Source organism: Lucilia sericata, unplaced genomic scaffold, assembly GCF_015586225.1.
Source record: "Lucilia sericata isolate MDLA Ls3-8-SP2 unplaced genomic scaffold, ASM1558622v1 Contig000151F_arrow, whole genome shotgun sequence".
Lineage (NCBI taxonomy): Eukaryota > Metazoa > Arthropoda > Insecta > Diptera > Calliphoridae > Lucilia > Lucilia sericata.
This window is the reverse complement of record NW_023994182.1, coordinates 106489-178577: the sequence shown is the minus strand read 5'-3', so window position 1 is coordinate 178577 and position 72089 is coordinate 106489. Positions and strand designations below refer to the sequence as shown.

Genomic DNA, 72089 nt, shown 5'->3' with positions numbered 1-72089 from the left:
TCTCTTTAGAAAATTTTCCACAAATTTACTCTCTCTTTAGTAAATTTTCCAAAAAGTTACTCTCTCTCTCTTTAGTAAATTTTTAAAAAATTAACTCTCTCCTTAGCAAATTTTTCCATTTTCTTACAGTTTTTATTCGAAAACTTTAAACCCATATTTTCAAACAATGTCCGTTAACTTTTCTCCCCCACTGTCGTGGTACACAACACACTCCTGTAAGCATACATAATCATTAAAATTCTCTTAAATTTTTTGCATAAAAACCATGTGTGTGAAGTGTGTGTTCGTTCTTTTTTTCCCATTTCGGGATCTTTATTAACCGGTAGTTTTGTCTTTGATGGTCTGTCCTCCTAATGACCCTTACCTGCTGCCAATATGTACAATTTCTATTACTACTCTTGCCGATTATATGCTATTATGACACGGTTTTTCTTTCTATTTACTTTTCGTTTTCTTTACAAAACTCAAACAATACAAATTCAAATACAAATTTTCTTATATATTTTTTAAATATTCTTTACAAAAAAATGTTCATTTTAGCACTCCAAATCACACTTGAGTGTTAAAATGAAAATGAAAATCACATTTGTATTTATTTAGTCAGGATCAAATTTACAATTTATTTATTTAAGTTTTTATTGTTTTTTTTTTCTATTATGTGCAAATGCTTGAGAGTTGTTGTTGATGGTGATGATGATCATCATCTTTTAGTGTCCCTCTTTTGATTGAAATGCCGACTAATTTGTCGGTACTGACGTCAAATTAATGAAAAATCATTGTTTGTCTATAATGGAGTTTTATTGCAGGTTTTATTGTTAAGAAAAGAGATGTTAGTAAATAAATTACTTTTAAATGTTGGTAATGAGTTACTGCGATTCTTTTCAACATAGTCCGAGTATCCATCCAAATCTCTTATAAAGGAAAGATCAAAGGGCTACACAATTCTGTCATAAAAAGCCAATCCATTCGATATTGAGATAAACATCGCAGAATATTTTAACAAATAATAGTTTATAGGGATTCTCTGCTATCATATCTGATACTCTTCAATCCCTTTCATGTTCGTCCAAAAATCAATTTAATTACTCTCCAACTTACTCTGCAGGCCGATAATGGCTCTCATAAAGCACGCTTTCGCGAGCAACTTTTCAGAAGTCATCATGGTACAAAGTACTCAGAAATTTTCTATAGACTAAACTATAATCTAGTCTTTATTCTAGTCGATATAGACCAGACTATAAACCAGACTATAGCCCAGACTATAAACCAAGCTATAGACCAGAATATAGACTACACTATAGACCAGACTATAGACTAGACTATAGACCAGACTATAGACTAGACTATAGACCAGACTATAGACTAGACTATAGACCAGACTATAGATTAGACTATAGTCTATTCTTTAGTTTAGTCTATAAAAAATTGTTGAGTAATTTGAATCAGGATGTCTTTAGGAAATTTTCTCGCGAAAACGTCCTTTATGAGAGACATTTAAGTGACTTCTAGAAGACACCACAAGTCTTTCATCTGTACCATTTACTATAGTCTAGTCTTTAATCTAGTCTGTAGTCTACTCTATAATCTAGTTGTGTAGTCTAGTCTGTAGTCCAGTCTATAGTTAGTTAGTTAGTAGTTAGTTAGTTAGTTAGATTAGTTAGTTAGTAGTTAGTTAGTTAGTTAGTTAGTTAGTTAGTTAGTTAGGTTAGTTAGTTAGTTAGTTAGTTAGTTAGTTAGTTAGTTAGTTAGTTAGTAGTAGTTAGTTAGTTAGTTAGTTAGTTAGTTAGTTCGTTAGTTAGTTTAGTTAGTTCGTTAGTTTAGTTAGTTAGTTAGTTTAGGTTAGTTAGTTAGTTAGTTAGTTAGTTAGTTAGATTAGTTAGTAGTTATAGTTAGTTGAGTTAGTTAGTTAGTTAGTTAGTTAGTTAGTTAGTTAGTTCGTTCGTTAGTTAGTTAGTTAGTTAGGTCGTTAGTTAGTTAGATTGTTAGTTAGTTAGTTAGTTAGTTAGTTAGTTAGTTAGTTAGTTAGTTAGTAGTAGTTAGTTAGTTAGTTAGTAGTTAGTTAGTTAGTTAGTTAGTTAGTTAGTTAGTTAGTTCGTGTAGTAGTTAGTTAGTTAGTAGTTAGTTAGTTAGTAGTTAGTTAGTTAGTTAGTTAGTTAGTTAGTTAGTTAGTTCGTTAGTTAGTAGTTAGTTAGTTAGTTAGTTAGTTAGTTAGTTAGTAGTTAGTTAGTTAGTTAGTTAGTTAGTTAGTTAGTAGTTAGTTAGTAGTTAGTTAGTTAGTTAGTAGTTAGTTAGTTAGTTAGTTAGTTAGTTAGTTAGTTAGTTAGGTTAGTTAGTTAGTTAGTTAGTTAGTTAGTTAGTAGTAGTTAGTTAGTTAGTTAGTTAGTTAGTTAGTTAGTTAGTTAGTTAGTTAGTTAGTTAGTTAGTTAGTTAGTTAGTTAGTTAGTTAGTTAGTTAGTTAGTTAGTTAGTAGTTAGTTAGTTAGTTAGTTAGTTAGTTAGTTAGTTAGTTAGTTAGTTAGTTAGTTAGTTAGTTAGTTAGTTAGTTAGTTAGTTAGTTAGTTAGTTAGTTAGTAGTTAGTTAGTTAGTTAGTTAGTTAGTTAGTTAGTTAGTTAGTTAGTTAGTTAGTTAGTTAGTTAGTTAGTTAGTTAGTAGTTTAGTTAGTTAGTTAGTTAGTTAGTTAGTTAGTTAGTTAGTTAGTAGTTAGTTAGTTAGTTAGTTAGTTAGTTAGTTAGTTAGTTAGTTAGTTAGTTAGTTAGTTAGTTAGTTAGTTAGTTAGTTAGTTAGTTAGTAGTAGTTAGTTAGTTAGTTAGTTAGTTAGTTAGTTAGTTAGTTAGTTAGTTAGTTAGTTAGTTAGTAGTTAGTTAGTTAGTTAGTTAGTTAGTTAGTTAGTTAGTTAGTTAGTTAGTTAGTTAGTTAGTTAGTTTAGTTAGTTAGTTAGTTAGTAGTTAGTAGTTAGTTAGTTAGTTAGTTAGTTAGTTAGTTAGTTAGTTAGTTAGTTAGTTAGTTAGTTAGTTAGTTAGTTAGTAGTTAGTTAGTTAGTTAGTTAGTTAGTTAGTTAGTTAGTTAGTTAGTTAGTTAGTTAGTTAGTTAGTTAGTTAGTTAGTTAGTTAGTTAGTTAGTTAGTTAGTTAGTTAGTTAGTTAGTTAGTTAGTTAGTTAGTTAGTTAGTAGTTAGTTAGTTAGTTAGTTAGTTAGTAGTTAGTTAGTTAGTTAGTTAGTTAGTTAGTTAGTTAGTTAGTTAGTTAGTTAGTTAGTTAGTTAGTTAGTTAGTTAGTTAGTTAGTTAGTTAGTTAGTAGTTAGTTAGTTAGTTAGTTAGTTAGTTAGTTAGTTAGTTAGTTAGTTAGTTAGTTAGTTAGTTAGTTAGTTAGTAGTTAGTTAGTTAGTAGTTAGTTAGTTAGTTAGTTAGTTAGTTAGTTAGTTAGTTAGTTAGTTAGTAGTTAGTTAGTTAGTTAGTTAGTAGTTAGTTAGTTAGTTAGTTAGTTAGTTAGTTAGTTAGTTAGTTAGTTAGTTAGTTAGTTAGTTAGTTAGTTAGTAGTTAGTTAGTTAGTTAGTTAGTTAGTTAGTTAGTTAGTTAGTTAGTTAGTTAGTTAGTTAGTTAGTTAGTTAGTTAGTTAGTTAGTTAGTTAGTTAGTTAGTTAGTAGTTAGTTAGTTAGTTAGTTAGTTAGTTAGTTAGTTAGTTAGTTAGTTAGTTAGTTAGTTAGTTAGTTAGTTAGTTAGTTAGTTAGTTAGTTAGTTAGTTAGTTAGTTAGTTAGTTAGTTAGTTAGTTAGTTAGTTAGTTAGTTAGTTAGTTAGTTAGTTAGTTAGTTAGTTAGTTAGTTAGTAGTTAGTTAGTTAGTTAGTTAGTTAGTTAGTTAGTTAGTTAGTTAGTTAGTTAGTTAGTTAGTTAGTTAGTTAGTTAGTTAGTAGTTAGTTAGTTACTTAGTTAGTTAGTTACTTAGTTAGTTAGTTAGTTAGTTACTTAGTTAGTTAGTTAGTTGCATAATTTGCAATTGAAACATTTTAGACGAACGTGCAACAACTCACACAGAAATACCAGCTGGCTTACGTGAGGGTCGAATTCTCGTCCAAATAAACCTAGAAACATAACTTTAAATATGATATTAATAACTCAAGAGCTCCAAATCTGATTACTCCATATGTGTATCCTCACTGTTTGCCATTAAAAGAAACCATAAATTTTGCTGTTCAAATTAAAATTAAACAAATGTTTGCCAGAATACAAGAATAAACGTGGTATGTCATGAGTAGGAATATGATAAAAATAACTTTGCATTTGTAATGTTATTGTTGTTTGTTTATGCGCATGTGTAGCAATTCTTCTGCTCAGGAGTGGTGTCTCTCTCTTTCACATTGTTTGATTATTCCTGAACATAGAGACACTTGAACTATTTTTAGTTTTTGAAGGAGTAAATTGCTTATACTTGCAGCTATTGCACATTTAGCATATGTGAACATTAATTGTATGCACAAAACGCATGTTGTTATTGTTGTAGTTTTGTTGTAAATGTTGCACACATGCAAACATATGCGCCATTTTTATTCTTCACTTATCTTTTTCGTATATTTTTAGTTTTGTTGTTGAGTTTAACGATCTAATTTAATGTTTTAGTGAAAATGAAGCAACAACAACAACAAAAAGTAGAAAAAAATTATAAAAACGCAGAATGTATTTGTACAAAATATTTGTGCATGTTTATTTTGGGTGTGGGTACGAAAACTGGAAAAAAGCAACAGCAACAACAACATCATTAATAAACGAAAAACTTGTATGAAAATTAAATTAAAAAAACAACAAGAAAACTAAAGAAAACAATGTTTACAAAAAACAAGCATTTCAAAGTTGATGCTCTGCACTCTTTGCACTTAAGACAAAACTGCATGTTCGTTATTTCTATTTCCCTCTTTCTTTCATATTCTCTGCCTCGTTTAAACATTTTTACTATCTAATCATTAAACAAATTTAATCATTTTTTATTAGTGTGTGCTGTTAGTTATTTTTTCGTCTTTTTTCGTATATTTTTTAGATTTTTTCATGTTGTTTTTTTTGTGCATTCGCTTGTGCAAAAGTGCAATGACCCGGCACAATATAATTTTTTGACACAGTGTTGTATTGGTTTTGGAAAATCTATGTTTTTTTTTATTTCGTCCTAAACGCCAATGAGCCGCCCAACTCATTTTGCTTTGCGTTGTTGAATTGTTATTTTTGTAATTTCTTTTTTTCTGTGCAGTATTTGTTGTTGTTATTGTTGCTGCATTAGCGTTATTTATTAGAAATTACAAAAACAATGTGGAAATGTATGCAATATTTATTTTATTTTTATGTTTATTTGTATTTGTGCGTATTTTTTTTCGATGATAAAACTTGACAATATAATTTAGTTTTTTTTAGGGGTTTTATTTTTTCCCAGCTTTAGGAGATTTTGTATTGAAATATATAGAAAATTTCCTTTAACCCAGAATTTTGTCAAATTAAAAAAATAAAATATAGTCTAGACTATAAACTAGACTATAGGACTAGACTATAGACTAGGACTATAGGACTAGACTATAGCACTAGACTATAGACTAGACTAGGACTATAGACTAGACTATAGACTAGACTATAGACTAGACTATAGACTAGACTATAGACTATAGACTAGAGACTATAGACTAGACTATAGACTAGACTATAGACTAGACTAGACTAGACTAGACTATAGACTAGACTATAGACTAGACTATAGACTAGACTATAGACTAGACTATAATAGACTATAGACTAGACTATAGACTAGACTATAGACTAGACTATAGACTAGACTATAGACTAGACTATAGACCTAGACTATAGACTAGACTTAAGACTAGACTATAGACTAGACTATAGACTAGACTATAGACTAGACTATAGACTAGACTATAGACTAGACTATAGACTAGACTATAGACTAGACTATAGACTAGACTATAGACTAGACTATAGACTAGACTATAGACTAGACTATAGACTAGACTATAGACTAGACTATAGACTAGACTATAGACTAGACTATAGACTAGACTATAGACTAGACCTATAGACTAGACTATAGACTAGACTATAGACTAGAGGCTATAGACTAGACTATAGACTAGACTATAGACTAGACTATAGACTAGACTATAGACTAGACTATAGACTAGACTATAGACTAGACTATAGACTAGACCTATAGACTAGACTATAGACTAGACTATAGACTAGACTATAGACTACTAGACTATCGACTAGACTATAGGACTAGACTATAGACTAGACTATAGACTAGACTATAGACTAGACTATAGACTAGACTATAGACTAGACTATAGACTAGACTATAGACTAGACTATAGGACTAGTTATAGACTAGACTATAGACTAGACTATAGACTAGTACTATAGACTAGACTATAGACTAGACTATAGACTAGACTATAGGACTAGACTATGACTAGACTATAGACTAGACTATAGACTAGACTATAGACTAGACTATAGACTAGACTAGACTAGACTATAGACTAGACTATAGACTTAGACTATAGACTAGACTATAGACTAGACTATAGACTAGACTATAGACTAGACTATAGACTAGACTATAGACTAGACTATAGCTAGACATAGACTACTATAGACTAGACTATGACTAGACTATAGACTAGACTATAGACTAGGACTATAGACTAGACTATAGACTAGACTATAGCTAGACTACTTAGACTAGACTATAGACTAGACTATAGACTAGACTATAGACTAGACTATAGGACTAGACTATAGACTAGACTATAGACTAGACTAGACTATAGACTAGTCTATAGACTAGACTATAGACTAGACTATAGACTAGACTATAGACTAGACTATAGACTAGACTATAGACTATACTATAGACTATACTATAGACTAGACTATAGACTAGACTATAGACTAGACTATAGACTAGACCATAGACTAGACCGTTGACTAGACTAAAGACTTGACTATAGACTAGACTTTTTATAGGACCCATTGAAGACTAAAATCTGTCAGTTTTCAAGAAAGACGAATGTACATTGCATCTGAATGACACAATAAACAGTTACTTTCTAATCAAAATTTTATCGCGAATTTTTTACAGTTTTGAATTGCCAAAATTTCCGAGTAATTAAGTAATGCATTAACTATTATCTAATTACAAGTCCAGTCTTAATTGTTGCTAAAATTATTTGCGGTCAATTATTGTGTCAATTATGTCGTTTTTCTCCTTTACCTACCTGCGTTTTTAAGTCCATTTAAGGTTTTTCTTTAGTTGGCTACAATTTATTTGTATTCTTTTATTCTCGTTTAATCTTGTGGCTACTCATCGCTTAAGTTAATCCCCCGGATTTAGTTTGTGGTTGTTTTAAAAACGATGATGACTTTTTCAAAATTCATTGTGGATTTTGAAAAAAAATACAATAATAATGTGGGTATTTTTTTGCAAAGATTTAAATCTTTGTTTTTAATGATGGTTTTAGCTGGGATTTTTCCAAGATTATCATTATAATTTCCATTCATATTTAATGAAGTTATAGAATAGGCTCTTAGTTGATTCCTATGGTTATATCCGGGCTTTAAATTTAATAACTTTATTCATGTTTTCAAAGTGAAATACGGAGATAGAGTGCGTGTGTGTGTTTTGGAAATTCAAATACTTTTTTTGCGAAAATCTCTTAAAACCAATGTGAAAGTCAAAAAGTCAGGATTAAGAACAAAAAGTTAAATCTTTTGTAGTTTTAAGTGTGTTTAGACAAATGTTGTGGAATACAAAAAGGAAACTCCAGAATAGGAAAGAGGATCTTCTTAATTTAGTCACAGATTTAAAACAGGAAATAATTTAAAAATAATTTTCATTTAGAATGGGTTTCTGCAGATTTTTTAAAAAATATTTTTCCAAATTAATAGAAAGTAGTTTGACTTGTTGAATGCATTTGAGTTTATTATTATTATTTTTTTTTTCTTATGAATAATTTAAATTTCTCAATATCATGATGTAAAAATGATAAATAATTTAAAAATTCATTTGCATTTTCTATTCATATCAAATATGCCACAATTAGAAAAAATTTTAAAAAGAATAGAGTTTCTATGGCGGGAAATCCCGTATCTTTTTAAAAAAGAAATTTTCAACATTTTCTCATTCATAAAGACAAATTTTGAAAATTTTTTGTGAACTAGACTATAGTTAAGTTTATTCTCTAGTCTAGTCTATAGTCTACTCATTAGTCTAATCTATAGTCTAGTCTATAGTCTAGTCTATAGTCTAGTATATAGTCTAGTCTATAGTCTAGCCTATAGTCTAGTCTATAGTCCAGTCTATAGTCTAGATTATAGTCCAGTCTATAGTCTAGATTATAGTCTAGATTATAGTCTAGTCTATAGTATAGTCTATAGTCCAGTCTATAGTCTAGTCTATAGTCTAGCCTATAGCCTAGTCTATAGTCTAGTATATAGTCTAGTCTATAGTCTAGTCTATAGTCTAGTCTATAGTACAGTCTATAGTCCAGTCTATAGTCTAGATTATAGACTAGTCTATAGTATAGTCTATAGTCCAGTCTATAGTCCAGTCTATAGTCCAGTCAATAGTCTATAGACTAGTCTAGTCTATAGTCTAGTCTATATTCTAGTCTATAGTCTAGTCTATAGTCTAGTCTATAGTCTAGTCTATAGTCTAGTCTATAGTCTAGTCTATAGTCTAGCCTATAGTCTAGTCTATAGTCTAGTCTATAGTCTAGTCTATAGTCTAGCCTATAGTCTAGCTTATAGTCTAGTCTATAGTCTAGCCTATAGTCTAGGCTATAGTCTAGTCTATAGTCTAGTCTATAGATTAGTATAGACTAGTCCAGTCTATGGTATAGTCTATAGTCTAGTTTATAGTTCAGTCTGTAGTCTAGTCTATAGTCTAGTCTATAGTCTAGTCTATAGTCTAGTCTATAGTCAAGTCTATAGTCTAGTCTATAGTCTATAAGCTAGTCTATAGTTTAGTATAGACTAGTCCAGTCTATGGTATTGTCTATAGTCTAGTTTATACTCTAGTCTATGGTCTAGTCTAAAGTCTATAGTCTAGTCTATAGTCTAGTCTATAGTCTAGTCTATAGTCTAGTCTATAGTCTAGTCTATAGCCTAGTCTATAGTCTAGTCTATATTCTAGGCTATAGTCTAGTCTATAGTCTAGTCTATAGTCTAGTCTATAGTCTAGTCTATAGTCCCGTCTTTAAAAAGGAAATTTCTCAAATTTTCTATTAAAAAGAGAAAATTTCAAATGTTTTCTTTAAATGATGGAAAAATTCTCTGAAAAATATTTCGTCAATTTCAACCAAATCTAGGACTAATAACCTCCCCATTAACTTTTCATTGTTGAGCAACTTTTCTTATGCAGTTTTAATTTTCTTTTCGACTTATCTAAAAAATTGTCTTTTGATTACACAAAAGACCGATTAACCCCTTCACGAAATCTTATCTCCTTTGCTCCGTTGAAAAATTGCTTTAATACATTTTTCTACTTTCACACTTTATTTTGGGGATTTGAAAGAAAAAACACTTTATCAAAATTGTCACATCTACTCTCTGTGAATGTAACACATTATTATTTTTTTTATTTAACTAAAACATATAAAAAATAATAATAAATATAACTATAAATTAATTTAATATTACATTTCTTTCATTATTGCATTTCAAACTGATAAGATTACATAGAGAAAAACAAAAATTGTAACATTTATTTAGTTAAAGATTTTGAGGAACAAAATAGTACATTTTGTAAAAATTTAAAGACGAAGAAACGAAAATGTGCATTTGCTATTTGAAATCGTATTTAAGAGTGTTAAGGTGACCAGCTGCAATCTTATTCTTTTTTGGTGACATTCGCGATATTTTAAAGTTGATCGTGATTAGTAACACTATTTCTATATCGAAATTTCTTTTCTATACAAAAACTCTTTCGATCTAGATTATAATTGACTCTGTTATACAGAACTAACCCCAAAGAACTAGTTATGTAACTAGTTTTTGTGTCACTTCCTTCCTCTCTATGTAAAGTATCACCTTTATGGATTTGCATTCAGATCATATCGATCAACTAAGAGTTCTTTAATGCAGCTTCTATCTTCATATCTGGTCACCTTAAAATTCCCTTTCTTATCACATTTTTACAAAATTTCTTGCCACTTTTTTCCAAAGAACTATTTCCACACACATTTCACGGTGATAAGCTTCGAAAAATATTTACTTTAGACTTTTTTCCTCCAAAAAAAATTGAAAACGCGATTTTTTTCTTCGAAAAAAAAAAATAATATTGATTGTATTTCAGATACGATTACAATAATGTTTTTTTCCAATAAAGAAATTTGTTTTTTTAGGTTTGCATTTTAGTGGAGGTTAATGAACTGATTTCAATTACACAATAATTTGGACTACGTGCCGATGCAAGACGCAGATTTATGTGGGGGAAAAAGTACAATTACTCTATTATAGTGCGAACAACAATGCTTATCTGTTAGGTATTGCATGTGTTGTTTTTGTAGAAAATATTTTCACAAAATTGTAGTTGGAAAATATATTGAAAAAGTATCGATAAATGGAGTAGTTAGTTTTATGGTGCTCATGAGAGAACCATAGACTCCATAGAAGAACCATAGACACAAAATTGGGTAATTAGCTCGAACTAGAACTGAACTAGAACTGAACTAGAACTGAACTAGAACTGAACTAGAACTAGAACTGAACTAGAACTGAACTAGAACTGAACTAGAACTGAACTAGAACTGAACTAGAACTGAACTAGAACTGAACTAGAACTGAACTAGAACTGAAGTAGAACTGAACTAGAACAGAACTAGAACAGAACTAGAACTGAACTAGAACTGAACTAGAACTGAACTAGAACTGAACTAGAACTGAACTAGAACTGAACTAGAACTGAACTAGAACTGAACTAGAACTGAACTAGAACTAAACTAGAACTAAACTAGAACTGAACTAGAACTGAACTAGAACTGAACTAGAACTGAACTAGAACTGAACTAGAACTGAACTAGAACTGAACTAGAACTGAACTAGAACTGAACTAGAACTGAACTAGAACTGAACTAGAACTGAACTAGAACTGAACTAGAACTGAACTAGAACTTAACTAGAACTGAACTAGAACTGAACTAAAACTGAACTAGAACTAGAACTGAACTAGAACTGAACTAGAACTAGAACTGAACTAGAACTGAACTAGAACTGAACTAGAACTGAACTAGAACTGAACTAGAACTGAACTAGAACTGAACTAGAACTGAACTAGAACTGAACTAGAACTGAACTAGAACTGAACTAGAACTGAACTAGAACTGAACTAGAACTGAACTAGAACTGAACTAGAACTGAACTAGAACTGAACTAGAACTGAACTAGAACTGAACTAGAACTGAACTAGAACTGAACTAGAACTGAACTAGAACTGAACTAGAACTGAACTAGAACTGAACTAGAACTGAACTAGAACTGAACTAGAACTGAACTAGAACTGAACTAGAACTGAACTAGAACTGAACTAGAACTGAACTAGAACTGAACTAGAACTGAACTAGAACTGAACTAGAACTGAACTAGAACTGAAGTAGAACTGAACTAGAACTGAACTAGAACAGAACTAGAACAGAACTAGAACTGAACTAGAACTGAACTAGAACTGAAACTAGAACTGAACGAGAACTGAACTAGAACTGAACTAGAACTGAACTAGAATTGAACTAGAACTGAACTAGAACTGAACTAGAACTGAACTAGAACTGAACTAGAACTGAACTAGAACTGAACTAGAACTGAACTAGAACTGAACTAGAACTGAACTAGAACTAGAACTAGAACTGACTAGAACTGAACTAGAACTGAACTAGAACTGAACTAGAACTGAACTAGAACTAGAACTGAACTAGAACTGAACTAGAACTGAACTAGAACTGAACTAGAAACTGAACTAGAACTGAACTAGAACTGAACTAGAACTGAACTAGAACTGAACTAGAACTGAACTAGAACTGAACTAGAACTGAACTAGAACTGAACTAGAACTGAACTAGAACTGAACTAGAACTGAACTAGAACTGAACTAGAACTGAACTAGAACTGAACTAGAACTGAACTAGAACTGAACTAGAACTGAACTAGAACTGAACTAGAACTGAACTAGAACTGAACTAGAACTGAACTAGAACTGAACTAGAACTGAACTAGAACTGAACTAGAACTGAACTAGAACTGAACTAGAACTGAACTAGAACTGAACTAGAACTGAACTAGAACTGAACTAGAACTGAACTAGAACTAGAACTGAACTAGAACTAGAACTAGAACTGAACTAGAACTGAACTAGAACTGAACTAGAACTGAACTAGAACTGAACTAGAACTGAACTAGAACTGAACTAGAACTGAACTAGAACTGAACTAGAACTGAACTAGAACTGAACTAGAACTGAACTAGAACTGAACTAGAACTGAACTAGAACTGAACTAGAACTGAACTAGAACTGAACTAGAACTGGACCAGAACTGAACTAGAACTGAATTGGATCTGAACTAGGACTGAGCTGAACATATTTAGCCGATTTGGTCTCGTTCATAATAGCTTAATTGGATATATCTTCCTGACTATTTTTATAAAAATTTTTAATAAAAATAAAATAAAATTCTCTACCAAATTCCCAAATTAACTCATATTTACTCTTACTTTTCGAGCAGGTATAAAAACTCATTAATAACTTTCTTAAGAAAAAATTTCCAGTTTTATGAATAACACATGTAAAACAGGTACCGAGTGCAAAGGAAAGGGTTAAACATAGTGCAATTTTTTGCATTTAAGTGCGAAAATATGCAAAAAACGAAATACAAAAACGCGAAAGGGTTTAAGAAGTTTACAACTCATAATTTAGCGAAAAAAATATAAAACATATTCATTCTTTGTTAACTAATTACTGACAATAAAGTACAAGGTCATGTAAAGGAAAATTTGAAATAGAAAAATTTATCTAGGTAAATATTTGTTTCTTTTCTGCACAGTTTTTCAAACTGATAAGGAAATTTTGTTTTATTTAGAATTCTCTGCAAACCCTCATAATTTTTCGTTTTTTTTCCTAAATATCGCCAATTTAATCACAACGTCTTTTGTTTTATTGCAAAAAATGTACTTTTCCACACTTCTAGATTTCATTATTGTTCTTATTGACCCCGCAGTTTATAAATATTGTTTCTAAATTGTAAATACTTTTAATAAATATACATTTAATATACTTTTTTTGCTTAATAAGTCAGTCCCCTGACCCTCATATAGTTGTCATTACTTGTTCTTTTAATCTTTTGTATTGTCACTTTGACAACAATGCAAAATGCATGTCAAATTTATTTGTAAACGCTTGGGAAGCAATTATAGTGGACACGTGTCAGAAGTGTTACTTTTACAAATATTTTGCTCGGATTTTTGTAAAAGAAAGTTCAAAATGTTTACTAGCAGGCTATGGAGTAAGTCATATCATTTTCATTATGGAGTTGTTTTACTCGGACTCCATAGTAGTATTTTTCCATCTAAAAAAGTATCTGCGATTAAATGGGAGATAAAGTTCTATCGTTTATCCGGATGGAACATTCAAATATTCGAATCATTACTGATAACTAGTTTTCCTAATGGGAGTATAAGCCAGATTTTAATTAGTCCAAAAATGCCAGATGTCTCTCGATGTCTAGACATTTGGGTGGGAGAACACGAAAACTATAACTATAACATGAACATGTCCAGCTCTGAGAAGATTTGGGGTACAAATCTTGAGTCAGAGGTTTCCCACGTTCTAAACAGTTTTGAAGGCCGGACGAAACTTATGCTCTAAACTTTTTTAATTGGTGCGAGTTGATCGATATCCTATACCAATCAAACCTTATCAATAGGGGACAAAAACTGGAACATATTATCATTACAGGGAGTTCAGAGTTACAGAGATTAACATATTTCACGATCTACAGACCCTATTAGGCGTTATCCCAATATATTAGATTACAAGAGAGCCGTAACCGAATACTCTTTCGATGATAAGCGGAGTTACCAAGACATTCCGGAATAGTCGACAATTAAAGAGCTAATGTACTTGATATAAAGGAAAGGCTGGTTGAGGAAGTTAAACTGGCAAATGCAAAACTGAGGAGGGCTGATTTAGAAACGTAGACAAGATAATCTAACACCGCCCATTAAAATACCTCGGGGGGTGATCCACACGAGGGAGAACGAAAAGCCCGCAGAGTGTGAATAAGTCCGAGGTTAATATGATGGTATATATATAAAGGTGAATGGATTCAATCGGAATTGAAGCATGCGAGGAGGGCAATGAATCGCTTTATCTGCAGTTCTCCGGGATTACATCCAAATATCTTTGGAGCGATGTTGTTGATTGGAAAATTTCTAAGAACCACGTTCAGAACACTGAGTTTCTAAACATTAGATGATAGTTCCTTTCATACTTACTAATCTAATAGTGATCGATCTATATATTCGATTATTTATAGAATATAATAATATGATGACCCAAAATATTCCTTTTACAGTTCGTTATAAAGGGTTTTGTCTACCATTTTCCATGAAGAGGAGCACACAAAAGGACCGATAGCGTTCTGAAGGTATTTTTTCGGACTTAATATATTACTCATGATCCTTTCAATCTTATCTAACTCATTAAGGCCCCAACGTAGCTACCTTTAAAAGATGGACAGGCCTAGCTATAATCTTATGAGAGCGAAGAATTATGAGTTGGACTTCCTCATTTCTAAACATTGGGCGATAATTTCTTTCGCAGATCTCTAAATTAGGGTTTATTTATGCAACATTTTTCATAAAAAGGAGCACTCAAAAGGGCCGATAGCGGTCTAAGAGTATTTGTTTTAGGGTGAGGTATTACACATCCTTCTTGTAATCTCATCTACATGTTAACGTTGAGGCCACAACGTACCTGTCCTTAGCAGATAGACGGGCATAGCTGAAATCTTTTGAAGGACCCAGAATTTTTCTGTTTTCTGTCTCCTGACTTTTAATTAGCAACGATTCAGATGCTATCAGACAAATCTTTACAATCAGTTCAGAATTTATAGTTAATAAATCCAGAAACCAAAGTATACTTTTCTTAAGCAGAGAGATGCGCTGTTTCCGATTTTGGAACATCACATCAGATTCGTGATTTCAAAATTGAAAAAATAGAGCAGTCTATAGTCTTGACTAAAGACTCTAGTCTTGGCTATAGATTAGTCTACAGTCTTGAACATAGACTTTAGTCTTGACTATGGACCAGACTCTAGTCTTGACTATACACGATTCTGTAATCGTGACCGAACTATAGTCTTGACTATAGACCAGACTCTAATCTTGACTATAGATTAGACTCTAGTCTTGACTATAGACCAGACTCTAGTCTTGATTACATACCAATCTATAGTCTTGACAATAACTCAGACTATAGTCTTGACTATAGACCAGTGTTGCCCATACACACACTGTTACACATTCATTTGTATTGGTAAAGCAGCAGAGAACAAAATGTAACCCAAAATAAAACTGTACTAATAAAATGACTGCATACTAAAAAGTATATTCTAACTGTCAAATTGATATTATGGATTTTGACAGACAGCGTACATTAAAGTTCATATATAAAAAACTATCAGCTGTGCTCTCTCATTCACCTACATAAATTCGGCTTTCTCAAAATTTTGTTGTTGTATTTCTGTGTGGATTTTAAAAAAGTTGCGTACAGATCTTACTTCGACAAATGCTGGTCTATAGTATAGACCATTCTATAGCCTAGGCTATAGACCAGTCTATTGTCTTATATAGCAATACTTAGTCTGTACGTATACCAGTCTGTAGTCTAGAGTATAGATCGGTATATAATCTTGACTAAATACCAGTCTATAGTCTTGCCTATAGAGCAGTCAATAGTCTTGACTATTGCTCAGACTCTAGTCTTGCCTATAGACCATTCTATAGCCTAGACTATCGACCAGTCTATTGCCTTATATAGCAATACTTAGTCTGTACTTATACCAGTCTGTAGTCTGGAGTATAGATCAGTATATAATCTTGACTATTTACCAGTCTATAGTCTTGACTATAGACCAGTCTACAGTCTTGACTATAGACCATTCTATAGCCAAGACTATCGACCAGTCTATTGCCTTATATAGCAATACTTAGTCAGTACTTACACCAGTCTGTAGTCTAGAGTATAGATCAGTATATAATCTTGACTATAGACCAGACTATAGTCTTGCCCATAGAGCATTCTATAGTCTACTGCTCAGACTCTTGTCTATGTCGACTAAAGAGCAGACTATAGTCTCGACTATAGAGCGGACTATAGTCTCGACTATAATGCGGACTATAGTCTTGACTATAGTCTCGACTATAGAGCGGATTATAATCTTGACTATAGAGCAGTCTTGTTTATAGAGCACACTATAGTCTTAAATTAAGAAAAAGTTTTTGCCATAAATAGGTTATGTCGTTTGAAACTCTTATCTGTAGAATTTACAATTCATAAGAGGAATGAATATCATTTAAAACTAAATACGTAGCACTTGTTATTATAATTTTAATTAAAATATTATTTTGAAAATAAAACAACAAATTGCTGTAATTAAAACACAAGAGTAAAAGAGAGGGAGTTAAAACACTATTGCTAACACACTCTACAGCTAGCATGCACTCAATCGGAATCAGCAAAAAAAGGTAAAACCTATCTAAAATGCGTATGTTCGTTTATTGAAAGAAAACAACAACAAAAGCAATATAATGCAAGGCGAAGAGAATAAAATGTGTGTGTGTGTGTGTGTAAAAGTGCGTGTGCAAGGATTTCTAGCATTTAACTATAAAAGTAAGGAGAAAGGATATTATAGAAGAAATTCACGTATAGGATACGTTATGTTTAATCGGCAAAAAAAAAGAGAAAATCTGTTATAAATGAGAAAAATCAATAGAAATCAATTTTTGATTGGATAAAAAAAATCAACATTGATAGTTTACACATAATAAAGCAAAAGTATAAAGTAATAGAAAGAGACAGAGATATGTTTATATATAAAATTAATAAAAGATTTAATATTTATATTAAAAAAAGTCCTTAAACTGGTCATTAATAGTTTTAAAAACTGCAAAATTTTCTTTTGTTAATTAAAAAAGAAATACGTTACAAAATTTTCTTTTTTCTTTAAAGTAATTTGCATAATTTTTAATTTTTTTTAGCATCAAGGTCATGTAGTTGGCATATTTTTTTTTTCTTAATCCTTTAGCTAAATTATGCAAATTAGTTTAACCGTTTTTAACCCCTTGAAAAGCGTTGCTTCTCCTATCAGCTGCTGCTGCTGTCTCGGCTGCTTGTTTGTAATTTTTATGCAAATTTTTTTTTTACTTATTTTTCGATTATTTATTGATTTTTTTCTTTCTTAAGATTTCTTTTAAATGAAATTTGCATAATAATGCCAAATTCTTGACATTTTTTCTTAGGCTTTACCTTTTTCGAAGATTTTGCATAAATTATCGATTTTGTGGGCATTAAAAATTGCATTAACCCCTTTTTCTAGATGCAGTGGGTTAGGTAGAGTGCATTTGAATTTTAGCAGCTAGCCAAAGGGTCAGTTATTTTGTCTATTTGGGGAGGGTTAAGGAAAAACAAAATTTGCATAAATTGTCAGTTATTTTTTTGATTTTCAATTAATTTCCTTAAAGCAGGTAAGTTTGGCAAAGATGAATAAATTATAAAAATTATATTTCCTTAAGCGGTTTAAGATATAAATTTATTATTTGAAATTGTGTAATAACAAAAATTTTAAATCATTCTGATTTTCTTACCCTAGATCAGGTTTTATCCCAGTTTAGAGACATCCCTGTAACAAAAAAACTTTCCTTCAGGAATTTGCTCTAATACTCCACCTGACAACGATCTCCTCTCTGGGACCAATGTCTCACAGTTTCCGACGATGTCGATGTTCTTGTTGAGGCCCCAATGTAGCTACCTTTAACATCAAGACATGCCTAACTAGAATCTTATCAGGACCCAGAATTGTAAGTTGGCGGCAAACATTTTTCGATGTATTATTATTCCAGATATAATGCACCCCTTATTAACGACGTAAAGAAAATTTTAAGCAACTACTTTCAATAAACCGAGTTACTAAACTTTGGAAGTTAATTCCCTTCACAAAAAGGGTTTTCCAACCGAGGCCCATAGTGTTCTATGTTTACAAGTTATTCACAATAAAGTGATAACATTAAAATTCAATAGAATTGCAAAATTGAAAAATACACTTTAAAAAATCATTAAAAATCAAAACAAATCAATAATGTAATACTTGTTATATCATTGGAAAGCTAAATATATTACAATTAAAATGAAATATATTTCGTTTAAAACGCTTTAAAATTAACAATTTTATACACTGTTCTTTAAATGTATCACCATGCAGGATTGAAAAATGTTTAAATTTTAAAAATTCATAGAAAATCAAAACAAATCAATAATGTAAAACTTGTTATATCATTGGAAAGCTAAATATATTAAAATTAAAATGAAATATATTTCGTTTAAAACGCTTCACAATTAACAATTTTATACACTATTCTTTAAATGTATCACCATGCAGGATTGAAAAATGTTTAAACTTTAAAAATTCATAGAAAATCAAAACAAATCAATAATGTAATACTTGTTATATCATTGCAAAGCTAAATATATTGCAATTCAAATGAAATATATTTCATTCAAAACGGTTCATATTTAACAATATTATACACTATTGATTAAATGTACCACCATGCAAGATTGAAAAATTTTTATATTTTAAAAATTCATAGAAAATCAAAACAAATTGATATGCTTACTTTTGTTATATCATTGGAAAGCTAAATATATTGCAATTAATATAACATATATTTCATTAAAATCGGTTTATATTCAACAATTTTATACACTATTCTTTAAATGTACCACCATGCAAAATTGAAAAATGTTTAAATTTTAAAAATTCATAGAAAATCAAAACAAATCAATAATGTAATACTTGTTATATCATTGCAAAGCTAAATATATTGCAATTCAAATGAAATATATTTCATTCATGGTTCATAATTAACAATTTTATACACTATTTATTGACTGTACCACCATGCAATCGTTTGTAAAGTGTTAAAATTTTAAAAATTCATAGAAAATCAAAACAAACCAATAATATAATATTAGTTATATCATTAGAAAGCTAAATATATTGCAATTAAAATAACATATATTTCATTAAAATCGGTTCAAAATTAACAATTTTATACACTATTCTTTAAAAGTAGAACATTTCCTCTCAAATACTAAGAAAAAATTTTTGATTTTTAAAAATTCATAAAAAATCGTAAAAGAATGACAACTATGACCCATTTAAAAGGTTATATAGCTGTGTATGTGGTAAATAAAATAAGCTATAATTGCTTAAAATCGTATAATAAATAAGGATTTTATTCATGAATATGTTTCCATGTCTCAAAAGGAGTTAAATGCAATATTTAAAAAATTTTAATGTTTAAAAATTTCTAAAAAATCTACCATACATAAAAATTTTTTAATTTTCCTAGAATCATAAAGCTAGTAGTATCAAAAATAAAATGACATATAATTTATTTAAATCGAGTTATAATTAAAAATTTTATGGACAATTAAGTAAGAGGTTAACCGTTTGTGATATAAATCCAAAATTTAAAAATTTTTAAATTTTTAAAAATTCATTAAAAATCGTTAAGAAGCAAAATGTTTACTTTTTTTATTTGATCTTAAAGCTTAATATGTAATAATTAAAATAAGATTTAATTCATAAAAATCGTTACATAAATGGTGATTTTATTAACAATTAAATGAAGATTTCACATTTTATAACTTTCAAAATCTGAATTTGAAATATTTTGATCATATCACTGTTTTACTACAAGTTTGTTAGTTCTAATTATAATTAGACTAATAATGGTTAAAAAAATCGAAGTTTAGACTACATACTTCCTGTTCTCAAAAAAAAAAACTCAATCCTTTTCCGTCGTGAAAAAAAAACCAAAATAATTCAAAATCATTATTACAAACGATTCTGTTTTAATAAATTCAAACCAATGTATTTTATAAGGGTTTCTTTTTTTTACAATTATTTTTGGTAAAATAAAAGTACATTTGTGTAAGTACTATTTGCTCAATATACTCTAATTATTTTTCTATTTTTATACCCAAAAAAAGAGTTTGTTTTGTTGTTTTTGTTTCAGTTATATTGTGGTTTTTAATTATATGTGTGAAATATCAGCTAACGCCTACTTCTAATAAAACAAAACACCAAGACAAGTTTGTAATTTTGAACCTTTTTATGCCACTCGTTTTTTTTACCCACAATCCATAGTACCCACTAGTACTCATAACATTAACAATGACTGACCAATTTCCTTTTTATTGTATATTTTTGAAAATATAGAAATAATGGACAACATGCAGTGTATGGAACGTCATCATCCGCATTAATGTTCGTTGTCCAACCAGCAGCAACTCTAAGTTGTGGCTGTGGCATAAAACAACAATTAATCATGCGTACAAATTAAGGTCAAAAAAAAAACTCGATCTTGCCTAGAAATATGGTAGTTACAAATAACAGATTTCCAAAAATAAAGTTAAAAGGAAAAACGAAAAAAGAGTTTGGCAAGCATATGTTGGAAATTAATAATATCAATCAACCTTTACTATATTATGATCAACATATGATCATATGAAGGCATAGTGGAAGTACAATAGAGTTTAATATTATTCATTATTAAGGATATCAAATGAAGACATTTCAAAGTCAGGTTTTGAAAGATATATAAGTATAAAATAAGTTAACCTCACTTAATTGGAAATAACATGAATATTAATGTATCGGTTTTAATCAAATGTATATGGTATAGCTCAGTATATAGTCTTGACTATAGATCAGTCTAAAACTGGACTACAGACTACAGTCTTGACTATAGACCAAACTATAGTATTAACTATTCACTACACTATAGTCTTAATTATACACCAGAATCTAGTATTGAAAATAACCAGTCCATAGTCATGAATATAGATTAGGCTATCGTCTTGACTATAGAACAGTCTATAGTCTTGACTATAGACCAGATTATAGTCTTGACTATAGATCAGACTATAGTCTTAACTATAGACCTGACTATAGTCTTAACTATAGATCAGACTATAGTCTTAACTATAGACCTGACTATAGTCTTAACTATAGATCTGACTATAGTCTATAGTCTAAACTATATAACAGTCTGTAGACATGACTATAGAACAGTCTATAGTCTTGACTATAGAACAGTCTATAGTCTTAACTATAGAATAGTCTATAGTCTTGACTACAGAACAGTCTACAGTCTTGACTATTGAACAGTCTTTATTCTTGCCTATAGACCAGTCTATAGTCTTCTATAGTCTTGACTATAGAGTATGCTATAGTCTTGACCATAGAGCTGTCTATATTCTTGACTATCGAGCAGTCTGACTATAGACTAATCTATAGTCTTGACTATAGACCAGACCATAGTCCTGAATATAAAACAGTATGTAGTCTTGACAATAGAACAGTCTATAGCCTTGACTATAGAACAGTCTATAGCCTTGACTATAGAACAGTCTATAGTCATGACTATAGACCAATCTATAGTCTTAACTATAGACCAATCTATAGTCTTGACTATAGACCAATCTATAGTCTTGACTATAGACCAGACTATAGTCTTGACTACAGAACAGTCTATAGTCTTGACTACAGAACAGTCTATAGTCTTGACTAATGAACAGTCTATAGACTTGACTATAGAACAGTCTATAGTCTTCACCATACAACAGTGTACATTCTTGACTATAGAACAGTCTATAGTCTTGACTATAGAACAGTCTATAGTCTTGACTATAGAACAGTCTATAGTCTTGACTTTGGAACAGTCTATAGTCTTGACTATAGAACAGTCTGTAATCTTGACTATAGAACAGTTTATAGTCTTGACTATAGAACAGTCTATAGTCTTGACTATAGAACAGTCTATAGTCTTGACTATAGACCATTCTATAGTCTTGACTATAGACCATTCTATATTCTTGACTATAGACCAGTCTATAGTCTTGACTATAGACCATTTTATAATTTTGACTATAGACCATTCTATAGTCTTGACTATAGACCAGTCTATAGTCTTGACTATAGACCAGTCTATAGTCTTAACTATAGACCAGTCTAAAATCTTAACTATAGAACAGTCTATAGTCTTGACTATAAACCAGTGTATAGTCTTGACTATAAACCAGTCTATAGTCTTGACTAGAGAACAGTCTATGGTCTTAACTATAGACCATTCTATAGTCTTGACTACAGACCATTCTATAGTCTTGACTCTAGACCAGTCTCTTAAAAGATTTTCGTGAAGAAAGAACGAAACTTCCGTTACATTCTTGCCAAAGAACGAGTTCTACGAAAACTCTTTGCCAAATACTGTCGTATCAAAACATTGTTCCATAGAACGGATACCAAAAGTAAAGGCGACATCACTAGTTCCAAGTAGTTGCTGTTCAAGTATCTGTTTGTAGTTTTGCACTCGTTCTGTAAACTTTTTTCTCTTTCTAAAATTTTTTTAACTCTGAAATAAATTATAATTTTTGCTTAATATAATAACAATAACAAACAATTGCTGTAATGATAATAAATAAGTGTAAAATGCAATTGCTATAATGAAGACAACAACTACAAAATCATAAAACCCTTTTGAAACATGTTGTTGTAATAAAACTAGAAAAAAATACCAGTTTTTTTAAACAAAAATCACTTATAGAAAGAAAGAAACCCTTTTTTGGTTAATATTATTTGTTGTAATAAAATAACCTGCATAAAATGTTTCTAATAGAAAAGAGAGAGAGAGAGAGGGAGATGATTGAAATAAAAAACTGGCTGTACAATAAAAAAAATTATAAAAAAATCGTTTAATAAAACAAGGCATTCATAAAAAATGCAGCATTACACACATACTAAAGCATTAGAAATGTTACACAAATGTGGGTGACCCCCTTAGACGCAAAATTTTACAAAAAAAAGAAGAGTCTTGAGAAAAAAATGCACAATTTCTAAGGTTTTTTGTCTCTTTTGCTCATTTGTTGAGGGTTTAATAGCAAAAAAAAAACTGCAGCAAAACAAAGGCTCTCAGTGATAATAGCAAAGATCACTGTTGTTTAAAGCAAAGAGCGCAAGAGAGAGTGAGAAAGATAGCTGTTTGGTAGAGTTTATTTTCTCCTTTTGCAAAGGCTTTGGGCTGCAGTTTATAACAGTTTATAAGCGTAGCACAGTTTTGTGTGATATATTTTATAAAGCAGGAGAGAGAGTATTTATAGAGAGTAATAATGAGCATGCGTTTTGTTGTTTGGTGTGTAAGAACTTCCCCTAATTTCTGTAAAGATGTAAGAGAGTTCTGTTTGTTGTTGTTGTTACTATTTGTGTGTTATTATTAGGGGAAATCTAATGTTTTTCCTATATGAAAAACAATATTAGATTTTTTTTTTGCTGCGTTTTTATGATTATTATTGTTGTATGAAGTTTGTGATAGAGCTGCGTAGACGAATGACTTTATGCATGCATTGGCAGTTGGCATTTATTCAACTTCGAGCTCTCGAATCTGCAACATCAAATGTGTCGCAGTTTTTTCACAACACACACAAAATAAAAATAATAAACAGAAAAACAAAATATTATTAATATAAAAGAATAAGAAAGAAAATATTATTACTATAAAAAAACAAGCTAACTACACTTAAAGAAATTTTTTCTTAATTAAACTAAAAACAAGTGGAAATTATTATTAAAACTCTGGCAAAAAGAGAAACAATTTGGATTACGTTCTTTTCTTTTTGGGATTATTACAACAAAAAGTTTACTACCACCAACAAACAAGTGTTTTTTTTTGTAAAAAAAAGTGCAATATTTTGAAAAATTTTAAAAAAATTATAAATAATATAATCTAAGTGTTTATAAAACATTCCACACTCAGCTATTTATGTAAAAAAATTAAGAAAAAAACACATTTTTTGGATTTTTAAAAAATATTTGGCCTTCAACTAAAGCTGGGTAGTGTGTACTAAATTTTTAATAAAAAAAATTTAAAACAAAATTTATAAATATTAAAACAACAACCAAACACGCCAAATTGGCAGTTTAAACTAAAATTTTCAAGGTAAGTTTTAACAGAAATTTCCAAAAATTTTGAAAAAAATTTTAAAAATTTAAAAAAATTTTAAAAAACTTTATTATTTTATTATTTCTAACTTTTTACCTTAATTTTTATTTGTTTAACCTTCATTTTGTTGTTTGCCGTCCCTTAAAAAACCTTGAAATTTGTTTTGGTATTTTTTTTTTCTCTATTTACATTGAAAAACTTTTAATATTTTTTTTAACAACAATTTCGCCATCATATACAGAAAAGCCTTAACCGGTTTTTACTTAAAAATTTGACACGTATTTTAGAAAAAATTTTTTCCACAAATTATCAAAAAAAAAAACAAAAACAAACGCCCTTTAGCATAAATCTCATAAAAATTACCAAGTTTTGCACTTAAACCTAAAGCTTTAGTGATAAACTAAACATAAAAATAAAGCTTTCACTCTCAGCATAAAAGCTTTCTCTCGCATACAAACTCTCGACTACTCAGTTACTCTTTAAAGCCTAAAAACAACAAACCACAAAAAGCTTTTTCATAAACATAAAAGCTTTAAGATCACTCTCTTACTCTCACTCTCCTCTCTCTCTTCAATAAAGCTATAAAACAGCTTAAATGACAAATTTGCTTTCAAAAAAACAAGAAATTTTCTCATTTAATTATAAATTTTCTTTAATTTTTTTTAATTAAGGTCTCTTTTTAACACTTTAATCTTTTGATTCTTCTGTTCTTCTTACAGCAAGGTGTTAACATTTGTCTTTTTCCAAACATAGGCTACCTTTTAATCCCTTATAAGCCAATTGTCCTTAAACAAAAAATTGACTTTTTCTTTAATTAAACATTTTTCCCTTTTAATTTTCCTATTTTCTCACATGTTTTTTTCAAATGTTTCTCTTTTTAAAACAATTTTGATGCAACAATTGCTTACACATGATCATGATCACTTTACTACCTGCTTTCTCTGCCAATTGTACAACCTGTCTAGATCTCTTAACAACACAGGCGGTCTATTGTTAGTGGCGTCATAGATATATTTTCCAACAATTGTTTTATAAAATTGCACAATTGTTTTATTCGTTTTCCTTTTCTTTATCATAATTTTTTTTTGAAAATATCTTTTATCTGTCTCCCTTTAGGTTATCTTTAAAGTGCCATTAATATGCTTGTCAAAAAAGAAATTTATTATTCGCAAAAAAAATCCATTTATCATGGTTATACACCCTCTAAAAATCTTTTCTCTTTTCTTTACAAATACATCACTGATCGTTTTTCCTGTTCTACTCAATATCAATTTCTTTCTTTTTTTTTTTTGCTGAAACAAAAAACCTCAAAGTTTTATAAATATTTGTTAAGTGTAATATGATATTTTGCAAAAGAAATTTTAATAAAATTATTTTTCATTAAAAGAAAAGATCACTTAGAAGAAAACCAAAAAATTTGCCAAGATCACTTAGAGAAAACCATAATTCTCTTTTGTTGAAAAACTGTACTTTCTTTGTTGTTTAACAAAAGATATTTTGCTATAAAACTTAAAATTTTAGCAAGATCACTTTAAGGAAAACTACCAAAAACAAGATCACTTAAGGAAGCGGAGAAAACTTTGCTCTCTTTTGTGAAAAAATCTAAAATCTCTTGTTTCTGTGATAGTTTGCAAAAGATATTTTGTTACAAAATCTAAAATTCAAAATCACTTTATTCAAACTACTAAAAACAAGATCACTTAAAGAAACTGAGAAAACTTTGCTCTATTTTGTGAAGAAAACCAAAATCTTAACAAGATCACTTTTAGTAAAACTTCCAAAAACAAGATCACTTAACGAAACTGCGAAATCTTTTCTCTCTTTTTGAGGAAAACCAAAATCTTTTGCTTTTCTGATAGTTTGCTAAAGATATTTTGTTACAAAACCTAAAATTTTAGCAAGATCACTTTTAGTAAAACTTCCAAAAACAAGATCACTTAAAGAAACTATGAAAACTTTTCTCTCTTTTTTGAGGAAACCCAAAATCTTTTGCTTTTCTTATAGTTTTCTAAAGATATTTTGCTATAAGAACTAAAATTTTAACAAGATCACTTTAGTAATACGACTAAAAATCAGATCACTTAAAGCAAATGAAACTTTTTTTCTCTCTTTTAGGAAAAATTGTTAAATCTCTTCTTACTTTAATATTTTACAAAAGATATTTTAATAAAAAACACAAAAATCTAGCAAGATCATTAGTAGTAAAACTAATATAAACAAGATCACTTTACCGATCACTAAAATTTTAACATTTCTTTCAAAATATTAAACAAAACAGCAAATTTTTGTCAAAAATCTTAAGAAATTTTAAAGATCTTTATAATATAGTCCTAAAATATAAAGATCACTCTCTCAAAAGTTTCTCTTTTAGAGAATTTAAACCAAACTTTTCCATTTCTACTGCAAGTAACAAATCTTTTCGTTAAATATAAGAAACATGTGTTTGAACTCTCTTTTACTGCTCAAAGCTCAAATACATGATAATATTTAGCAAGATCGGCAGTAGTAAAACTAATATAAACAAGATCACTTTTGCGATCACTAAATTTTTAACATTTCTTTCAATATTTTAAACAAAACAGCAAATTCGTGTCAGAAACCTTAAGAAATTTTAAAGATCTTTATAATATAGTCCTAAAATATAAAGATCACTCTCTCAAAAGATTCTCCTTTAGAGAATTTAAACCAAACTTTTTCTATTTCTAACAAAAATTAGCAAATTTTTATGATAAATTTAAAAACCATGTGTTTGACATCTCTTTTACTGCTTAAAACTCAAATAAAACACAAAAATCCAGCAAGATCATTATAATAGTTCCAAAAAATATAAAGAGCACTCTCTCGAAAGCTTCTCTTTTGAAAGGTTTTAAACCAAACTTTCCATTTTCACTGATATTAGCAAATATTTTCGTTAAACTTAAGGAACATGTGTTTGAACGCAAAATCTAGCAAGATCATTAGTAGTAAAACTTATATAAACAAGATCACTTTTGCGATCATTAAATTTTAACATTTCTTTCAATATTTTAAAGAAAACAGCAAATTGTTGTTAAAAATCTTATGAAAATTATAAGGATCTTTAAAAAACTTACTAAAATATAAAGATCACTCTCGCAAAAGGTTCTCTTTTAGAGAATTTAAACCAAACTTTTTCTATTTCTAACAAAAATTAGCAAATTTTTATGATAAATTTTAAAACCATGTGTTGGAACTCTGTTTTATTGCTTAAATAACAACATATTTCTGAAAAGATCATTTAAAAAGATCGTTTTTCCTAAAAATTTTTACATACTTCAAAATTTTGGCTTCTCTTTAAAACGCCCCTGATGTTTTACACATGTTATTTGTTAATTTATGTTTGCACATATCTCTTGCTACAAATTAACATATGGCAACAATATGAAAACACTTAAAACAACAACAACAACTAGCTCTCTCTCTCCCTTGCTCTTGCCCTTTAAGATACTCAAGAAAAACTGCAACTTTTGAACAGTTTAATCAAATAAATGACCACGAATTTCCGGGAATTTTTAGCCAAAAAAAAACACACGCTACTTTTCATAAAGAAAACAATAAACCTGCTAAAAACTCACCCCCAAAATAAAATTTTAAAAAAATCTACCCCCTCATTAAAAATTCCATAAAAAAAAACGCATTAATTTTGCCGAAAAAAAAACGCTTAAGAATATTATAAGCAAAATAGTCTAGATAAAAAACACCAACAAACAAACATAACAAGGAAGTAAAGCATGAAAGTAGAAAGGGGGATGTTTTGTAAAACTAAATACATACCCAAAATTTAAAACAACAACAACAACAAAAATGCCAAATTTTTACCATAAAAATCCCCCCAAAAAAACTACCTTAAAGAAAATATAAAAAAAAAACCAAATTATTTGATTGCAAATTTTTAAAAATATGTCATTTTTATTAGAAAAAGCATCCTGAGAAAAAGTATTAAATTTCTTTAAACAATTAGCTAAAAAACTTATTAATAACTAATTGCTCTTTTCCTCTCTCTTTTTAGTTAAACCGCTCTTTTTAAAGTCTTTAAGCTGGCTCTCAAAATACGCAAACAATTTGCTCATCAAGCTTTTGGTAATTTTCCACCAGAAGATTTTCATTCGCCCTCTCCTCAACGACCACAAAGTCCACCGGTTTCTACACAACAACACAATATGGGTGGCCCACCAGCGCCTACCTCTTCGAATAACCCACCCGAAGGACAAACCTATTGTTTAAGATGGAATAATCACAAATCGAATTTGGTGGAGATACTAGATGCTCTCATTAAGGTGGAAAGTTATGTGGACTGTACTATTGTTGTGGATGATCAAGTACAGTTCAAGGCACATCGTGTTGTTTTGGCAGCCAATTCTCCCTATTTCCAATCGATTTTACAAGATTTACCCATGGATCATTGTAGCATTATATTTCCGGGTGTTAAGGCTTTTGAAATGCGCGCTTTATTGGAATATATGTATACGGGAGAGGTTAATGTTACCCAAAGTCAAATACCCAAAATAATGCGTATAGCTGAGGAATTGGAAGTAAAGGGTCTTTTTGATATGGCTGATTTGAAGGAGAAATTCAATAAACTAAGTGAGGAACATGCTGAAAGATCGGCTAGTAATCCTTATGCCAGTACATCGGCTCCCTCAAATCCCTATTCTTCGGTAACCACCACTTCTTCACCGCCAGCGGCTGTAGCACATAACAAATCTAGCTCTAAGGATTCAGACAACTATCGCCATAACTCCTCCTCCGTGATCTCTACCTCGACAAATATTTCTCCCTCGGCTGCTCCGTCCAGCAGTTCCTCACCGCCCTATAGTAGTTACAAATCTCCCTATACCAGTTTATATAACAAATCACCTGCGCCCGCTGCTAATCAAACCACCTCAACTGCCCAGCCTCAATCTACACAACAGACACCCAGTAATTTAACACCCACCTCAGAACGTTCTGCTCAATGGCCTTTGTCTCCTTCTGCCGCTGCCGCTGCTGCCATGTTGAGTTCGGTTTATGAATCGGCACCCGATATGAATCCCTTAAAACGTAAAAAGTTATCCTCTATGTCTAGCATGCTAATGAATCGTGATACTCCCATTTTACGCAATGTTTTGGCTCAAGCTAACCCAGCCGATTCCTCTCAACAATTGCCTTTATTGTTACCTAATGCGGGCACTAAAGCTGACAAATCCTCGGGCTCAGCGGATAAGAATTTAAGTGGTCATAATAATAATCATAGTTTTAATGGTTCGGATTACAGTGATAAGGTAAGTTTTCGTTTGGTTGGTGAAATATACTTAAGCTTTCTTTATATATATATAACTAATTATATAACTTTTTGTTTTGCTTTTTTAGAAATACCATGATGAGCCTCATTCCCCCTTTACCGATCGTTCCTTTGAGGATGATGGTTTCGATCCCAAGGGCAGTAATTTCGGTGGCAATTTTACTAACAATGGCAATCAGAAACCCGAATGGAAACGTTATAAACAATATACCCGCAGTGATATTATGTCCGCCATACAGTGTGTACGTGAAGGCATGAGCGCTTTACAGGCTTCACGCAAATTTGGTGTACCCTCACGCACTTTGTATGATAAGGTCAAGAAGTTGGGCATTACCACTGGCCGGCCCATGAATCGTACCATGAAACGTAGTCCCAGCAGTGTAGAGTCTTCAGCAGCCTTCCCTTATGCTCATGGTTATGGTCAAGCTTCAGCGGCTGCCGCTGCCATGCATGATGCTGCCATTAGAGAGGAACGTGAACTGAAAGAACATCATCGTAATAGTGAACATCATCATTTAGCACCCACTATACCACATCCGGCGGCGGCTCTCTTAGATCATGCTTTCCTCCAACAGGCTTTGGAAAATCGTGGAGGTGGTGATATTGCTGGAAGAGAAGCTTTACATGCCATGGCTTTGGCTGCTGCTGCTCATGCTGCTGCCAATCGTATGTCCACTAGCCCTGGACCCAATGGCAATGCTGTACGTTCTCCCAGTCCCTCTAATTTCGCTTTGAAATACAATAGCATGCGTAATGCCGAACAGGAACTAATGGAACGTCATGAATTGGAACGTGAGAGAGAAAGAGAACGTGAATTTGTGGAAAGAGAAAGGGAACGAGAACGTGATCAAGATTTAGAACGTGAACGTAATGAAGAAGAAGAAGATGATCATGTGGAAGATTTGTCGGTAGCACGCAAAGAGAATAGTAGTTCCCCGGTAGAACAAAGAGAAAGACCTGAAACCCCTTATTCGCCGGGAATAACAAATTCTGGAGATAATGATAAATCGGTTATAATCAGCACAAAATTACCTTCTACAGTTAGCTCGGAGGAAGCTTTTATCACTGAATCTAATCTCAAACGTGAGGTGGTAATAGATGATGTTAGAGCCGACTGATTGATGCTTACTATGGCTTGGCAATATGCGGCCGATACTTGTTATGATGCTTTATTTTCCTCACGCTGAGAGAGACACAGAGAGAGAGAGAATACTCTGCTTAGTTGTGGTTTATAACTGTTTGTAGGTATTTTTTTTTAAGTATTTTGGGGGAAAAAGCTTAAGCTTTTAAAAGTTTAAAAGTTCTTTATAACTTAAGAGTAATTAAGGCTTAACTTTAGCTTTGCTCTTATGTTTAGAACTTTTGACATTTATCTTAACGTTTAACGTAGTTTGTTTATTTACAATTTAAATTTTTTTGTTTTATGTTTTTTTCAAGAAAATTATTTTCCTAGGAAAATAAAATGGCGGTACATTAGCTTTATATAACAAAACAAAAAAAAAAGAAAACTTTCCTATATCAAAAAACAAAAGTTAAGCTTTTGATTTTTAGGATTAATCTTTTTAAATTTTAAACAAATTCCGCACTTTAAATTAAAATTAATTAAAAAAAACAGCAAAATAATTTAAACTAATTATAGCACTTAATTTATTAAAAAAAACATAAATGTATTGTTATTAAATATCACCTTGTGCCTAAAACAATAATTAAAAAAAAAAATACAAAAAAATGTTAATAATAATTTAGAGTTAAAAAGCAGCTTAATTAAAAAAAATGCCATAATTTCTTTAAAAAAATTTTTCTAAGTTAGCCCATTTTCAATATAAAATTTATTAAAAAAAAAGACTGAAGAAAAGGGCTAAAACTTACAAAAAAATTAAAACCTAAAAAGAGGCTCAATTTTCTTTAAATAATTAACTAATAAAATTACTTATTATTATTAAAATTAAATAATTAATTAGAAAATTAATTAAATTAAAAAAAGAAATACTTTTTTGTTAAAAAAAGCCAGTGATTTGTTTTAAAAATCTTAGTTTTTATTATTTACAATTATAGTTTAATTATTAAACAAAAAAAAACAACCACAACTACCTCAAACAATTTTAAAACCTTAATTTTATAAATAATTTTTTTATAAATTTTTTTTTTTTTAAATGTGTTCAAATTAAATTTTAATTTTTTTAATTATTAATTAATAAGACTGACACTAAAAAAAATACAAAGCACTCTTTAAAGCACCTTTAAATGTACAAATAATTTAATCTTAAAAAAACACTAATCTTTAATTATAAAATAAAAACTTAAAAAAAATTAAGTTTTAATTAAAAAAAAAATAATAATAATTCCTAAATATTTACTGCTGGGGGCAAATGCAATAGGCTTTTCAATTAATTAAATAAATTAGTTTCATTAATTTGTTTTATAATTTTTGATTTATTATTAAATTTTAGTTAAATTTATTTTGTTGTATATATATATTAATTTTACAAAAAAAAATTATTTTTACTCTGTATATATTATTTTTTAAATTTCATTACTTTGTTAATTATTAAAACAATTTTCTTTTTAGCATTTATTATAATAATTATTATTATTATTAATTAAACAAATCAAAATAATTATTTTTTATTAAAAAAACAAAAACCTTAACTGTTAGTTATTAAGTTTTAATCGAATTATTAGTTTTTAGCTCAATTGTGTGACTGATAAATATGAAACAAACAAAAATTATCCATTTAAAAACAACCACAAAAAAAGAAATATTGAAGATTTCAAAAAAAAAAATAATAAAACATTCACAAACAAATTTTTAAAAATAAAAAAAAAATTATACGTGTTTTTATTTTAACAAAAAAAAAGAGAAATTCGACCAAGTCGTTTCTTAGCTATCCTTTATCATTTAAATTTTAATAAAAATATATTATATATATATATTATTATTATATTTTTTATATTATTATTATATTTTTTTATTAAAAAAATTAGTTAAAAAATTTAAATTAATAAAATTTATTTAAATTTTTAGGTTTTTTTATATTTTTTTTAATTAAAAAAATATATTTTTTAATTTTTATAACTAAAAATCTTTTTTTTAATTTTTATAACTAAAAAAATATTTTTTTAAATTTTTGTAACTAAAAAAATATTTTTTTTTTATTTTTTTTAATTAACAAATATATTTTTTTAATTTTTTTTATATAAAAAAATTTTAAAATTAAAAAAAATATGTTTTTATTTAAACAAAAAAAAAAAGAAAAATTCGACCAAGTCGGATCTAAGATCATTTCAATTTTAATAAAAATATATATTTTTTAATAAGAAAATTAGTTAAACATAAATATTTCTTAATTTTTATAACTAAAAACATATTTTTTAAAATTTTTTTTAATTAAAAAAACATTTTTTTGAATTTTTTAATTAAAAAATTATTTTTTTAATTTTTTTAATTAAAAAAATATTTAAATAATTTTTCTTCATTAAAAAAATATTTTTTTAATAAAAAAAAATTTTAATAAAAAATTCAAAAACATTTATTTTAAATAAAAATAAAACAAAAAATATACTTTTACTAGAAAAAATTAAAAATGTATTTTTTTAAATTTTTTAATTAAAAAACATTTTCTTTAATTAAAAAAACATTTTTTTTAATTAAAAAAATATTTAAATAATTTTTTTAATTAAAAAAATATTTAAATAATTTTTTTTTTTTTTTTCATTAAAAAAAATTCAAAAATATTTGTTTTAAATAAAAAAAAATAAAAATATACTTTTAATAGAAAAAAATTAAAAAAACAAATATTGAAAAAATTCTTTTTTCTTATAAAAAATTATTTTTAATTTTTTTCTTTCAACAAGATATTTTTTAATTTTGTTTAACAAACATTTTTCAATATTTTTTTCTAAAAAAAATATTGTTTAATATTTTTCTTATAATAAAAAATATTTTTTGATTTTTCCTTGTAAAAAAATATTTTATAATTTTCTTTATAAAAAAAATATTTTTGAATTATTTTATTACAAAAAATATTTACAAATAAATTTTTATTAAAAGAAATATATAATTAATTTTTTATTATTTTAAATTTTAATAAAAATAATTTTTTTCTATTAAATTTAGTAAAAAAAATATTAATTAAAAAAATATTTTTTAATATTTTTTTTTTTAAAAACTATTTTTATTAATATTTAAAATAATAAAAAAATAATTATATAATATATTTCTTTTAAAAAAAATTATTTTGAAATATATTTTTTTAATTAAAAAATATATTACTAAATTTAATAGAAAAAAATTAAAAAAAATTTTTTGAAATTAAAAATTTTGTTTTTTAATAAATAGTTTTGATTGATTTTATTAAGAAAAATAAATTTTTTAATATTATAATTTTTTTACCATTTTAAATTTTAATAAAAATATTTGTTGAGTAAATAATTATTAAAAAATATTTTTAATTTAAAGAATATTTTTCTAATTCAAAAAATATTTTTTTTAATATTCTTTAAATTCTTTAAATTAAAAATATTTTTTAATAATTATTTACTCAACAAATATTTTTATTAAAATTTAAAATGGTAAAAAAATTATAATATTAAAAAATTTTAAAAATTATAATATTAATTTATTTTTTAATAAAATCAATTATTAAAAAAAAACAAAATTTTTATTAAGAAAAAATAATTTTTTAATATTATAATTTGTTTACTATTTTAAAATTTAATAAAAATAATTGTTTAATAAAAAATTATTAAAAAATATGTTTAATTTAAGAAATAGTTTTTTAATGTTTTTCTATTAAAAAACTATTTTTTTGGTTTTTTATTAATAAAATAATTTTTTTAAGAACATTTTATTTATTAATATATTATAATTTTTATATAAAATTATTAAAAAATATTTTTTCATTAAAAAAAATGTTTTTTAATTTAAAAAAGAATTTTTCCATTAAAAAATATTTTTTGTTTTTTTAAAAAAAAAAACAAATATTTTTGATTTTTTTTAATAAAAACAAATATTTTTGTTTTTTTTTAATAAAAAAATGAGTTTTTTAATCTATCTGAAAAATATTTATTAATTTTTTTATTTAAATATAAAATTTTTTAATTTAATCTATTTAAATAATAATTTATTTTAAATTAGTTAAATTATTTAATTAATTATTAAAATATTTTATAATTTAAAAAATTAAAAAAAATATTTTTTATTGTTTTTTCTTATTAAAAACAAATATTTTGGTATTTTTTTAATATAAAAAAGTATTTTTTTTAAATTATTTTAATTTTTTTGTCTAAAAAATATTTAGCAATTTTTTTATTTAAATATAAAGTATTTTTTATTTAAATATTTTTTATTAAAAATAATTTATTTAATTAATTATTAAAATACTTTTATTTTTTTTATTAAAAGAATATTTTTTTGGTTTTTTATTAAAAACAAATTTTTTTAATTTTTTTTAGATTATTTTATTTTTTTTTTCTAAATATTATTTTTTTATTTAAATATTAAATATTTTTTTAATTGAATCTATTTCTATTCTATATTTTTTATTTAAAAAATAATTTATTTTATATTAATTAAATTATTAATTAATTATTAAAAGTAATTTTTAATATAACAAATATTTTTTTAATTTTTTTTTAAATATTTTTTTATTAAAAACAAATAATTTTAATTTTTTTTTATTTTAATTTTTTTATCTAAAAAAAATTATAAATTTTTTATTTAAATATTAAATATTTTCTTAATATATTCTATTAAAATATTTTTTATTAAAAAAATTATTTTAAATTAATTATTAAAAATATCTTTCAATTTAAAAAAAAAGTTTTCTATCTTTCTATTTCTATTAAAAAAATATTTTATAGTTTTTTTTTAATAAAAACAAATATTTTTGATTTTTTTAAATTATTTAATTTTTTTATTTAAAAAAATATTTACTAATTTTTTAATATTTTTTTATTTGATATATTTATATTTTTTATTTAAAAAATAATTTATTTTTAATTAATTATTAAAAATGTTCTTCATCAAAAAAATTTTTTCTATTAAAAGATAGTTTTTCTGTTTTTTTTTATTCAAAACAAATATTTTTGATTTTTTTTATTAAAAAAATATTTTTTTAAATTATTTAAATTTTTTATCTAAAAAATATTTAACGATTATCTTATTTAAATGTTAAATATTTTTTTAATTTAATCTATTAAATATTTTTTATTTAAGAAATAATTTATTTTATTTAATTATTAAACATATTTTTTTTAATTTTTCTATTAAAAGATTATTTCTTTTTTGTTTTTTAACAAATATTTTGAATTTTTTTTATTAAAAAAATTACTTTTTTTATCTAAAAAATATTTATCAATTTTTTAATCAAATATTAAATATTTTTTTTTAATTTAATCTATTTAAATATTTTTTATTTAAAAAATTATTTATTTTTTATTAATTATTAAAAATATCTTTTAATTTAAAAAATCTTTTTTTTTTAATTTTTTCTATTAAAAAATATTTTTTGTTTTTTTTTTAAACTAAATTTTTTATTAAAATCTTATATTTTTGAATTTTTTTTATTAAAATTTTTTTAATTATTTAAATTTTTTTACCTAAGTATTTTTATAAATTTTATATTTAAATATTAAATATTTCTTTAATTTTTTTTTTTATTTAAAAATATCTTATTTAATTTAAAAGGGAAAGAGCTACTGATAAAGTCCTTTATTATCTATTATCTAGTTTAATTCCAGATAACTCTCTCCTCCAAAAATCGATATCCCAGATATCGGAGTCGAATGTTCACCAATGCAATATAATGACATATAAGATATTCAATTGATTCCTCATCTTGACAGCTTATACAGTAGTCATTGTGAGGCATTCCTGGACTAGTTGTGATGTAGAGTATGCATCTATCAGGGACTTGATTACAGCTTGACTACCATTACAGCTTGGTATCAATATCCTATGATACCAGAGCTGCTCCTTTTATGGCTGATTTGGACTGCAATCATTGCCGATTTTGAAAGTAATCCTGATTCCAAATTCTGGTATGAAAATGAACCCCCCCCCCCTACTCGTTCTCCTCGTTTAGGGCCACCTGTGTACACAGATATTCTTCGTGGAGGACGATCTTTTCCGAGATGACGAAACTAAAGTTTTTCTTTTTCTTGCAGTTACGGCTTTTGTCGATCTTGCTGTGATGTGGGAAACCGCTAATGAAAATAGGACTCTATCGGAAATCCGGAAAACTACTCGTCACATTAGTCTCTCATCCTTTAATATCAAGACGATATGATGTCGGCTCAATACGGCTATCAATCAGTTGACATGCCTACCTTAAAGGTCAATCCACAGAGAGATAGCTCTACACGAGGTTGTCCACGTTATAGTAGCCTTCTTAGACATAGAAGGTTACTTCAATAACGTAACTACTTCGGCAATTTAAGAAGCACTTACAAATATAGATGTCGACGAGTATATCAGCAACTGATTAGTAACTAAAATAGCATTGGCGAGACACACTACAGTGTAGTGTAGTCTCTCCACCACCATTTTTATCTCATTATCCCAGGCGTTATTATCGCAATTTTATACCAGTTATTAGCGTTACTGTAATTTTCTGAAGGGGGACCTATTTGAGGGTAGGGTCAATTATGGACCGGTCCTCAAAAAATTTATTTCAGAGATTTTTGCTCTTAAGAAACTTTCTTCTGTCGAATTTCATCGCTATGTTCGTATTTTTATGTAATGAGCGTAAAGTAGTTTTCTGAAGGGGACCTTATGTGGGGGTAGGGTCAATTATGGACCGATCCCCATAAAATTTGGTACAGTTTGGTCGAATTTCATCGCTATACTCGTATTTTTAAGCCAGAAATTGGCGTTTATGTCATTTTCTGAAGGGGACCTTATATGGGGGGGTCAATTATGGACCGATACTATGCCGAATTTCATTGCTATACTCTTATTTTTTTAACAGTTATGACTGTTAAAGCTTTTTTTCGGGGGGCCACTTGTATGGGTGCTATGCGAAAACGTGGACCGATATTGCCCATTTTCAATACCAAACAAACTGCATAAATAAAAAAAATGTGTATAAAATTCCAGCTCCTTAGCCCTTCTCGTTCGGACTCTATCGTTCTTTCAGCAGACAGACGGACATGGCTAGATCGTCTTAAAATTTAATAAGGACCCAGAATATATACACTTTTGTGGATCTATGAGCAATATTTCAATGTGTTACAAACTCTTTTGGGTATAAATAAACCTTTAAACTAAAAATTCCGAGAAAATTTTGAACAAGACAATCATGTGAGTTTTTCTACCAGATTTTATAAGAGATTGCAAATAATGATTATTCCTAATATTTTAACTATAGTATCCCAATAATAGGGACGTTCTTTATTGAGAACTGCAGTATCCCTATATAGGGGTACGACGATTATATTTAGAACACCAGCATTTAAATTGCCTGAGGTCGATCCAAGGCATTCGCCGCCAGCGCCACTTAATCATCCCCAAATTAAATATCCATGGAGCAAAACAAACAATAAATAATTGAATTATTCAAATTTATATAATTTTGATTAAAAATGATCATTCAAAGAATAACAAAATGCATCAATTCCACGCCAACGTAGCGTCATTTCCATTTCCAATATCATCATTTCCATTTTAAAATGGAAATTTTTGCTGAGCCAATCGACCTCAGCAAAATTTGCTGGGATCGACACACAAACACGTACATTTCTTAACGGACAATTTTGCTGAGATACCCCACCTCTCAGTAGCTTGCTGAGTTCATATAAAAAAAACGTTTGTTGGAAATTTTTGCTGAGCCTCAGCAAAAATTTCCAATTTCCAACTCAAAGTTGGAAAAATTTCCAATTATTCAAGACACAAACCTTCCACAGTTTGAGAGTCATTGTATTAAATGATAGTATAGCAACTTGAATGATAAGGTGACAGCGAGTGACAATTTGTAAAATTATTTCTATGTGGTTTCAATAAATGTCAAATTTTTTTCATATGTAATTTGACATTCTGGAAACTCAAAGACATCTGTAGGCTACGTCTGCTTACAATTTATGTTTTTGACAATAGTATGTTGTATTGCGCCATCTATGTTTGAGCACAGCTGAAACATGTCTCACAATACGCTGCGTCATCTAGTAGTCAGTGTAAAATTAAACCGATTAACAGTGTCTTTGATAAGCGTAATCGATAACATTTAAATAAAATACTTTTTAATAGCGGTATTGGAATTAAATTCGAAGGCGATACCAAAATATAAACTTCAAATAATTATTTCCAAAGTTATTTACATTTTCTTATTTTAATGAATAAATGTTTTTTTTTCTTTCTAACCAAACATCATTATCATCATTTTTACAGTGTAATCACAAACACGTGTGGTGTAAACACGCCCCAGCTAGCTTTCAAAATACAACGCTACTTTGTTTTGACATTGAAAAATTATAGCAAATGCTACTACAACAACAACGTTATGTCAAACATACAATAAAGTCAAAGAGTGCTGCGGCTGAAGAGAAAAAATTTATTTTGTGAAATATTTAATATTATTTTTAATAAATTTTACACCTTAAAATAGAAAAAATAATTAACAAATATTTACCATTCTAAAGCCAGTGCTAACGGCATGACATATTTCAAACAAATAAAATACAAACAAAAAGCAAAAATTGTGTGAGAAAAAATAATTTTGTGAAGAAAACAAAACGGCCTGAAAAAAAAATTGAAAAGAAAAGAAGAAAAAAACTTAAATAATTCTTATTGTATATTATGAATGAAGACGACAATAAAATTAGTGCGAGTGTTGTGAACGATCCTCATCAGCAGCAGTCAAGTGGAATAAGTGCATGTCAAAAAAGAAATCTAATACGACTGCTGCGACGGTCACGATCGACGGCAACCTCAATGCCTGCAGCACCCCTGCAGGTGGACACCAATAATGAATCGGGACCGGAACAGCAACAACTGCTAAATGCTGCCTTCAAACATCATGATAACAAGACAGTGCAGGCAACAAAAAATAATGCTTCCGGCAAAACGGACGTACCGCCGACAACGACGGTGTGTAATATGTGCTGTCGCAAGGATGAAGTTTGTGTTAATCTGCAAAATAGTCATGCAACCGTATTGACTGTCAGTGATATTACGAGACTGCCAGTAAGTGACGTATGTTAAACATTAAGAAATTCTTAAAGAAATTGGTTTTATTTTTTTGCTTTTGTTTTGAAAATTTGTGGATGCTTTTACTAATGTTTGGTTAGTAGTAATATTTGGCTTAAGAAAGTGAAAGCCATAATGTATTTTGTACAGTTTTATGAAGGTGTTTACTATCCGTGCTTTTATTCCAAGAGTTTTTTGAAGATTTTAATGTCTTCTGAAACCCTTAAATTAAGTTTAGTTGTCTTTTTATTAGCCACCTAATTGAAAAACTATTGGTACTTAGTATTTTCTTTCTTTGATGCAAAATGTAAACAAATTCAAATGGTAACTGAATATGTAAAATAAGATTTTAACATTTTCTCACGACTAGGATAGGAACTTTTACAAGACGCATGGACTCAGATGTCAAAAATGTATTGAATTTGCATGATTTATCTCTCTATCTATCTATCTATCTATCTATCTATCTATCTATCTATCTATCTATCTATCTATCTATCTATCTATCTATCTATCTATCTATCTATCTATCTATCTATCTATCTATCTATCTATCTATCTATCTATCTATCTATCTATCTATCTATCTATCTATCTATCTATCTATCTATCTTATCTATCTATCTATCTATCTATCTATCTATCTATCTATCTATCTATCTATCTATCTATCTATCTATCTATCTATCTATCTATCTATCTATCTATCTATCTATCTATCTATCTATCTATCTATCTATCTATCTATCTATCTATCTATCTATCTATCTATCTATCTATCTATCTATCTATCTATCTATCTATCTATCTATCTATCTATCTATCTATCTATCTATCTATCTATCTATCTATCTATCTATCTATCTATCTATCTATCTATCTATCTATCTATCTATCTATCTATCTATCTATCTATCTATCTATCTATCTATCTATCTATCTATCTATCTATCTATCTATCTATCTATCTATCTATCTATCTATCTATCTATCTATCTATCTATCTATCTATCTATCTATCTATCTATCTATCTATCTATCTACCTATCTATCTATCTATCTATCTATCTATCTATCTATCTATCTATCTACCTATCTATCATTCTATCTACCTATTTCCTATTCAGAAAATTTCTAAAAATTTGTATAATTTGCTTAACATTCTTGTTTATAATTTTTTCTTTTTTTATTAAATCTTGATTTATTAATTTTGTCACATAACCTAATCAACTTCCTGCACATTTCACCTTTCAGAGTTGGGATATCAGACAAATTTTAGCTGCCGTTTGTTCTCGTTGCTTAGTTTATATTGGTGCTATAACCGAATCATCTTCGAAATTACGTATGCGTTGCGAACAGGCTATGCACAGCCAGACTGTTGTTTTAGCTCCACCCACACCCGATACTAGTCCCAATAATTTTCTGCAAGTAACTACCACATTACTGGATGATACAGCAGATCACTCGAATACTCTGCAACCACAACGCAATTGCTATGCTCCTGGTTATTGTGATGATACAGCTAATGATTTGACCTTACCGCTTGCCACTGCATCACCTCCTGCCCCTAATCTATTATCGAATCAAACATTTGATGCCATATCAAGATCTCCTACGCCCACTAATGCCGGACATGATTCAATGTTAAGAATACATTATGAGCGTCCCGTTTCCCCACTAAATACCGAATCAGGTGGGGGTGGTAAAAATAATAAACGCAGCTATCAGCGTGTACAGGTTATACCCGTCCAAATGATATGTACACACTGTAATCGTGCCTACTGGCGCAAGGATTACTATCGCAAACATATGCGTCGCTGTAGCGCCAAAAATCGTTATGCCAAATCAATGATGCCAACACGTTCACGCAGTGCCAGTCGCTTGGAATTGGATACCATATCTGTGGCCTCGGAGGGAAATGAACGTGTCACTTGTACGAATCAGCCGCGTACATATCGTTGTAATATTTGTACTGTTACAGTGGAAAATCTAGCTAAATTACGTCAACACAAACGTATACATTTGCCACGTTACTACTGTGACATTTGCAGCGGTGAGTATACTTCACAAAATGATTATGATTTTCACCGGGTGGAATGTATAGCCAAAAAGGAAGTTTTTGAAAAAGGTTTAGAGGATATAAGAAATGAAGTTAAATCACCCGAACTAAAACCGGCCAGAAGAAGGACACGTTCCTATTCAAAGGCAGCTTCAGTAGCCCCTAGTGTAGCATCTTCTAAGGCGGAAACTGTTAAAAAAGTAAAAACTGGCAAAAGAGGTAGACCGCCTAAAATTAAGCCAACAGAACAGTTGGCAGCAGCCAACGATGATGGTCAATCTACCATAACAAATTATGTTAAAAGGCACAAACATCTTTACACCAATGAGACAGAAAATGAAAGTAACAAAACTACTTCACAACTAAACAAGGAACATAAAATTTTAAAAGCTAAAGACAAAGACAAAGAAAAACAAAAAATAGAGGCAGAACAGAATGACGATGATGATGATGATGAAGACGAAGAAGACGATGTCTCCCAAGCAGATACTTTGTATTCAAAACGTTTATCTTTCACCAATCACTGGGTGGAAGAGCACAGTATAAGTTCACATAGTCATTTGTCGCAGAGCGACAACTATATTGATGAATATATGGAAGATATACCATTTCGTTCTCTTAAGGAATATGGTAAGACATTTTTTTTACATTTAAACATATAACTTTTGTATAATTAATTGGAATTAACTTTTCTTTAAAGATCTTTATTTACTTGAACGCTTAAAAATTGAGGTGAGACTTAACTCGTTAACCTGTTTTGTGCCAGACTGTAGATTCACCTGTACCACTCTCAATGACATGATGGTGCATGATTATATCTATCATTTTAAAAAGCCTTGGTTTTATTGCCACAAATGTGGCTATTGTTTTACCAGCAAGTAAGTTTGTCCTCAAACAAAAATTTCCCATAACTTATTAATAATTGCAATGTTTTCATTTTCTAAAGAGTATTTCTAGACTATCACCTGGATTTGCAGAATAAAGGACGCTATGTTTGCTATAAATGTGGCGGTCACTTTGAATATCAACATCAATTAGATCGTCATCTAATACAACACAATCGACTGAGCCGTAATGGTGGTGAAAAATATATTTGCCATTGTTGTAATTTTAAATTCTTAGACGAGGATAAACTTTTAAAACATTGTCATTATGAAAATCATGATTGGAATGCCAAAAAACATACCATTGAAATTGATCATACGATGACCATCTCTAATAAAGTGCCGCCGCAAAAGAACAACAAAGATCGTAGGAGTAAAAAATATCAAGTTAAAATACTCAATATGGTATTGCAACCGATGCCTTCAAAACGCTGCGTACCCATGGAAAAATATCGTTTACATTTACCGCCACATTTGCGTATACCCAATCGTATTGGTCAAGTTGAATTTCGTTATCCCTCAAATCCCAATTGTGTAGGTTGTTTATAGCGTCCATATAAAGGCAAGTATAATGTTTAAATTTGTTTAGTCTTTGTTTTTGTTGTTTATTATTTTTTATATATTCGTATAATTTAATACTCTAGTTTGTAATTTAGAATTTGCCGGCAGATTTTTTTATTTCATTTTTCTAAAAGTTTATACAAAATGTGTTAAAGAATTTATCATATTACAATATTATTAGCAAATATTTGTTGTTCAATATAGTTTTATCAAATTAAAACATCTAATTATTAAAACTACTTTGCTTCTCTAGAAATGTTAATCATTTTTTTCTTTTTAAAGTTTAACATTAAAGTTAACTTTTTAATCAGATTGCTCAAATAATGATGTTTGTTGTTTAATTGTGTAATTTTGTTTGAAAAAGAATAAATAAGATATCAAAATATTCTCGAAATATAACGCATTTACCACATTTGCATCACAAATAAAAATGGACATTTTAAAGCAGACGCTTTTACTCTTAATGGTAAATAAGTCTAATATTGAAAACATTAATAATACAGTTTGCTATACAACATTATCATTTACTATTGCCCATCTAATTTGCAATCCTTAATATCATTACAAATAAGTCTTGCAAATATGCAAGATCAAAAAAGTGTTTCAATGTCAAATAAAAACATATTACATTATTAAAAAAAAGGAGGAGAAATATAAAATTTTAGTATATTTCCTGATCTATAGTCTGATATACAGACTGGATTATAGTCTGATCTATAGACTTCTTTATAATATGAACTACAAACAGGTCTGTAGTCTGATCTGTAAACAGATCTATAGCCTAATCTTTAGACTGATCTATAGATGTGTAATCTGATCTTCAGTAGCTTGCAGTCTGATCTATAGAACGGTCTATAGACAGATCTATAGTATGGTCTATATACTGGTCTATAATATAATTTATAGACTGATCTGTAGCCTGGTCTGCAGCCTGGCCTATAAACTGACCAATAATCTTAGTCTGTATAGACTAATCTGTTCAATTGTTGATCTACATACTTGTGTATAGAGGGATCTATAGTGTTATGGCCTATAGTATTTAGATCTATACACTAATCCATAGACTTGATCTATAGACAGGACTATCTGATATACAGATAACTTTATAATATGATCTACAAACAAGCCTGTAGTCTGATCTATGGACTCATATATAACATGATATATAGACTGATCTATAGATATATATAATATGATCATCTGACTGGATTGTAGTCTAATCAATAGAATGGACCGATCTATAGACTGGTATACAGACTGATATTTAGACTGGCTTATAGTATGATATACAGACTGGACTATAGTAAGATCTAGAGACTGAACTAAAGACTAGTCTATAGTCTGATCCATATACTAGTCTATAGACTGGCCTTTAGACATATAGACTGGTCTTATAACCTTATTTATAGACGGATGTATAGTCTAATCTATAGACTGGTCTGTAGTCTGATGTACGTACAGGATTATTGTTGATCATAAACTGATATATAATCTGGTCTATAAACTGATCTATAATCTGATATACGGACTATAAATCAGACTATATTCTGTTCTAAAGAATTGTCTATAGTCTGATCTACAGACTATTCTATAGGCAAGTCAATAGAATGATTTACATCTCCAAGCTGATCTATAGAGTGTACTATAGTAAGATCTTTATTTGGATCTTCAATCTGATATAAAGAATATAATTTAGACTATATATTTTGATCTATAGACTGGGCTATAGTCTGATCTATAGACTGGGATATAGAGTATAAACTGGGCTATAGTCTGATCTATAGACTGAGCTATAGTCTGATCTATAGACTTATTTATAGCCTTATCTGCAGCATAGACTATAGACAAGTCTATAGAATGGCCAATAGCCTGATCTTTATGATGATCTATGGACTGTCCTATCTTATCTATAGTTTGATCTATAGACTAGTCAATATATTGCTCTATGGTCTGACTTACAGACTTCTCTATAGTCTGATAACTAAAACTGGTCTATAGAAGCAGCTTAAACGTTGATATCACCGACTGTAACCTACAGTTCTGGAACCAAATATTTCATTGGTGTTACTTGCTCGTAATAATTCTAATGAAACTTCAGTGTCTTTGGCTCTACAATAAAATACAAATTTGCCTAACTTGCGTTTAAGGTTTAAAAACCATTTATCACACTGTTTTTTATATAAAATACTCAGAAAAAGTAAAAATGTTTTTTATTTTATTAAGTTTATAATTTAAACAAGTTTTTAGTTTAAAGTTACCCAAATACTTAATATGTTCCTTTATATATTTATTGTTTTATTAGTTTAGTTGCAAAATTAAATTAAATAATTATTAAATAACATTTAATGCAAGAGAAAAAAAAAATAAAGCATTTTGTACAAAACAAAATATGTATTTGCATGAAGTTTATAAACAATATTTTTAATTATTAATAAAACAAAAAAATAGACTCGAATGAAATTAATATTATATGATAAGAAAACCCTTAAATTTTATTAAATAATATGCCATTTTTCCTTAATTTTAATTTAATGGTAAAATAAGTTGTTTTAATAATTTTAAAACTATCTTAACAATTATTTTGTATTTTATTAAAAATAAAGATAAAGATTTTAATTTATTAACATAAAGCAGTATTTAATGTAATGAAATCATTTTCAAAGAGAGGATTTCAAAAGCTTTAAAATTTTCGTTGTTTTGGAATATAATTTAGATTTCAAAAAATGATTTAAACAAAAATAAGGTTTTTTAAGAAAACCTATTTAACCAGGAGTTATTTTCACATTAAATTTGTAATTTTAAAATATTATTTAAACAACAAATACAATTTGTTAGAGTAAAAACAAAAGTATATAGAAAAATTTATTTTTATTATAAAAAGAAATTTATAACAAAACTGCAAAAAAAAACATAAAAATATTAAATTTAAAAACCTACAATTTAAAAATTAAAAACAAACAAAAATTACCCTCTCACTTACCAAAATCAACATTAAAATGTTAAAAGTAATAATTATCAATTAAAAACTAAAAGTATATGCATGTAAAAAAAAACTAAAATTAGAAAAATTTATTAATAAAATGTTTAAATACTAAGATACATATTCAAACAAAAAAAAAAAAACTAATTTTATATATAAAACATTTAAATATATTAATATTAATTTAAAAAAATATAATACAGTACAATAATAACCATTATCATGAATTAAAACTAAATGAATTATACGTAAATTGTAATATAAATTTAGTCTAAATAATAATAACAAAGAAAACATACATAATACAGTGTAATTAGTTGTAGATCTATGTTTGTAATATAAAGTCAAGTCTGAGCAATATTTTAAGTAAAATTTTTAATTTAAAAAATTGTATTAATATTTAACAAAAACAAAAAACAAACGAGAATTTCATTGCAACACAGGCATGGAAAATTGTAATTTTGAAATATTACTAACTTATAATAAAAAGAGTGAGTACTTTTTAGGTTTTAAAGTACTAAACTAAGTTTTTACTAGAATAGTCTATGGACTAGAATATAGACTAGACTGTAGTCTAGACTATAGACTAGACTATAGACTAGACTACAGACTAAACTAGACTATAGACTAGACTATAGAATAGGCTATAGACTAGACTATACTATAGAATATACTATAGACTATACTATAGACTAAACTATAGGCTAGACTGCAGACTAATCAATAGAGTAGACTATGGACTAGACTATAGACTAGACTGTAGACTAGACTATAGACTAGACTGTAGACTAGACTATAGGCTAGATTATGGACTAGACTATAGACTAGACTATAGACTAGACTATAGACTAGACTAGACTATAGAATAGGCTATAGACTAGACTATAGAATAGGCTATAAACTAGACTATAGAATAGGCTATAGACTAGACTATAGACTAGACTATAGACTAGACAATAGACTAGACTATAGACTAGACTATAGACTAGACTATAGAATAGGCTATAAACTAGACTATAGACTAGACTATAGACTAGATTATGGACTAGACTATAGACTAGACTATAGACTAGAATAGGCTATAAACTAGACTATAGACTAGACTATAGAATAGGCTATAAACTAGACTGTATACTAGACTAAGACTATAGACTAGACTATAGACTAGACTATAGACTAGACTATAGACTAGACTATAGACTAGACTATAGACTAGACTATAGACTAGACTATAGACTAGACTATAGACTAGACTATAGACTAGACTATAGACTAGACTATAGACTAGACTATAGACTAGACTATAGACTAGACTATAGACTAGACTATAGACTAGACTATAGACTAGACTATAGACTAGACTATAGACTAGATTATGGACTAGACTATAGACTAGACTATAGACTAGAATAGGCTATAAACTAGACTATAGACTAGACTATAGAATAGGCTATAACTAGACTGTATACTAGACTATAGACTAGACTATAGACTAGACTATAGACTAGACTATAGACTAGACTATAGACTAGACTATAGACTAGACTATAGACTAGACTATAGACTAGACTATAGACTAGACTATAGACTAGACTATAGACTAGACTATAGACTAGACTATAGACTAGACTATAGACTAGACTAGACTATAGACTAGACTAGACTAGACTAGACTATAGACTAGACTATAGACTAGACTATAGACTAGACTATAGACTAGACTATAGACTAGACTATAGACTAGACTATAGACTAGACTATAGACTAGACTATAGACTAGACTATAGACTAGACTATAGACTAGACTATAGACTAGACTATAGACTAGACTATAGACTAGACTATAGACTAGACTATAGACTAGACTATAGACTAGACTATAGACTAGACTATAGACTAGACTATAGACTAGACTATAGACTAGACTATAGACTAGACTGGACTATAGACTGGACTATAGACTAGACTGGACTATAGACTGGACTATAGACTGGACTATAGACTAGACTATATACTAGACTGGACTATAGACTGGACTATAGACTAGACTATAGACTAGACTATTTACTAGACTATAGACTGGACTATAGACTAGACTATATACTAGACTATATACTAGACTATATACTAGACTATAGACTAGACTATGAACTAGTCTATAGACTAGACTATGAACTAGTCTATAGACTAGACTATGAACTAGTCTATAGACTAGACTATAAACTAGTCTATAGACTAGACTAATAACTAGTCTATAGACTAGACTATAGACTAGACTATAGACTAGACTATAGACTAGACTATAGACTAGACTATAGACTAGACTATAGACTAGACTATAGACTAGACTATAGACTAGACTATAGACTAGACTATAGACTAGACTATAGACTAGACTATAGACTAGACTATAGACTAGACTATAGACTAGACTATAGACTAGACTATAGACTAGACTATAGACTAGACTATAGACTAGACTATAGACTAGACTATAGACTAGACTATAGACTAGACTATTGACTAGACTATAGACTAGACTATAGACTAGACTATAGACTAGACTATAGACTGGACTATAAACTAGACTATAGACTAGACTATAGACTAGACTATTGACTAGACTATAGACTAGACTATAAACTAGTCTATAGACTAGACTATAAACTAGTCTATAGACTAGACTAATAACTAGTCTATAGACTAGACTATAGACTAGACTATAGACTAGACTATAGACTAGACTATAGACTAGACTATAGACTAGACTATAGACTAGACTATAGACTAGACTATAGACTGGACTATAGACTAGACTATAGACTAGACTATAGACTAGACTATAGACTAGACTATAGACTGGACTATAAACTAGACTATAGACTAGACTATAGACTAGACTATTGACTAGTCTATAGACTAGACTATTGACTAGACTATAGACTAGACTATAAACTAGTCTATAGACTAGACTATGAACTAGTCTATAGACTAGACTATAAACTAGTCTATAGACTAGACTATAAACTAGTCTATAGACTAGACTATAAACTAGTCTATAGACTAGACTATAAACTAGTCTATAGACTAGACTAATAACTAGTCTATAGACTAGACTATAGACTGGACTATAGACTAGACTATAAACTAGGCTATAGACTAGACTATAGACTTAACTATAGAATAGACTATAGACTAAATTATAGACTAGACTATAGACTAAACTATAGACTAGACTATACACTAAATTATGGACTTTATCAAAAGTTTATCAGTAAGAATAAGTACGGAATAAGTCGTAGAGGTTCAGCGGTATTTTTCGATATCAAAAACTACTTAAAATGTATTAAATTGTCCATGCCTGTTACCAAAGCTCACACATCCTTTTATATCTCTCTCAGCATAAACTTCTCTCTAAACATATAATTAAATATAAATTAACAACTATTTAGTACATATACTACATATAAATATTGTATATAACCTATTCTTTAACTAACTACCCCATAAATACATAATAATAACAATAAAAATAACTGAATTTTAACATTCTTAAACTTAAGTTGGTATAGTAACCAAAAAAAAAAAATTTTTTTTTAAATTATAACTGTGTTTCTTTTTTAAATTATTTTTTTTTAAGCAAATGAAATTTTTAAATTTTAATTTAAGCGTGCAATACTTCTGTTAGGATTTTACGTTTATGATTTTTTTGAATTTGTAGTAATTATAATTTATTTAAGTTATTTTCTTACCATTTACTTTAGTTTCCTAATTTTGTTTAAGGCTTTTTACATCATTATTATTATTTTGTCTTCTGATATTATTTAATTGCCTACATAATTTGTTTATAATGTTTGAAATAAATTAAAGAGTTTTTATTGTAAATTGTTTTTAATTCAAAGAAGGAGGGAAAAATACTAGAGGCCAGCATGAGTGATTTTAAACAAGATTTTACTCATAAAACAATGATTATTTAAACTTTGTTGTAAAAATTCCACTTAAAAAGATGTAAAATTATGTGTTTTGTAAATATTCCACGATTTTGAGTTTATTTTAGGGTTGGGTACTAAGGCAGTCGACCCAAATAGTCCCACTTTATTACCCCAAAATTGGATGTTATCCCATAGGACATGACATATCCATCTACTTTGTTCAGTATGCTGAGAACGCCCAAAGCGTAATATTACCTCAGTCCTATAATAAACATAAGGGTTTCTTCCACAGGAAAGAAGTTTTGGCCGCAGTCGTGTTGCAACAGCAACAGCTGACCCCCAGCTTCATAGGAGTATGTATGTATATTGTAGTTTACAGCCCCAAAACACCAGCGCAATTACACCTTAAATTACGATTCCATGTCCAAAATCCACTCCCCCGGACTGAATATTGCCCAAAAACATCCCCTGGACCAAATCTTAAAATAATCTCCCGGTGACAGTTGTCACGATCCACGCAGTATTTCCAGAAAGACTTATCGGAATTCGCTGCCATAAATGAGGAATTTTCTACGAGAATGGCGTTTCCCCAGACATTTCTATCATCTGTTTGTCGCTGTTTCCCCAGACAACCTGACTGAACTGAACTATGAAATACGATTCATTACGTCACCAACCGCCCCCCATGTGACAGAAGTGGTAAAAATAACTTTGTGCAAATAGTTCTTCAAGGCACTTTAGAAAGAATCCCGAATATTATGGGTCTAAGAGCAATGTTACAAAGGAAATAACAAAATCAATATGTATACGTCTATATGTTTTCTAGTTTTAAGTTTTAAAATTGTTATCAGATCCCCGAATATAAAGTATACTTTGCATTCAAAGTCAACTAGTTAGATTGAAAGGAGGAGGCATCCAGCGGGCCTGTTGTATCTCTGTAGGGAATCGAACCCATGGCCTTCGGTCTGACAGACTAGAACACCAACTACCAACTTCTTCATACTAACATGTAGAAAAAAATAAGTTGTTTTCGAGAAAAGTTACTACGTAGGATTCAAGTTTATCTATTCTTATAAATGATTATTAATAATATATAAATTATATATTTTCCTACATTTTTTATAAGAATAAAATTTAATTAAAATTTGTAGTTTTTTGCTTAATTAATGTAACTACAAAAAATCGCTACATGAACACCATGAAATTTATCCGTTGTAATAAAAATGATTTCATAACTTTCAGCTTTTATATACAACACCATAACGCCATATTGATACCGAAACGAGACTCGAAATTTTTGCTATACCAAATTTGTTTCTTTACGGAAAAAAACCGCACGCGTAAAACGCCGATAATAAAAATTTATTATTTAAAGCTGTTAAAAAGCAAATTAAATAACTAGAAAATGGGTGTACAAATTGTGCCAATTGCTCCTGGTGATGGTAAGCTATAATATGGTGTATTTACAATAAATGTTAAAGATAAATTTGTGCATTTTTGCCAGAATGACAGACAAACTAACCTATATTTTATGTTTCTCTTATTTTTTTTCTATATGTGTACTTTTTCTTTGTGGGGCTGTGTATGTGTGTGCTTAATTGAATTCCTATTGTCATAATGATGTACAAACACGAATTACAGGTAGCACCTATCCCAAGAATGGACAAGTTGTTACTGTCCACTATACCGGCACCTTGGATGATGGCACCAAATTCGATTCGTCCCGCGATCGTAATAAGCCCTTCAAATTCACCATCGGCAAGTCCGAAGTGATCCGTGGTTGGGATGAGGGCGTGGCTCAATTGTCTGTAGGTCAACGTGCCAAGTTGATCTGCTCTCCTGACTACGCTTATGGTTCTCGTGGCCATCCTGGTGTTATCCCACCAAATGCCACCTTGACTTTTGATGTTGAATTACTCAAGGTAGAGTAAGAAAAAGTAAGAGAAGTTTTTTTTTTTTGGATACCAGCATATGGAACTTGAAGATGCATTTAAAATTTAAACAAAAAACAACAACAACCTTTAAACACACAACATCCCACAAGATTATTAAATTAATATTGTAGTTGTAATACACAAAATTATACTCTTCTACTCCATATTATATTAGAAATATTTAATATACACTCTCTAAATATTTAATAACAAACTTTATTAACTTAAACAACAACAACAAACAAACAAAACTTACAAAAAACGTAAAATATACCAACAATTTTATACTTACTCTTTATAATATCTATACACAACAAAAGGATGTTTTGTCCGACATCCTTTTGTTTAAATTTTTTTCTTTTTTAAAGTGATGATGAATATAAAAGGGGGAGATAACCAACATCTACTATCCCCCCGCAACAATACAAATAAACTTAGTGTACTATTATTAATATTATTATCGTAAAACAAACATATATAATATATAAACGTAAAAATATTATTGGCTTAACAAAAAAAAAAAAAAAAAAACAAATGAATGAATGCTTTTCTTAATAATTGTATTTAGCTTAAATCTTATTAAAACAAAATATTTAAAAAAATAAACATACTTTATCTTAATTATAAGCTACTATTCTTAATAATAACAATTTTTCAAATCTTTTTGTGAAAATTCCAAAAAAACAAAAAATCAAATCAAACATGAATTAAATACATCTTAGAGAATCGTCAGAAGTTGTAACTAAAATTTGGCAAAATGTGTTTTATTTTTCTTTGATTAAGAAAATGGGAAGGGATTGGCTGGTAATTTGTTAAGGATTTGTATTCTAAATATATTCTAGGAATTTAAATTTGGAATAGAATTTCATATACAAAAACCCCAATGAATTTGCGCCAAAATGAAATGACTTCATTTTATAATCCAAACGCGTTAATCTAAATATAAACCTCCACCTTTCCAGCCACAAAACAGAAAGTCCGTGCTATAACGAAATGTGTAAAATGGATTGTATTGAATATGGGGCCAAAATAGGGTAACATGTTCTCCAACAACCAGATAGCAATAAGGGTAATCTTCTAGTGATAAAAATAAATATTTCTTCCAGTAATCTAGTGATAAGCACTTCATCATATAGACACCAGGCCAGTCGGGGATAATCGGCAATAAAGAACTTAATATAAAAGGGGGGAAGTTTGAAGAAGTTAACCTGTCGAAAGCAAAACCGTTCGAACGGGAGTCAAGGTTTCATTCCCACCGGAACACTGGTAAAGCAGCGCATAACAGGGACGATGGAGGCCTACATATGACTACAATTAACTCTTAACTAATTAATTAACTTCTACCAAAAGGAGGTCACAGCAGTCACGATGTTTATGTAGTATATCCTCTCTTCAACTTAACATAAACTAAAATTTTAGAACATATCATAAACAGTCTATATTCAGAATCGAAACTTTAAAATTAACGATAATTTAAGTTCTTTTAAAAAACGTATTTCTATTAGGGTTCTATAGTTGAAACGAAAAGTCGACTTTTCGACTTTTTGCATTTAGTTAAAAGTCGACTTTTTCCATTTTATGAAAAGTCGATTTTTCAACCTTTTTCATTTATTTAAAAGTCGACTTTTCGACTTTTAGTATTTTATAAATGGTCGACTTTTTCCGACTTTTCGACTTTTTTCGACTTTTCGACTTTTTCCGACTTTTTTCGACTTTTTCCGACTTTTTTCAACTTTTTCCGACTTTTCGACTTTTCGATTTTTTACGACTTTTTGACTTATTTCGACTTTTTTTTCGACTTTTTTTCGACTTTTTTCGACTATTTTTTACTTTGTTCGAGTTTTTCCACTATTTTAGAGTTTTTGACCTCTTTTCCACTTTTTTAAAATATTCGACTTTTCGACTTTTTCCGACTTTTCGACTTTTTTCGACTTTCTTCGACTTTTTTCGACTTATCGATTTTTTTCGACTTTTTTCGACTTTCGACTTTTTTCATAGACGATAGTCGAGTTATCGACTTTTTTGGAACAAAATAGTCGACTTCGACTTTTCGACTTTTTTCGACAAAAAGTCGATTGTTCGATTATTCGAAAGTCGATTTATAGAACCCTAATTTCTATCATTTTAAACAAATTACGCTGCTCTCTAACCAACTGTACGATTGCATTTTAAAAATACATGAGTAACCCTGCAAAAACAAAATAAGTGCAAACAATGTTGACAATTCTAAAAATTTTCTGGTCGAAAAAATATACAATGTTTAAAAATGATGAGGAAGACTTGTAGGTCAGTGTTATACATTCTTTAACATAATAATGTCGATTTTTTTAAATAGATTTCATGGCAAAAGTAATTATTATTTTGTCATTTATTCGGAAAACATATTTACAAATTGCTGGCCACTTTGAAAAGCACTGCTTTTAATTTTCCTCATAACTTAGAAAACAACTAAAATCTGTAACAAAAGCACTACATAGACAACAGTTATAACTCTCTTTCTTGAAGCAAGAGAAAAAAACAAAACAAATTTCCAAATAAAAAAAACAAACTGTCAAATTATTTGCAACAAGCAATGAAAAACTGTGAAAATAGCTATACAAATTAACGAAAAAACTGTATAAAAATTAATAAAAATCCTATTAAAATAATGGCAAAGTGTATGGGATAATAACTAATCAATGAATACATAAAATATTGAGGTGTGACAAATAAAATTTCTGATACAATTGAAAAAAAAAAAATTTTAAGCATCGCGTAAAGTAAAAAAAATTGGATAAAGTATATGAAGAGGCAAGACACTGACAGTGAAGACAAAAACAAAGACTACGGAATTCGAAAGAATTTTTGTTTTTTATTCATATTACCCCAGCATTTTGGGGGTCAATTGTAATTGTAAAGAAAAAGGATACCAAATAACAACAAATTTTACAAGCACACAAGGCTACTAAACTATTACATAGAATGGATGATACAATGAAGGTTAAGGATCAATGTCATAATGCCAGCACAACTACAACTAATGACAAGGTCAATGCAGAAGCCTTATTGTCGTTGCAACAGCAGCAGCATCACAGCACTAATGTTGATGGTAACTCAGCCGTTGGGACAGATGCTGAAGATGCCACTGCCCACGTAGTGGTGGAGCAAATGAATAATGAATCTAGTAATGCTGGTTCTGAGAGTCCAGACGAAAGCAATGGCAAATTGTTGTATCATATAAATATGTTGCCGGATGAAATGTTGGAATTTATTTTAACCTATTTACCGCCCTATAAGGATTTGGAAAATTGTAGTTTAGTATGTAAACGATGGCAGGATATTGTGAAAAGTAAGTAGATTATTTTGATTAAACAAATGAATAAGTAAGTCGTTTTATATGGATTATATGGATAAAAAGTATACAGTTGGCTTTTAAGGTTGAAGATTCAAGTGTTCATTCTGTACATTCGATAGAACTTAAACTTATAATCAATCAGAAGGTACTACTCTTGGAAACACAAAAAGTGTTCATTTCATGCTATTCGAATATGCCCTAGTGAAGAAATATGACATGTCTCTTCTGTATATTCGATAGTATCTAAACCTATAGTCAATCAGAAGATACTACACTTGGAAACACACAAATTGTTGAGTTCATGCTATTCGAATATGTCTTAGTGAACAAAGGGTGATATAAATGATAAAATGTGTTACATTATAATAATTTCTAAGGAGTCTACTTTAGTCAATATAAAATTTACAATGAACTTTGTTGATGCTATTTGTTTTTGTTGTTGTTTTTTCTTAAAATATCTCCAAGATTTTAATAACCCATAAATATATACGAATAGACACTGGTTTGGGTAAAAGAATATGTATAAATTTTTTATTAGCTTGTTTATGGAATACAATTTTATTTATCTCACAAATACATATTTTTATTTTTCTGTTTTCGTTTGACAATACATTCCAATGCATTTTATGTGGTCAATGAACTGTGCCTATTAAAAAAAAAAAACATATTTATACTATTGGAAAGGATTTTCTTTCAAATTTAAAGCAATAATTTCACTTCTGTGAAAGTAATATTTTCATTGATATCTCATTTTCACCAACTTCTCCTTCTCCAATTATAGATCTTATACGGCGTTCGCGTATTAATCTGCACAAAGGCTTACAAGATTTTCGTTTGTGTTGGCAGGTATTCTCCCAACAAACGGCTACCTCTATCGAGGCCAATAATGGCAGCATTTGCAATAGTCCCACAACACCTATAATAGCTGGACGTTTTTCGCATTCCGCTGTACGTCATGGTAATTCGATGTACATTTTTGGTGGCGGTTCTTCATCCGATACAACATTTAACGATCTTTGGCGTTTCGATTTATCGGAAATGCGTTGGGAACGTCCCTTGTCCATGGGTTCGTATCCATCGCCCAAAGGCAGTGCCTCAATGGTGGCGTGGAAAGAACAACTAGTACTGTTTGGTGGTTGGCGTTATCCCTCTTTGCATCCTCCCTACCAGCCTTGGTGTTTGTTCGATGAATTACACTACTATGACTTGGCGACAAATCGTTGGTCTGTGGTAATGACCATGTCAAGACCACCACCCATTGCTGGACATTCTGCCAGTGTTCATGGTGATATTATGGTGATATTTGGTGGCTATCAAATATCGGATGGTGTCAATTCGAATTCTAATGAAACTTGGTGTTTAGATTTGAAGGAGCATCGCTGGTGGCAGCCCTTGTTTTTGGGTAGTATTAAGCCACCAGCACGTTATGGTCAATTTCAATTGGTTTTAGACGAGAAACATTTACTTATAGTGGGTGGTTGTGGTGGTCCTAATAGTGTATATTCAGATGCTTGGCTGCTGGATATGACGAGAGATTTATGGATGTGGAAATCGATACCAGTGCGTAATAAAAAGTTTTCCGCTTCTCATATGTGGTGTAATCCTGCCTGTAAAATAGACTCGAAATTGGTAGTTTTAGGACCTACTCCAAATATGCCTCAAGATTTTCAATTGATGAAACAAACTAGAGTTCCTGTAGGTGGCGGTCTTCCAGCGCCACGTTTAGCGGCCCGTGGTCAAAATCAGCACAATAATCCGCTTAATAGACCAGTAGGTGGGGGCGGCAATGCTAATCCGGTGATACGAATACCCGCCCATAATCACAATCGTTTACAAAATAATCGCTTAAATGGTGCTGGTAATATACCACGTGAAGGACCGGATGATCAGTACTTTGCTCAGCGTAGAGCAATTTTAAATCAGCATCAACAAAATGCAAGCAATAATAATTTCATTAACAATCACAATCAAAATAGCAATTTTCAACCACGTAGTGGCAGCATTAGAGAGCTACACACTTCGCCGGAAGAAAGAAATCACAATCGTCCTTCCACTTCGGGTCTGGCCACGTCACCACGTCTGAATGGCTCCGCCTCTACGCGTAATGACAACGATGTTTTAGCTGTTGGTCGTAATGGCGGTGCTGGCGTAGGTGGTGGTCTGGATCAAGAAGCGGCTAATCGACTGCAGCGTAATCTCGCTTTAAGATGTCGCGAAAATGAACCTTTACTGCCTAAAAGATTTGATGAGCTATACGAAGATCCATTTCGTATGGCAGCCTTCAATGTACAAAACCGTCCAAGATCCTTATCGAAAGATCACAATGAACGCATACGCCGCATGGAGGAGAAAATGAATGCTTTGCGTAACTCGCGACGCAATGCCATGGCTGAGCAGAAATCCATTAAGGAACCTTCACCCAAACGCATTAAACGTAATGTACTCTCACTGTTTGTATGTGATCTGTCGCATGCTCTATCGGAATTGGATCCCTATTTGGAGTGGTTGGAATATAAGAATTATGGTGTCATACCCGGAGCTCCCGAAAGACTTATTCTCTCTACCATGGTTCCCGGCCACGGTGAACTAATATTGTTTGGTGGTGTTCACAAAGAAACTTTAAGTGAAATTACCCATCAAGTTTCGAATACCATACATTTCTTAAGTGCTCCTAGAGATATAGTTTAGATTGAAGTTTGAAACGTCTGAGTTGATAACTGCTGGAGTGAAATGTGAATTCTTTCTGTGAAATATGTGTATGTGTGTTTAATGATTTATTTAAGATGATCTCCTTAAATTTCTGTTGGAGAAATTTCAACCGTACAAGATTTAACTAAAATGATGCTTAAATATTAATTTTATTATAATTGTATGATGATGCAGCACTCTCTAAGCTTCTTGCATGGTTTTCTTTTTTTTCTAATTACTAATATTTTCTTTCTTTGTAAGTTAAAGAATAGTTTTTTTTCTTTCATTTTCGATTTAATTTCTTATTTTTAAGCCATTGTGTTTAATTTCTATTAAAAGAAAATTTTTAGTTAACAAAATACAAAGTATTTGTTAAAATTAAACAAGCTGTCTACACTGCTCTTACCTAATAAACAAAAATTCAAAATGCGATATTAAGAAGTAAAAAAACAAACTCTATAAATAAAGTAAAAGCTGCCATGTAGCACGCTAATATATAAAAATTAATAAATTAATTATTTGTATGAGAATGTAAGTTTTTTTTTGGGTAATGTAATCATATTGTAAGCTGCTTAAATATAAAATCTGTTCATGGAATTTTAGTTATTTCCTTGCTCTAGTCGACATAAAACGAGACATCCTAAAACAACTATAGTTCAAAGAACTATGAATCTTCCCGAGATCTTCAGCGATACTCCTTTACCTCTTGTAAGTTCGATAACATTATCACTAAAACGAAAAGCACTAGGTCCGGATGTTATTTCTATATTAATGTTAAAGAAACTTTCAATTCAAAAATTCGTGTTTTCCGATATCTGGAAAACGGTTCGAATTATTCTCGTACTTAACCAGAAAACCCCGTACCATCTTATTATATATATATATAACTCAATACATCACAGACTTTTAGCAAACTCATATCTGCTTCGAAATACTTGGTATCATTTTTCACCACTTGGAACAAAGATGTAAGGATGGCGCTTAACGTCTCGGTCGAAGAACAAATTATCCCCACGGTTTAAAACCCGGAACTATTAGGGGTAGTATTTGATAGCCTCCTTCACTACAAAGGACTCGTAATGTTATTTGCGTTCGAAATTGAAATAAGGTCCTTAAAGCTCTAGCTGCCACCTCTCGGTGTATGTATAAGGACACGATTGCAGCGACATATAAGGCAATTGGTCGCTCTCTTCTCAATTATGCTGCGCCAGTATGTACACCTTTCCTCAATGATACCCAATAGCGAGGTTTACAAACGGACCAGAATAATGGACTCCGTCAAGATGACGAATGTGGATCATTTACATGAGTACAACAAGTTACTGTTAGTCATGCAACACGTGTTGTTGACTAGACAGTTCCTATTGGCATGCTATCTGCATAGTCACCTCAACCATTACATTTTGATAGATAATCCACCTCTCAGGCACATCCGGATGGACGCTTTCGCAGGAACATCCAAGTCGTCATACCATCGGACGTCGACAGACTATCAATTGCAAGCGCAAGGGAAATGTTGCATCAAATGGCGGCCACTGAAATCATTAACGGCTACAGATGCAACAGAGTCCTAAATGAACACCCCCTGCGATCTAGGATTCTGAAGACAACTACCCAGGCATCTTAGCACAATTAAGAGCCAGTTTCCTCAACTGCTATCATGAATGAAACGTTCCTGGCATTTTATATTGTTTTCCCATGCTTGTTACCCCCTTGTTGCCATGCATTTATTTAGGTCAACAAATTTGCTCCGCCACTGAGGTGGCGCAGTTTCTCCAGCTCCCCCTTCTACCCACTGACACTAACTCAATCTGCAACATCGTCGTCCCACTATCGGAAGTATATAAAATTTAAATGAAATCCATGGGATGCCTGTCGGTCAAACATTTGGCATAGGCCCCATTAAAACGATTATTTACGGAAATTATATTTATTTTAGGTTGTGTGTTATATCTGACAGGGTCTAATATAGATGGGATTAATCGACTATACTTTTTATAATAGAAATTAAAAATATATATTAATATCTTTTTTAAATTTAAATATAACGTAAATTTACTTAACTACCAGAAACCCTTGAACAATAATAAATACTATTGTAGACACCCTGTTATATTTAAACTGCAGCCAACTTCATACACAATTTTTGACATTTGCTTCAGTTTTCATTCTACATATTAAAACAATTTTAAAACGATAAAATAATATAAAAAAAAAATAATTTTCTGTTGTTTTAAATTCAAATAAAAAGTAAAATAAATCACACTTTATTAATATATTAAAATTCTACAACATTTTATTATCCTAAATACAAAACAAAAACAACATGAAAACCTCACCACATAAAAGAGACAACAATGAAGTACAGGCCGCCAGAGGCAGATTGCGTGGAGCTTTAAATGACTCCTTGCAAAATCAGGAGGTGGACGATATACCCGAAGACTATGAGGAGGAGGAAGAAGAAGAGGAACAGCAACAAATCATACCACATCGTCAACGTGGTAGACCAAAGAAAATACAGAGCTCAGCCGATAGGCTGTCACCTTCAGCTGGTTTTCTAACACCTAGTAAAAGGCGAAAGAGAGAACATCATCAGGCTGGTGGTTCAGGCGGACAAAAAATACAGGCTGAAAGTTTTGTTATGAAACTATTCGATCGTAGTTTAGATTTATCCAAATATTCCGAACAAACTTCACTCTATCCCATTTGTCGGGCGTGGATGGCAAATCAACCACGTAATCCCAGTATACGCAGTTATCGTGACGCTAGATCACCATCTCCCACAGAACGCAAAGACAATGGTTTAGAATTATTGGCGAAATTACGCAAGGGAGATATGCGTGATGTTTGCAGTATGCCAAAACCCAAAAAGACTGATGTCCCCAAGATACCAACACCCACAGTGGAACCCAAAAAATATAGTAAATCAGAAGAACTAGTTGCTGACAATAATGAATTGAAAGATGGCTCAAAGGAGGAACTGCTAGCACAGCACTTGGGCAAATGGAAACAAGTTAAAAGCGATTGGCAAAAACACACCAAAGTCTATCAGAAACGACATGAAGTTAGTTATCAAATTTTGGAGTTGCTGTTTAAACCTTAGAAGGGACATTAAAAAATATTGAGAAATACATTTATGAATAGAAATTATGAATAGAAATAAGAATTTTTTATGTTATAAAAAACATACATTTATTTCAAAATGTATATAACAATTTAAATTGTTAAATTCAGTATAAGAACTCAATTTGTTTTCTTTTTGGCTATGTAAAACAATAGAGAGCCAAAAAATAGCAGCATCTGATATTTCATTTGTAATAACAAAAAAATAAAACAATAAAAAAGATGTTCTATGAAAGAAACACATTTTGTACAAAAAATAAAAAAATAACTTTGTTATTCATTTCATTCATATATCGAATTACAACATCCGAGGGAAAACAGCAAAATGAGAATCAATCAGGTAGGTTTTTCTGATCTGCTAGTCTCAAAATAAAGATGGCTTAGAAGTATCTAATTGACAACTTAAACAGGCTACATTTAGATTAAAAATAAAATAAGATATTATTTATAATTTCAAGCTGATTAGGAATATCAAAATTCTTCCCAGTTTGAAAATATAAAATAAAAAAATCAGTTTCCCAATGGTTATTATTGAAATGATATGAAATTGGCAAGACATTGAAGCACAATATAACGGAATATCAATCAGAAATGACCACTGTGTTTTGTTCAGCTACGCAGTGGTGACAAAGGAACTAATTTTTCTATTTAATATTTGTAATATCGTTTTTTTAGGGAACTCTGATACCCTATTTCCTTTCATTTATTTTTTGGGGAAAACAACGTATTTAGTACCAAATTTATGTACAACTATTTAATACTATTTTATGCAACAGTTCGTTTATTTTTGTCATTATTTTTGTTTTTTTTTATCCCTCACTTTCTTTGGTTTTTATTTGTTTGTCAGGGATGGAAAAATTATTAAATGCAATACTTTTTGGTTACGATTTGGTATTTAAAAGTACCAAAATAATTTCGTTTATTACACATACTTCTTTTAAGCACCTTGGCGACACATCAAATTGGTTGACTCAAACAGTAAGTTTTTTGATTGTTTTAGTAAAAAAACTCTTTTTTCACTAACACAATTATAAAACTTACCGTTTGAGTCAACAAATTTGATGTGTGGCCATGTCGTTTTACACTACACCGAAACAAACATCTAAAAACCGAAATCTATAGATTTGAAATCTAAGCGTCTAGATTAAGATTTTTGACATTAAAAATTTTTATTTCCAATATATCTTCTTCTTTTTTTACGAGATATATATACATATATAACGACTGTCAAATGTCAAATGTTCAGAAATGCTTAGTCAGTCAGTCAGTTAGTTAGTTAGTTAGTTAGTTAGTTAGTTCGTTAGTTAGTTAGTTAGTTAGTTAGTTTTAGTTAGTTAGTTTTGCGTTAGTTCTTAGTTCGTTAGTTAGTTCGTTAGTTAGTTCGTTAGTTAGTTAGTTCGCGTTCGTTTCGTTCGTTCGTTCGTTAGTTCGTTAGTTCGTCGTTCGTTCGTTCGTTCGTTCGTTCGTTCGTTCGTTCGTTCTTCGTTCTTTCGTTCGTTCGTTGTTCGTTCGTTCGTTCGTTCGTTCGTTCGTTCGTTCGTTCGTTCGTTGTTTCGTTCGTCGTTCGTTCGTTCGTTCGTCCGTCGTTCGTTCGTTCGTTCGTTCGTTCGTTCGTTCGTTCGTTCGTTCGTTCGTTTCGTTCGTTCGTTCGTTTAGTTCGTTCGTTCGTTGTTCGTTCGTTCGTTCGTTCGTTCTTTCGTTCGTTCGTTTCGTTCGTTCGTTCGTTCGTTCGTTCGTTCGTTCGTTCGTTCGTTCGTTTCGTTCGTTCGTTCGTTCGTTCGTTCGTTCGTTCGTTCGTTCGTTCGTTCGTTCGTCGTTCGTTCGTTCGTTTTCGTTCGTTCGTTCGTTAGTTCGTTCGTTCGTTCGTTCGTTTTCGTTCGTTCGTTTTCGTTGTTCGTTCGTTCGTTCGTTCGTTCGTTCGTTCTTCGTTCGTTCGTTCTTCGTTCGTTCGTTCGTTCGTTCGTTCGTTCGTTCGTTCGTTCGTTCGTTCGTTCGTTTCGTTTTCGTTTCGTTCGTTCGTTCGTTCGTTGTTCGTTTGTTCGTTCGTTCGTTCGTTTCGTTCGTTCGTTCGTTCGTTCGTTCGTTCGTTCTGTTCGGTTAGTTCGTTAGTCGTTCCGTTTCGTTCGTTGCGTCGTCGCGTCCCCCCCCCCCCCCCTTTTTCCTACTTCGTTCCTGCTGCCCCCCGTCCCTTTACTCCCCTCCTTTCTCCGCGCTCCTTTCCCTCTCTGGTTTGTATCAAAATAACCATTTTGTTGTTTTTCTATTTAGTTCGTGTTTGTTGTTACTTGGCGTATGTTTTGGTAAACGGAAGAACAAACGGTTTTACAAAAAAGAAAAATAATTATAAAAGTAAATACGCTATTTTGTATAAATAATAAAATATTCCCATGTAAAAAATGAATACTAAAAATATTCTTCTGAGCACAAATTAAAAAATAATATATTTTTTATAAAATCAATAAATTTCAATAAACAAAAAGTAAACTGCACAAAAAATCAACAAAAATTATTTACTACTAGTGCTTAATTACGTTTTATTTTAAATAAATGATATTAGTTTAGAGAGCAGTGCATTGCTTTAGTTTAGTAAATAGTGTTAAATAAATTGTGTTATTAAATAACAAATTAAACAGTGCGAAAAGAAAACAATATAAAAATACATATTATTAAATTTTATGAAGTAATTTTATTTAGCTGATAAGTGGTGAGTTAATTTATTATATTTTAATAAAGAAACATTCAGTTTTTCTCATAGACCACATTTTTTTTGTTAATATGTACCATGCTTTTCCTTTTTATTAAAATTTTCTTATTAGTCTAGGTTTTTCCTCTTTCTATTAACTGCATATTTCTATTTCATAATGCACACTTCTTCTCTACACTTCGTGTTTGTGTGCGTATTTTTCGTTTGTTGCATTTCTCTTTTGTTTTGTAACTTCGTTATGACGTCTAATATAACTACAATGACAACAATTGCAGTAACATGTTGTTTCTATTTTTATAATCAAAACAATATTAACTGTATTGCACAAATTGTTATGATATTGTGGTAGTTTTGAAATCTGAAATCAGGAGTTAAGAAAATTATAGATTTTATATTGAGGTAGTTTTGAATAAGGAATATAAGGTTTTGGGGGTGTGAAAATTTTGAAAAACAATATTTTTTTTTCACTAAAGTGGTTTGCAATACTACAGATTCAAAGTGTGTATATTATTATTGTTGTTGATCGTTTTTTCTAGTAATAGGTATTAAAAAATAAAATAATCCCATAAATTTCTTCAAAAAAATAAAAAAGAAAATTAAAAAAAAAAAATTCTTTAAAAAAGAAAAAAATTCGATAAAAATTCAAAATTTTTCTGTAAAAAAAGACAAAAAACCAAAATCTTCGAAACTGTATTATAAAAAGTAAAATCTTCGAAAAAATAAAAAAATAGTACATAGTCTGTACTATTGTTGTTGTAAAAGCTTAAACGATAGGTACAATTTTTAAGCCGGGGGGGCAGTGTATTTAGGTCCAAGCCAATAAATTGGGTTTCATCTACAGGGTTAGTCCATAAATCCTAACTAACACCAGTAGACGTTGAGCCTGTTGCCCCATCCCGATCCTTGTTATGCCAGTGCTACTCTTATTTTCCGCGGCAGGTTCTTCTCAATTTCAGCTATAGGCGGTGGGCGGCCTCTATACGGTAATTTGAAATCGCGGTATTGATGGCGTCACTATGAATATCATTCAAAACTTTTGTGTACGAATTTTGATCCAAGGTATCTTGCACATATCTTCGTATGCTCTCTTCGTATATACGAATGTCCTTCCTGACTTGCTTCTGGGGAGCTTCTAACTGTGTAATGTTAAGGTTGGGATGACTCCTCCGGTGACATCCACGAAGAACTGTTCAGTCATATAGTCGAAAGTCTGGACTTTAATATAGTCCTTAGTGTGAAATATAATAGTCCATAGTCTGGACTATAATATAGTCCATAGTCTAGACTGTAATGTAGTCCATAGTCTGGACTTTAACATAGTCCATAGTCTAGACTGTAATATAGTAGATAGTTTGGGCTATAATATAGTCCACAGTGTAGACTATAATAGTCCATAGTCTGAACTATAATAGTCTATAGTCTGGATTATAATATAAGCCATATCCTGGACTATAATATAGTCCACAGTCTGGAATATATTATAGTCTAAAGTCTGACCATAATATAGTCTTTAGTTTGGACTAAATATAGTCCATAGTTTAGTCTGGACTATAATATAGTCCATAGTCAGGACTATACTATAGTCCATAGTCTAGACTGTAATATAGTCCATAATCTGGGCTATAATATAGTCCACAGTGTAGACTCTAACAGTCCATAGTCTGAACTATAATAGTCTATAGTCTGGATTATAATATAAGCCATATCCTGGACTATAATATAGTCCACAGTCTGGAATATAATATAGTCTAAAGTCTGGACCATAATATAGTCTTTAGTTTGGACTAAATATAGTCCATAGTTTAGACTATAATATAGTCCATAGTCTGGACTATAATATAGTCCATAGTCTAGACTGTAATATGGGCTATAATATAGTCCATAGTCTGAACTATTATAGTCTGGATTATAATATAGTTCATAGCCTGGACTATATTATAGCCCACAGTCTGGACCATAATATAGTATATAATATTGTCCATAGTCTGCATTCTAATATAGTCTATAGCGTGGACTATAATATAGTCCATAGTCTGTACTGTAATATAGTCCGTAGTCTGAAATATAATATAATCCATAGTATGAACTATAATGTAGTTCATAGTCTTGACTTTAATATAGTCCGTAGTGTGGACTATAATAGTCCATAGTCTGAACTATAATAGTCTATAGTCTGTATTATAATATAGTCCATAGTCTGGACTATCTGGACTATAATATAGTCCATAGTCTGGACTTTAATATAGTCCATAGTCTGGAATATAATATAGTCCATTGCCTGGACTATAATATATTTCATAGTCTGGACTATAATATAGTCCATAGTCTATAAACAAGACAAGTTATCGAGAATTTTCTATAAAAAGTACAAAAATTTTACTCTTCTATATTTTGGGTCTAATGATCGGAGCCATTAGTAATGGAAAAACACTATTATCTACGCGTCGGACTAACCTACATAAGCAAAAATGTTTCTCCTGTTAATTGAGAAAATGAAATTCATTTAGATCTGTATAAATAAGTTTGTTTAAAATAATTTTGCACTCAAAATATCTGTCGGCACGATCACTAAATGCTCCCTCACCATTATTCTTATCAAGACGAAATGTAGGGGTGACACAATCAGTTGCCGACAGTTTGTCACAAATTAAACAAGTCTAAAATTGTGAGTTTAATCAATTGATTATATTATTGTGTTCGCAAGGAGAAAAACTATAAATAATCAAGTTATCAAATTATCAAGAGTATTAATTAAAAAGTTAGCAAATTTAGTTTAGTTACTAATGTTAGTTAATAGTTAAAAATAAATACAAATTTATGTGGTCTAAGTAATCTAACCGAATTCATTAAATATTCTCAGTTTTCCCTATCGCGATTTGGTTTCGATATTTTGTGTGGAACCACAATGAAACATTGTTTGCATGTGTAGTCTTTTTATAAAATATAGTTTATATATAAAAGATGTAGAAGATATACAGTGGTTCCTTATAGAGCATGGTTAAAAATCTGTACCATAAGCTAGCTATAGCTTTAGAAAGCTATTGTAAAAGATTTCCTATTCCAGAATTGAGTTGTACTTGGACTACCTATTGCGTGAACTTCCTAAGTAAAATTTTTAATAAACCTATTATAAAAGGGGTTTACTGTATTTTTTATCTCTCGCAATCTTTATTAATCTCAAGAGAATCAGCTGTTTTTCTTGAAACTCTTGACATATATTCCTTAAACAAACATGTACTTTTTCAGTTCATTGAACTTGTAAAATTTTCTACGTTTTGTTTTTAATTTTTTAAAATAATCTATATTAAACAGCAATAAAATAGCTATTAATAAATTAAAAGAAAACAACTCTCCATCTAAAATTTTCAACAATTTTCTAATAACTTTTCAAAACCAAAAAATTTATGAATGAAATAATGTAAGTAATTGTAAACATAAATGTTAACTACCTCTGCTCGGTACACATTTCATTTTGTAATCGTATGTATTCTATTACATCAATATTTATTTTTAGTTCTAAACATTTTTTGTGTGTATTTTTTTCTAACGATCACTCTCCCTACTTCTCTCTAGGTTTTCTATTGTATTTTTTGTCATAGAAAATATTAGTCATTTAATGGCTGAGCGGTCTAAGCGCTTGGGTATTTTCTCTAACATTTTTCTAATGCTCTAGGTTCGTTTCTCAATGGATTCTTTAGTAGTTGTTTATTTAAAATAGAAAAAAATCCTAGACAGCTTAATATTGAGACATTTTGTTTAAAATTAAATACAAATTGGTTTCATTTTCTGTTTAAAAGCTGTTAGATTAACTACATAAGAACTCAGATTGTTGAATTATAACGATTTATACCACGTTATTAAGTCTAAACTCCCTGAGTTATAGTATTAACTTTTTTTGAATAAAATAAAACACGGATTAGTCCTATTCTGTGGACTAATCCGTGTTTTATAGTCAGAACTATAAGACAGTTTACAGTCTGGGCTATAGAATAGATCATAGCCTGGACTATAAAATAGAATATAGTCTGATCTATAGAATAGAATAGTCCTTCCGTCTAGACTGTAGTACTGTAGACTGGGCCATAGAATACTCCATAATCCGAACTATAGAAATATCAATAATTCAACAATTGGACGATAGAAAAGTCCTTACACAAAACTATTAGCAAGTCTACAGTCCATATTCTGGACTATAGATTAGTCTATAATCTAGAATATAGTACAGTCTATAACCATAATCTGGAATAGCCTACAATCTGGAATATAGAATAGTCTATAGTCTGGTCTATAAAATAGTCTATAGTCTGGTCTATGGAATAGTCTATAGTGGACTATAGAATAGTCTGTAGTCTAGACTATGGAGTAGTCTGGACTATAGAATAGTCTATAGTCTGGACTTTAGAATAGTCTGTAGTCTAGACTATGAAGTAGTCTATTTTCTGGACTATAGAATGGTCTATATATAGTGTATAATCTGGACTATAGAATAGTCTATATATAGTCTACAATCTAGATTATAGAATAGTCTGTATTCTATGGACTACAGAATAGTCTATAGTCTAGACTATGGAGTAGTCTATAGACTGCACTACGGAATAGTCTAGATATAGTTTATAATCTGGACTATAGAACTGTACTATAGAACTTGACTATATGTAGACTATTCTATAGCCCATCTGGACTATAGAATAGACTAGAAGAGTCTATATTGTGGACTATAGAATAGACTATAGTCTGAACTATAGAATAGTCTATAGTCTGGACTATAGAATAGTCTATAGGCTGAACTATTGTATAGTCTATAGTCTGGACTATAGTATAGTCTATACATAGTCTATAATCTAGACTAGAGAACAGTCTCGACTATAGAATAGTCTATAGTCTGCACTATAGAATAGTGCATTCTTGACTATAGAATAGTTTATAGTCTGGACTATAGAATAGTATATAGTCTGGACTGTAGAATAGTCTATAGTCTGGACTATAGAATATTCTATAGTCTGGACTATAGAATAGTCTATAGTCTGGACTATAGAATAGTCTATACTCTGGAATATAGAATAGTCTTAGTCTAGATTATAGAATAGTCTATAGTCTGGACTATAGAATAGTCCATAGTCTGGACTATTGAATAGTCTATAGTCTGGACTATAGAATAGTCTATAGTCTGGACTATTGAATAGTCTATAGTCTGGACTATAGAATAGTCCATAGTCTGGACTATTGAATAGTCTATAGTCTGGACTATAGAATAGTCTATAGTCTGGACTATTGAATAGTCTATAGTATGGACTATAGAATAGTCTATAGTCTGGACTATTGAATAGTCTATAGTCTGGACTATAGAATAGTCTATAGTCTGGACTGGACTATAGAATAGTCTATAGTCTGGACTATAGAATAGTCTATAGTCTGGACTATAGAATAGTCTATAGTCTGGACTATAGAATAGTCTATAGTCTGGACTATAGAATAGTCTATAGTCTGGACTATAGAATAGTCTATAGTCTGGACTATAGAATAGTCTATAGTCTGGACTATAGAATAGTCTATAGTCTGGACTATAGAATAGTCTATAGTCTGGACTATAGAATAGTCTATAGTCTGGACTATAGAATAGTCTATAGTCTGGACTATAGAATAGTCTATAGTCTGGACTATAGAATAGTCTATAGTCTGGACTATAGAATAGTCTATAGTCTGGACTATAGAATAGTCTATAGTCTGGACTATAGAATAGTCTATAGTCTGGACTATAGAATAGTCTATAGTCTGGACTATAGAATAGTCTATAGTCTGGACTATAGAATAGTCTATAGTCTGGACTATAGAATAGTCTATAGTCTGGACTATAGAATAGTCTATAGTCTGGACTATAGAATAGTCTATAGTCTGGACTATAGAATAGTCTATAGTCTGGACTATAGAATAGTCTATAGTCTGGACTATAGAATAGATTAGGCAATAGTCCAGGCGGTAGACTATTCTCTGTCCTGTCTGCAGACTATGCTTTTCTAAAATAGAGTAATCTACAGTCGTGACTGTAGACCATTCTCTACTTAAATTACTTTAATAAAACTATATTTCCGGTAGAACACGTGACGGCGGCACTTTAAAGTTGAAACAATTAAAAATTATATAATTATAATTTAAACTCTTAAATGTTCTTAACCGCATTTAAACATGGCCCAACATAACAACGCGTGCTTTCGACACCCAACATGAATATTAATTACAACATAAAAGACATAAATTTTATAACAGTTTGTCCAAAGAAATTACTTCCTACATAAATTTGTTTGTTAAAACATAAATTTCCAAATTGACATTGAACCATTTTACAATTGTTATGTCTTTGAAAGCAATATAGTTTTGGCCGGTCATTGATTACTTACAAACATTTGTTAAAGACGCATTAGATAATTTTTTCAATTCAATATTTTGAAACTATACCTCCTCCGTTGTTATTTTCTTTGTTTGTAGTTTTAATCAAATGTTATTAAAAAAATAACATTTGCATAGAGTTTAATTTAAAATAAAAATATACAAATTATATTTAATATTCCAAACATGTGTGTAGCTTTAATCAAGCTTTAAGTCTGTTTTCGTTATATTTGAACAATATATTATTGAATAAATTTTATATTTAACGATTTCATTTGTCAGTTTTAGTTTAAATATACGAGTGTCTGTCTGTCTTTCTACCTAAAATAGCAATGAAAAACGGGTGTTAATGATGCAGTCTGAAGACATGAAATAATGAAAAAAAAGATAAACAAATTTGAATTGATTAGCACCTTAAGGTTGTGGATTTAAAAAAGAAAAATATTTAATTTTGTTTATTTTTATATGTTATTTCGAAAACTTAATTTTCTAAAAAAGTATTCTATTTTTTTGACACTTTAGACATTTTATAGTACATACTATAGAATAGTCCGTAGCATGGACTATAGAATAGTCTATAGTCTGGACTATAGAAGAGTCTATAGTCTGGACTATAGAATAGTCTGTAGTCTGGACTATAGAATAGTCTATAGGCCAGACTATAGAATAGTCTATAGTCTGTACTATAGAATAGTCTATAGTCTGGACTATAGAATAGTCTCTAGTCTGGACTATAGAATAGTCTCTAGTCTGGACTATAGAATAGTCTATAGTCTGGACTATAAAATAGTCTATAGTCTGTACTACAGAATAGTCTATAGTCTGTACTACAGAATAGTCTATAGTCTGTACTACAGAATAGTCTATAGTCTGTACTACAGAATAGTCTATAGTCTGTACTACAGAATAGTCTATAGTCTGGACTATAGAATAGTCCATAGTCTGGACTATAGAATAGTCTATAGTCTGGACTATAGAATAGTCTATAGTCTGGACTATAGAATAGTCTATAGTCTGGACTATAGAATAGTCTATAGTCTGGACTATAGAATAGTCTATAGTCTGGACTATAGAATAGTCTATAGTCTGGACTATAGAATAGTCTATAGTCTGGACTATAGAATAGTCTATAGTCTGGACTATAGAATAGTCTATAGTCTGGACTATAGAATAGTCTATAGTGTGGACTATAGAATAGTCTTTAGTCTGGACTATAGAATAGTCTATAGTCTGGACTATAGAATAGTCTATAGTCTGGACTATAGAATAGTCTATAGTCTGGACTATAGAATAGTCTATACTCTGGACTATAGAATAGTCTATAGTCTGGATATAGAATAGTTTACAGTCCGTACTAGTATAGTCTATAGTCTAGTTCATAGTCTAGTTAATAGTCTAGTTTAGTCTAGACTATATTCTAGTCTATAGTCTAGTCTATAGTCTATTCTATAATCTAGTCTATAGTCTAGTCTATAGTCTATTCTATAGTCTAGTCTATAGTTTAGTATATAGTCTAGTCTATAGTCTAGTCAATAGTCTCGTTTAATTGATCTCTACAAAATCTCCCCCCAAAATAATTAAAATTTGTTGACAATGTTCCAAGTCTGGTAAACCGTCTATCAGTCGTGATTCTTTGTAAATTTACAGCGTGTGGTAGGAAATCAAAAACTAAAAATATTTCTTAATGCTCACTATAGTAATTAAAT

General features: G+C 29.7%; 6 protein-coding genes across 8 annotated transcripts in view; all 6 read left to right on the top strand.

Moving 5' to 3' along the window:
• The first annotated feature begins 28379 nt into the window (after positions 1 to 28379).
• Positions 28380 to 30886, top strand: LOC119601215 (longitudinals lacking protein, isoforms H/M/V). The gene is made up of 2 exons (XM_037952011.1): positions 28380 to 29597; positions 29686 to 30886. The coding sequence occupies exons 1-2, from the start codon at positions 28497 to 28499 to the stop codon at positions 30733 to 30735; spliced, it is 2151 nt and encodes a 716-aa protein (XP_037807939.1). The 5' UTR covers positions 28380 to 28496; the 3' UTR covers positions 30736 to 30886.
• An 8224-nt stretch (positions 30887 to 39110) lies between these two features.
• On the top strand, positions 39111 to 45694 carry LOC119601216. Its single transcript, XM_037952012.1, has 4 exons — positions 39111 to 39797; positions 41055 to 42489; positions 42560 to 42737; positions 42806 to 45694. Exons 1-4 carry the CDS (start codon positions 39411 to 39413, stop codon positions 43290 to 43292), a joined length of 2487 nt encoding a protein of 828 aa, XP_037807940.1. The 5' UTR covers positions 39111 to 39410; the 3' UTR covers positions 43293 to 45694.
• Positions 45695 to 51466: 5772 nt separating this feature from the next.
• LOC119601225 (peptidyl-prolyl cis-trans isomerase Fkbp12) lies at positions 51467 to 52898 on the top strand. Its single transcript, XM_037952026.1, has 2 exons — positions 51467 to 51658; positions 51858 to 52898. The coding sequence occupies exons 1-2, from the start codon at positions 51622 to 51624 to the stop codon at positions 52145 to 52147; spliced, it is 327 nt and encodes a 108-aa protein (XP_037807954.1). The 5' UTR covers positions 51467 to 51621; the 3' UTR covers positions 52148 to 52898.
• A 1776-nt stretch (positions 52899 to 54674) lies between these two features.
• Positions 54675 to 58669, top strand: LOC119601217. Its single transcript, XM_037952013.1, has 2 exons — positions 54675 to 55478; positions 56266 to 58669. Exons 1-2 carry the CDS (start codon positions 55112 to 55114, stop codon positions 58170 to 58172), a joined length of 2274 nt encoding a protein of 757 aa, XP_037807941.1. The 5' UTR covers positions 54675 to 55111; the 3' UTR covers positions 58173 to 58669.
• Positions 58670 to 60325: 1656 nt separating this feature from the next.
• Positions 60326 to 61540, top strand: LOC119601226 (protein lin-37 homolog). Its single transcript, XM_037952027.1, has one exon. The coding sequence runs from the start codon at positions 60499 to 60501 to the stop codon at positions 61273 to 61275; it is 777 nt and encodes a 258-aa protein (XP_037807955.1). The 5' UTR covers positions 60326 to 60498; the 3' UTR covers positions 61276 to 61540.
• Positions 61541 to 63565: 2025 nt separating this feature from the next.
• The window catches only part of LOC119601214 (protein germ cell-less), a 28579-nt gene continuing 20055 nt past the window's right edge, over positions 63566 to 72089 (top strand). Inside the window, exon 1 of one of the 3 annotated variants that reach the window (XM_037952008.1) lies at positions 63566 to 63999. The gene's annotated coding sequence lies outside the window, so the exon portion shown is untranslated. Of the gene's footprint in view, positions 64000 to 66645; positions 66665 to 72089 lie in introns of those variants that run through there. The other 2 variants (XM_037952010.1, XM_037952009.1) reach the window with 2 other exon arrangements.

Excerpts from the sequence above, each read along its gene's own strand:
- LOC119601215 (XM_037952011.1), top strand. The coding sequence starts at position 28,497 with ATGGGTGGCCCACCAGCGCCTACCTCTTCGAATAACCCACCCGAAGGA. Across the intron at positions 29,598-29,685 it reads GTTCGGATTACAGTGATAAG|AAATACCATGATGAGCCTCA; the intron begins GTAAGTTTTCGT and ends TTGCTTTTTTAG.
- LOC119601216 (XM_037952012.1), top strand. The coding sequence starts at position 39,411 with ATGAATGAAGACGACAATAAAATTAGTGCGAGTGTTGTGAACGATCCT. Across the intron at positions 39,798-41,054 it reads GTGATATTACGAGACTGCCA|AGTTGGGATATCAGACAAAT; the intron begins GTAAGTGACGTA and ends TTCACCTTTCAG. Across the intron at positions 42,738-42,805 it reads GGCTATTGTTTTACCAGCAA|AGTATTTCTAGACTATCACC; the intron begins GTAAGTTTGTCC and ends CATTTTCTAAAG.
- LOC119601217 (XM_037952013.1), top strand. The coding sequence starts at position 55,112 with ATGGATGATACAATGAAGGTTAAGGATCAATGTCATAATGCCAGCACA. Across the intron at positions 55,479-56,265 it reads ATGGCAGGATATTGTGAAAA|ATCTTATACGGCGTTCGCGT; the intron begins GTAAGTAGATTA and ends CTCCAATTATAG.
- LOC119601225 (XM_037952026.1), top strand. The coding sequence starts at position 51,622 with ATGGGTGTACAAATTGTGCCAATTGCTCCTGGTGATG. Across the intron at positions 51,659-51,857 it reads GCCAATTGCTCCTGGTGATG|GTAGCACCTATCCCAAGAAT; the intron begins GTAAGCTATAAT and ends CACGAATTACAG.
- LOC119601226 (XM_037952027.1), top strand. The coding sequence starts at position 60,499 with ATGAAAACCTCACCACATAAAAGAGACAACAATGAAGTACAGGCCGCC.